At 35.5% G+C, this 72,089-nt stretch overlaps 2 protein-coding genes across 10 annotated transcripts in view; both read left to right on the top strand.

The window, feature by feature from the left end:
- The first annotated feature begins 15,166 nt into the window (after positions 1–15,166).
- LOC114187613 lies at positions 15,167–63,307 on the top strand. 8 transcript variants are annotated; one of them, XM_028075909.1, is made up of 11 exons: positions 15,415–15,527; positions 21,126–21,426; positions 22,347–22,500; positions 30,191–30,365; positions 36,939–37,054; positions 37,743–37,802; positions 49,891–50,041; positions 54,614–54,680; positions 60,458–60,529; positions 62,403–62,468; positions 63,077–63,258. In XM_028075909.1, the coding sequence occupies exons 3-11, from the start codon at positions 22,443–22,445 to the stop codon at positions 63,209–63,211; spliced, it is 900 nt and encodes a 299-aa protein (XP_027931710.1). In that variant the 5' UTR covers positions 15,415–15,527; positions 21,126–21,426; positions 22,347–22,442; the 3' UTR covers positions 63,212–63,258. The 8 variants fall into 8 exon arrangements, 6 of the variants coding, with proteins under 6 accessions (XP_027931705.1, XP_027931706.1, XP_027931707.1 ...); XR_003605294.1 differs by lacking the exon at positions 21,126–21,426 and having other exon boundaries at positions 15,167–15,527; positions 60,458–60,576; positions 63,077–63,206; XR_003605293.1 differs by lacking the exons at positions 21,126–21,426; positions 63,077–63,258 and adding an exon at positions 61,492–61,648 and having other exon boundaries at positions 15,167–15,527.
- A 7,948-nt stretch (positions 63,308–71,255) lies between these two features.
- LOC114186789 (nucleobase-ascorbate transporter 1) overlaps positions 71,256–72,089 on the top strand; it is a 9,886-nt gene continuing 9,052 nt past the window's right edge. For both annotated transcript variants that reach the window (XM_028074806.1, XM_028074805.1), the window contains exon 1: positions 71,256–71,471. In XM_028074806.1, the coding sequence (XP_027930607.1) occupies positions 71,396–71,471 (76 nt within the window). In that variant the 5' untranslated portion in view covers positions 71,256–71,395. The remainder of the gene's footprint in view (positions 71,472–72,089) is intronic.

Genomic DNA, 72,089 nt, shown 5'->3' with positions numbered 1-72,089 from the left:
AACTTTTCCACTAACCTAGTACTACAACAATTACAACATGAGCCACTATCCACAATGACAGAACATGTTTTGTTTGAAACTTTACATCTTGTACGAAAGATATTCTCCCTTTGGGTTAGGACTTGAGGACTAGGTTGATTTTTAAGAACTCTTCTCATCATAAGGAGATCTCCCTTACAAGGGTGGGAATCTTCTCCCTCACTATTATCCTCACTTGCGCTTTTCTCTTTCTCTTCTTCACTACTATATGCATCAACACCCCTTAGGATTATGGTCCTCTTGGAGGGGCTTTATGATGAGATATGACCTCTACCTTGACATTTAAAACACTTGATCTCACTTGTGCGCATGAATGATGATGATCCCTCCTTGGGTTTCCCTTTTTCTTTCTTAAATTTTTTAGAGGGTTCATTTCTTTTCACTTGTTTTCCCTCCCTCTTGTAGTCTCTCTTGATATATGCATTTGAGTGGTTATCTTTCAAACCTTTCCTCAAATGTTGTTGCTCTACCTTAATGCAAATTTGTACCAAGTCATTTAAGTCTTGGTAGGACAACAATTCTACTCTATCTCTAATGTCAAGATTGATTCCACTTAAAAACCTTGAAATGGTAGTTTCCTCTCCTTGTCCAATCCCCGCCCTCATCATATAGAGCTCCAATTTTTGTCTATACTCTTCCACACTCATGTTCTTTTGTTGTAGCCTTTGAAGTTTATCCATAAGCTCCCTATTGTAGTTGGAAGGTATGTGTCTTCTTCTTAGGACACTCTTTAGGTCATTCCAATACTCTACTTGGGGGGAGTTGGAGAGTCTTCTTTCTCTCACTAGGGAAGTCCACCAATACATGACATTCCCTTGGAAGCTTAAGGTGGCTAAGGATACCTTTCTTTCTTCACTCACTTGATGACACTCAAAATTTTTTTCCACTTTCATTTCCAAATCTAGGTATGCCTCTACATTTTCCTTCCCGGGAAATGAGGAAGGTCAACCCTAACTTCTCTAGGATCTTGGTGTTCACGCTCCCTTCTTGGCCTTTTAGGTGGAGAAGGTTGATAGTATTGGTTCAAAATCCTACTATCCTTCTCATAGTGTGTGAGTTGTATATTATGTTGGGAGTTTCTCCTTGAGTTACTCACACTCTTACTCATACTTTTGCTTTGTCTCAACTCTTCTTGAACTTTAGCTTGTTTTGCATTAAGTATCCCAAGCTCTTCCTCTAAGGTTGTACGATAATCATCCCTTTCAACTCTTTCTTGTTCTTTTAAAATAGATTATTGTCTTTTCCAAATTTTTAGTAACTTTAGTTCTTTAGCCAAGTGTTGTAAACTAGGCACTTCACTAGAATCACTACCAATTTGGTAAGATAGGGCCTTAGAAGGAGTTTTAGACATCTTAAAGTTTTCAAACATATGCTATGCAACAAACAAACTTGTATTTCAAATTCTAATTCCTTAAGGGATTTTAAGAAGCAAAAGAACTTTGAATTCACTTCTAGAAAAGGAAGGAGAATCACTAAGGACTACTTAAAATCCAAGTCTTTCCTTGCCAAAGATACCTCAAGCCCTCTTATACCTAACCTCTCCAAGGGAATTAGGTTTGAAATGCAGGTAGACTCACATTAAACTACAAACAAAAGGAAAGCAATTAAACTAAATTATGCGACCTAATGGTGGAGTTAGAAGGCACTTTGGAGCCTTCAAACCTCACCAACTAAAAACGAATTTAATAAGAGATTAGAGGTTCAAGTTAGGGGATGGGATTAAGTACCTATGACTACCTCAAGACACCTAATTTGGCCATGAATTACAAGTCCAAACAAATACAAGATTACAAATCCAAAACTTGCAATACAAGCAAAGATGTTGTGTATTCCTCTCTATGTGTTTCACTCCTTTTTCTTCTTCTCTCCAACTCAAGCTTTGAGGTCCAAAGAGGTCTCCAATGCCTCCAAGGGCTTCCTCTAGTCTTGGCCAAATCTCAAAACTTCCTATACCACATTACTATTCCAAAATCGAGAGTAGAATGCCAAGGTAAAGCAAATAAAGGCAAAAAATGAACAATGCTCTTCAAAAGGAATTTTAGGATGACAAAAATGTGAGTTAGGAAGGGGACAAGCAAGGAAATAAAGGCTAAGAACTAAGGTTAGGCACACAAAATAAATACCTAAAGAAAAGCTCTAGAATAGATCACAAAAACCAAAAAATACTATAATAGAAAATGGTGCTTTTTTTCTTTACAAGCCTTAAGCCAAAGGTGTACTATGGACACTCTTTTGTTTGCATCAAATGCATGAAGCTTGGCTGCTGGACAAAGCACATATATCAAGTAAATAAACCCACCAAATCAACATTATAGTGCTTACACGACTTTTGGTGGTAGTGGTCCCTTCTTCTAACTTTTCTATACACTTTTTGCTTTTGCTTTTCTACTTTTTCTTGCTTTTGATGTATACAATGTTGTGATTCTTTTTGTCTCTTTCTTTTCACATTCTCCAGCACCAGCACCAACACATCACTACCACACCAAATATGATTTTGAAAACACTTTTAGTAGCTCAAAGGTTCAAGAAGCACAAAATAGAAGAAAAACCTACTAGAATCAAAATAGGGCATGGAACTCAAACAAACATAAAAGAAAATTAACTCTAGGAATTTGCCAATGGTCTAATGACAAATATGAACTCAAATATGTAAAGAAAAAGCACTTAAAAGGTGGTATATGTTGGCACAAGCAAGCTTGAAGCAAAGAATTGATAAAGCCATGTGCATGAAGATCATAGGTGTTTGATGAAGATTGATGAAGATCCATTTGAAGATTATGTTTTAGTGTGTTAAATCTGTATATAACATGTTAAATGTAATGTGTTAGTGTTATATCTTATTGGTAGGCTATATGACATAGGTTAGATGTCTTGTGTGCCTTAGTGTGTCTCTTTTAATTTGTTAAAATGAGTTTTAACAGGTTAAAAGGCTTGTTGTATATAGTTTCTGGTATGAATGTATTCAGTTAGTTGAATTAGTTTTCAATCGACTGATTTCATTTAAGTAAGGTGAAATCAGCTGACTGTACGAAAAATTCAATCGACTGTTTTCACTTAAACCAAACTATATAAGTCATGTTTTTGCGAGCAGAGGTACGAATCTGAGTTTTTGAAAACGAAACTTTGTCATTCATCTCTAGGAAGCTCTCTCTCTGTAATACACAACTGCAACTCGTGTTTTGAAGATCTTGGTTGACCTTGGAGGCCTTTTGGCTTGTGAGTAGCTTGAAGAACACATGTATGGTTGGCTAGGGACAACCACCATCATGTTTGGATGTTCTTGTGCCTCTAGTTGGTTTGTCTGATGTGATTTCAGGTCTGCAAGTGTGATTCTTGTAGGGTGTGTGTCTAGATTTTTGTGTGAGTCAAAAATCTTATGAGTTTTGTTGTTCAAAAGTGTAATCTTGGTGTGATTTGTAAAACTTTTGAATATAGTGGAAACCAGGCTCAGGTTGTCCTGGTAAACTGGATGTAGCTCTATGATTGAGTGAACTAGTATAAAATTAGTTGTGCATTTCTCTTTCCCTCATCTCATTCTCTTTGAAACTCTTTAAAAACTCAAGAAAACCAAGCAATTTGATCTTTGGTGTGATTTAATGCGTTCTTGTGTAATCTGAGGCTTTATACTTGTTATAAATACTGATTGGAACAAGTCCTGTAAGTAAAAGATTGTTGTTTGAGTTGAATTTGCGAATTCTGCATTCTGCATAATTCTCTAGTATTTTAGCTGACTGATTTGTCTTTTTAATCGACTGTTTCATAGCATGAATAACAATTTAGTCTGTTGTTTTATATTTTAATCTACTGAAAGTGCACTGGTCTGCTACATTTACATCTAAACTTTCTAGTCCATTAGATTCTATTGAAAAGAGGTTTAAGATTTCGAAAAAGTTTTATAAAGCCAATTCAACCCCCCCTTCTTGGCTAAACTCACCATTTCAAAACTAACAATTGGTATCTAGAGCAAGGTTCTTGAAAGGTATTCAAGTTTGATAAAAAAATCTTTTGAAATGGCTGAAAGTAAACTCCCTTTTGCTGAAGGTGCCTCTATTCATAGACCACCTATGTTTTGTGGCCTAAACTATCAGTTTTGGAAAATAAGGATGCAAATTTTCATTGAATCTATAAACAAGGGAATTTTGGATGCAATAGTTAATGGACCATATAATCCTAAATTTGTTGTTGAAAATAAGCAGGTGGACAAGGCTTGGAGTGAATGGACTGATGAAGAAAGGAGAGGAGCTCAATACGATTGCAATGCTAAGAACATCATCACTTCATCTTTGAGTATGGATGAATTTTTTAGGGTCTCCCAATGTAAGAATGCAAAGGAAATGTGGGATGTCCTAGAGGTTACACATGAAGGAACAAGTGAAGTGAAGAGAGCAAGGAAGCATGCCTTGATTCAAGAGTATGAGCTTTTCAAGATGCAAAAAGGAGAGTCCATAGCTGAAGTGCAAAAGAGGTTCACTCACATAATCAACCATCTCATGGGTTTAGGCAAATAATTTGACAAAGAGGAGCTAAACATCAAAGTGCTTAAGTGTCTTGATAGAAATTGGCAACCAAAGGTGACTGCCATATCTGAATCCAAGGATTTATCCATCATCACAACAGCTGCACTATTTGGCAAGCTTAGAGAGCATGAGATTGAAATGCAAAGGCTAAGTGAGCTTGAAACAAGTGAGAAAAAGGTAAAATCCATAGCCTTGAAGGCTAGCTCTAAGAAGAGTGATGAAACCGAGGAAGAGGTTGTTGAATTTAGTGATAATGAGAACTTAAATCTACTAGTCAAGAAGTTTGGGAAGTATCTCAAAAGGAAAGGCAACAAAGGTAATCAAAGGAGGTACAATTCTAAACAAAATGATTCAAGTAATTCTTCTAAATTCTCATGTTATAATTGTGGAAAGTAAGGAGATATCAAGATTGAATGTCCTAATGTTAACAAAAAGAAGGAAAAGGTTGATGACATGAAAAAGGAGAAAAAGGGCAAGGAAAGACGTGCCTACTTAGCTTGGGAGGACAATGATGATTTAACAAGCACTTCATCTCAAGAAAGAAGTGAGGAAGCAACCCTATGCCTCATGGCCGGATATGAATCATCCTCATCAAGCCAAGTAAGTTCCTTGTCATCCAAAGATAAGAATGATTATTACCAATTGTTGCATGACTTTGAAGAGTTGCATAGTGAGACAAATAAAATTGTTGTCATGAACAATCGGCTAAAAGGATTAAATAGATGGCTAGAAAACAGAGTTAGTCAACAAGAATTAGAAACAGTCGACTTAAAAACTAATTTCAAACATTTGGAAATGATTTACAGTAATTCAGTCAATTGTTATGAAAAACAGCTGGCTATAAAACCTTGTGAAAACTACATTACTTTGAAAAGTCAAGTGAAATATCTTTTGAAAACATGTGCAAAGTTCACAAGAGGAAAAGCAAACCTGGAAGTTGTTCTTAGCTCTCAAAATTGTGTTTTGGGGAAGGCTGGACTTGGTTATACACCTATTAATGAAAAGAAAGCCAAGAAGTTCTCTAGTTTATTTTCCAAGAGTGAGCCAAATGTTATGCCCTTCATTAATTGCAACTACTGTATGAAGAAAGGTCACATTCTTAAGAAATGTCATGTTAGAAAGTATGATGTACCTAAGGGATTTATGAAATGGATCCCAAAAGGATCTAGAAAGGCATAACCATGTTGGACCCAACCTATCAAAGGGTACCATGCAATATTAATTTATTTTGCAGATCATAAAACATGAAAAGAAAGGCCTATGGTACCTAGATAGTGGCTACTCGAGGCATATGACAAATGACAAGTTCAAGATTGCAAAATTGGAGTTAAAGGATGAAGGATTTGTGATATAGAGTCTATAATAAGATATTGATGACGGTTGAAGAGTCTATGCATGTTGTATTTGATGAAACTAACCCAAAATTGCAAGATTATGTGCCTAAGATTGCAGATGAAGAAGAAACAACACTGGAAAAGAAATATGTTCAGAACTGGAATACAAGTGCAATCAACCTAACTAAGAATCCAATCCAACATTCTAAAACTAAAAACATTGAAATCAGGCATCATTTCATAAGAGATCATATTCAAAAAGGTGATATTGAAATCATGTTTGTGAAAACTGAAAATCAATTGGCGGATTTATTCACTAAACCACTTGCACGTGATAGATTTAATAAGCTTAGAACTGAATTAGGCATTCTTGACATGAAGAATATATGTTGATATCATTTTTTGCTTGTTAATCTTATTAGATCATGTGTGCGCATTTAAAATGACAAAATCTGCATAATTTGAAAACTACCAGAATTTCAATTAGTTAAATTTGCAATTTCAACACATAGATTTCATTTAAAATGTCAAAATCTGTATAATTTGTGTTCTGGAACTGTTTTAATCTGTTAAATCTCACAAAACAGCACATATATGTCATTCAAATTGGTTTGGTGTGAATTTTGTGAAATCTGAAATTTTTAGTCAGCTGAAACTGCAAATTTAACACATAGATTTCACTTAAAACTGCCACTGCACCAAAAATTAGTTTTCTGGTACAGTTTTAGTCAACTAACTACGTATTTTTTATGTGTTAAAATTACTTATGCTGATGTGTAATTGCTTGAATTGACTTTAATTGATTGACTTAGTCAAAGTATGCATCACATGCCTGTTTTTGGACTGTAGCAGCAGTTGTAACAGCTATTACATCAGCTAAAATCAAATTTTCAGATTGCATTGACAATAAAGTGCTTTAATTACATGATTTCCAATGAACATGCATTAGATGTGAACTGTTTGTGACTGGATGGGAAACACATCACTGCATCTCTGATTCAGATTCCCTCACATTTAATTACTATGATTTCCTGTACTACATTGAAACCAGAAAATCTGTACAATTTAATTGACTGATTTTGAAAATCAACATGCTCATTCTATAAATACTTGCATAAGCATCATGCATTGGCATTCTCATTTGCTAGTAAGAACCAAACCTACATTTCACCATGCCTAGAAGATCACGAACTGCCCCCTCAGATGATGAAAGCTCCACCCCACCTACTCCATCCTCTCCAAATGCCATGAATCAAGGAAGGCTTGAGATATGGTTTGAAGGCCATGAAGACAGAATTCAAACTTTCTTTATTGAGATCAATAGGAAGCAAATCATCCTTCCTAAAGTGATTCACATGTCATGGCTAAGGGCAGAAAACTTTGGCAACCTTGAGCAACATCTCAAAGCTCAAAAATTGAAGACTTTCCTTGAGCTTTCAAGCAAGGTGTATCCGGATTTGGTGAGGTGTTCTATGCTAACCTCAAGTTTAGTAATGGCATTCTCAAATCAAGTGTCAAAGGTGTGGAGATGGAAATCACTAGGCAAACATGGAAGGATGTGATTGGCCTAAGGCAAAGAGGTGTGCAAGTCCACAAAGGTGAAACTAGTGCATTGGATGAATTCAACAAGGTGCAATACTTCAACCAATGTGTGAGAAATCAAGGTGAGCAAGCTAGAAATTTCCATGTGGGAAGGCTTCGTGTGGAGGAAAGGTTGCTAGCTATGGTGGTGACCAAAATCATCATGCCTAGGGGGAGCAATCATGGTACCTTGAATGAAGGTGATCTTGTGGTAATGTATTATATCCAAAATGGTGTGATGGCGGACTAGACATACACCATCCGTGATCACATGATGAAGGCAAAGAGGTTCACGGATTTCAAGCTTCCATATGTGGTGCTCATCTCCAAGTTCATTAAGCATTTTGATGTGGATGTGGAAGGAGAGCTTGAGGAGTCAACTGGACTTCTAAATCATGTCTCTACACTAAATATGCACAAGATGTGATTCACCAAGGTAGGAAATACTTGGCCGGTTGAAGGAGATCAAGGTGCTAATATTGAAGTTGGAGCAAATGATCATGAAGCGGGAACTAGTGGAGGAAACCAAGATGAAGATGAACCATAGGCAATGGCAATTGAGCTATACAACCCTCTTGAGAATACTAGACCTGCATACTCCCAATTTGAGAGAATGGTTCTCAACCAGCTTCAAGACCTCAACATGGCTCAAAATGCACATCATGCTTATTGCACAACAAGGTTCCAAGACTTGGATGACTAGCTGTATAATGTTCATGACCTCCTCTCCAATGTCTACAATAGAGACAACCCTAGGAATGAGTGAAGGGGATGGCTAATAGGTCATGCATTTCATTTTCGTGCTACATTTTGTGTGTCTGTCTGTTCCAGTATTTTAATTAGCTATTTTCTCATTTTAGTCGACTGATTATAACAATTTTTAGCTTCATGATGTATCTGTTATTTCTGTTTCTGTTCTGGTGTGCTTGTATTCGTATCAACTGTCTTGATACACTCCTATGTTAATACTTTAATAAAAATTTTCATCTTTCCAAAATGATCCATGCATTTACTTTAATTTGATGAATCCAAAGGGGGAGAAAAATGAGTTCAAATGAGTAAAATTGTGTTAAGATTGGAAAATCTGAAATAAATCTGCTAGAATCATATAATACTGCAAACTTTTTCTAAAATCTGAAGTTAAATCATATTATTAGTGATAGGGGGAGCATATGCATATGTGATATATATGTATGCTTGTGTGCTTTTGCTTGGTTGTGTATTTGGAATATTGGTATCTTTTATGCCAAAGCTTTTTCAGGTTTCTCTGAGGATCTTAGTGTAACGTCCTAGCCGGAAAATACTTATTAAAATAAATAACAATATAAATAAAATAACAACCTCATTTATTTATCATCAATTCCCAAAAACGCGGGAAAATTTAATTTTAGAATTCCAACGCGTCATTACAAATAGAAAAAAAAATGAGTCGCATCGTTCATATTACCAACAAAAGTGTCTAAAAATTATTATAATTAAATCCATAGTGCGACATAGTAACTAGTAATAAAATCCCTAAGATATCCCCACTCCGTCTCTAAGCATCTGCCTGCTCACCTACATCAACATCTGCTCCCATGTAACAAGTTACATGATCATCGCCACACACACACAAATAGGGTAAGCTCATTTAAATAAAATCAACAATATAATATTAAATACCATATTAACAAATGTAAACTCGGGTTAGTACACTTTCCCCTTTTCTTTTTACTACTTCACTTCTAACACTTGCCTTTAGACGTCTATCATTTCTATACCCTTTAGGTGAGATCTATGATCGATCTTTGCTGCACGAGTGTCTACTCACCCCTCTGACTACAGGCCACCACCTGATAGTCCACACGTGGGAATAACTTTGCCACAGCATCTCACCGTGACATCAAGTGGAGTTCCCCAAAACAAACCTAAGTTTGTAGTTGTTTCCAGACTACCAAATCTCTACCAGAATCCACTGAAGAGGGCAATCATCCGAAACCTCGCCGTACGAGCCACAACCCGCACACTCCACTGGACTTCCTAAACCACCAGGCTACAACCTAGAGTGGTCACGTGTTACCCCAATACAGGTTACACTCATAACTGGGCCCCCAACCAAAGCATCGCATCACAACATCCCTTAAAGCAGTGTAGAAAACTTTCCTCGCGCACCATCACTGGACCCAAAACCGCCTGGCGCGCATCTCACGCCGCTAGGCGGAACTTAGCTCTAGACCGCCTAATGGGCATCCCACACTGCCACGCGCCACGCGCCTGCAGTACCCTCACAGTACTGCTACCGCCTGGCAGGCATCACCGCGACGCCAGGCGCCCTACTCCACCGTCACCGCCCGGCACAACCCTCACTCGCCGCTAGGCGCCCTGCCCCCACTGTTATCACTGGCACTGTTTTGCCTCTCGTCCACCTGGCGGCTAGCTCACGCCTCCAGGCGCTACACTAGTAGCACAATGCTACTGGTTTTTGAACACTTAAGCAGATCCCAAATGGTCTCAAAACACACACCCATCAAAATATAGCATAATTATGATACCTTAGATATAGACCTTTAACTGTATTACAAATTACACCACAATTTAACACAACAACAATTTCCAATGTAACCAACACATTACATAACTTAAACAGCGAAGCATGCAATAAAGACCACTTCCAAGTGTCAATCTCATTCATCCAAGCATATACACAACAACCAAATTACACATCCTACTACATTTTCATTATCTTACTATTAGGCTAATTCCAAATCATCCAATTAGATTCACCGAGTATTCTAAATACATGATTCGCCTAAACATAATTCTTGTCCCATTCCCTGTGTAACCTTATTAATTCATTGCAACCCTCCTAAACATCATATTAGCATACATTCGGAATTTTGGGCTTATTGCATACCGCCACAATTAACGACAACCACTACCCTGTTTTCCTTCTTTACATACATTTGAAATGTCCAGCATAACACCCCAAAACGTGCAATCACCAGAAACCTCAATATCCATCCTACTAAGGTGTCGCTTGGCGGCAATCCCACACGTCGCCAGGCGGTGCTTATGAAAATGGTTTCTGCCCAATCTGTTCTTGCACCAGTCGCGACCCAAGTGACCCAATTTCAATAGATACAGACATATTGACGTAAATTCCATTGCATACATTACACCGAAACACACTGAATTCATATGGACACCTTTTTATATATCACAACTCATCCAAAAATTACCAATTCAATAATTATTCATCCGCAAACCCCAACAGGAATCCAAGTAACCCAAATTCATTCAATAATTCGTGCAATATCCACCAAATCAATAACTGTACGAAAATAATTCATCATAAAATAGCAAGTTCCATCAGAAGACCAATTTAATGCCATAAGTGACATATAGTAGCCGGAAGGAAGCCTACTGAGGAGATTGCAGATTGAGGTAAGGTAATATTTGTGTCTGACATTTCTTATTTGTTCTCCGTAGGAATATGTTTTATATTTTAATCGACTGAAAGTGCACTGGTCTACTGCATTTACATCTAAACTTTCCAGTCCATTAGATTCAATTGAAAAAAGGTTTAAGCTTTCAAAAAAGTTTTATAAAGCCAATTCAACCCCCCCTCTTGGCTAAACTCACCATTTCAAAGCTAACAATTGATATCTAGAACAAGGTTCTTGAAAGGTATTCAAGTTTGATCAAACATCTTTTGAAATGGCTGAAAGTAAACTCCCTTTTGCTGAAGGTGCCTCTAGACATTAAAAGGACTAAACATGACTCTAGACAACATGGTTATATTTGAAAATAAAAATGACCCAACAAACATGAGATGACTAAATGGTAACATGAAACAAAACTAAAAAAACATAAAAGCACACAAACAATACAAAATATGGAATCCTAGGCATAAAAACCCATGAAAAACGTTGATGTTGACATATCTGACCTTTGTTGATTATTTTACTCATAACTCTCTCCATAGAACTCCAAATGCATTCATTTTTTTTTTGTTGGAAACTAGACCCAACTGGCATTGTTTTGATATAAAGAACTTAATTTTTGGAACACTAAGGTAGCTGTAGTATTTATTTTTAAATAGCCAATGTTGTTGGCAGCAAACTTTTTGTGTGTAAAAGAATTTGATTTGGAAACAAGATAGGAAAGAAAAACACATGAACACAAAGAATAACATTAACATAGGTAAGGAACAAGAAACCTAGCTCTTGTAGAATGAAAGCTCTTGATACCAAATGATAGCCCCCTCCTCAAGCTAGGTTGGGCCAAAGCTCGAAATGGTGACTATGGTGGATGGTGGATTCGCGAAAGCTTGATGTTGAGAGAAAATGGCTCTCGGTTTTGGTGATTTAATGGTGGGATGAAGGTTGTTTGTGGAGCTCTAAGAGAGGTTAGGCCAACTCTAGAGAAAGGGGTGTTAGAGAGGCCTCTTGGGATGCTCTAGTAAGTGACTAAGAGAAGAAGTATGACTGAAAAATAACTTTGGCAACATAACATTATCATTCTCAAAGTGAGAAATACATGGGGGGGACACCTCTATTTATAGAGTAAGGAGTCTTCAAAATGGTCTAAACCCTAAAATGCTAACATGCACCAAAACCCTAAAAATACTATCTTGGTGAAGGAGAGCTTGACGTGTGGCAATACTCACTATCATAAAATGAACCACTCATATGTTGTCATCTAGAAAGCTACTTTATGAAAAGTCTTTTCTATAGGACAATGATACATGATAACTACCTTTGTAAGAGAACTCACCATTAAGGGGTGAAGGAGAACTTCACATGTGGAAATCCTCACTTTCACAAAACGAACCACTCATGTGTTGCCATGTGGAAAGCTATTTTATGAAAAGTCTCTCCTATAAGACAATGACACATGGCCACTACCTTTGTAAGAGAATTATCCATTAAGGGCTTGTCATGTGGCATGTGTGAGACGCCCTTCCTAAGCTAGCTAAATTAACATAATTAAACATCAAAGAATTGCTTAAGCTAGGCGCATATGATGCTCCCTACTTAAGCAAGATTGTTTTTAACATCCTACACTCCATGACCCTTAATACAAGGCCTTCAAAGGAAAACCTACACTACATGACCCTTAATACAAAGTCTAAAAATGCTCTATGATGGTCCAAGTGAAAAGGATTTTAGCTTCATCTTGATTAGTTGTTGCTAACTCTTCTTGAATTTGCTTAGCCATGCTTCTTGTGATTGGACCCTTGGCTAAGGGTGTGCCATTAATATGAACACATCTGTCGCTTTTTCTAGTTGAGTTTACGACCCAAAATTTATGTTTAATGTCTATAAGCCAAGTTTGTGGTCCGAAATTGCAAGGCATGTTTATACGTCGAGTTTACGGGTTATGTATACAAGTCGTGTATGTGGGTCGCGTCTACATGTCACTTTTACGGGTCGCATCTACAGGTCAACTTTACAGGTCGAGATTATTGGTCAAGTTTATAGTTTAGTTTATGGCTCATGTGTACGACTCGAGTTTGCGGGTCGATTTTATAGCTCAAGTTTATGAGTCGTGTTTATGCATCGAGTTTCTATGTCAAGTTTACATGTTGAGTTTAATGGTCGAGTTTATGAGTCAATTTCATGGATCGCATTTACAAATCGAATTTATGGGCTGTGTTTACGGGTTGGGTCTACAATTCGTGTTACGGGTCAAATTTTTAGGTTGAGTTTATGGGTTAGGTTTAAGGGTTAGGTTTACGAGTTGAGATTAAGGGTCCAGTTTGTGGGTCAAGTATAAATGCTGAAATTATGAGTTGAGTCTACGGGTCAAATTTATAGGTCATGTTTACAAGTCATGGTTGTGGGTCGCGTCTTGATGAGAGACATCTAACTAAGGAACTCTTTATGTAAATACTAGATTAGTATTTAATTTTGGGCTTTGTATTATGGCCCAATAGAATAAAGTTTTCTTTGGGCCATGTATTGGGCCTTGAAGGGCTTGTGGGTCTTTAAAGTGTTTTGGACTAAAAGAGAGTTGGGTCTATCTTTGAGCCTTGTGGAGAGCGCTCCCCTTCAAGGATTCTAGATCCTTCTTGCGTAAAGCTTGGCTACCAAGCTACACCTTGAACGCCCAAGAGCAAGCTTCATGTGACTTGTCTAGTTGGCAAGTCACACCTTCCTCATGCTCTCTTTTTAGCTCCAATTACCCCATTCTAGGTCCTTTTTGCCTCCATTTTATAGACAACATAACTCTCCTTTTTTCCTATAACTAGAGAGATTAGGGTTTTGTAAGTTCATTCATGAATATAGTAGAGAAACTTTGTTGAGATGACTCTAGACCTTTCTCCTTTTATGAATCAACTTAGGCTAGAGCTCCCCTTAGTGGCTTCCTCTAGCCTCCTTCCTTGAGTATTGACCTAACCTCACTTGAGAGCATCCTCCAAACACCATAGCCGAACCACCTCTTCTCCTCTCAACTTTGCTTCTGCGCCTCCAACCTACTCCATGGAAGTCTCTTCCATTTCGCATGGTTTCGTCTTGGTTTTCTCCTTGAAGATGGACTCATCATGTGGTACCATGAGCTTAAGTTAATCACGCTTCAAAGTTAAGTTTGTCTTCTTCATTACTTCTTCTTATTTTTGTGTGGTATCCATGTTTTTCTTGCTTGTCTTGAATCTTCTTCTTTAAAATTCACCTAATTGGTTGCATGGTTCTTATCATTATTCCATTAGAACCATTCAACCATTATGCTTAGAACTCAACCATGGTGAATTTTTGTGCCTTTTACATTTCATTTTTGTCTTGATTCATTTTTATATTTCATCTATCTTGTGTCATTTTGATTTTCTAATCCATATGTTTTGTCTAGAGTAATGTGTAGTCCACTTATGTCATAAATTCCATTATTAACCAATTGATTTTGCTTCAGTTCTGTGCCTATTATATTGCATTCTAGTGCAGTATTTTTCTATATGAAATGAACATTCTATTCCCTCTTAGAGCATTGGAAATACACTTTGACATATAGAGAACCTTAGTTATCTTAATGTCTAGCGAAATTTTTTTTTGTACTTGCTTAATCACCAAAAACATCCATTTAATTTTGGCTATTATTCACTTACGAGTGTCTTTATTTTTCTGCATTTGAGTTCATACTTGTTAATTATTCCCTAGCAAAATTTTAAAAGTTAGACTTCCATTCTGCTTATTTATCTTTTGCTTCCTTTAAGTGTCCATCCTATTTTAAATTCACTATTCATTTTTATGGAAAGCAATAAGTTTTCTTCAAATTTATTATTTTAAATTAACAATAATATTTATTTACAATTTTTGTTGTAGTATTTTTAAAAACAATATTGAGTTAAATATTTAATAGCAAAATATTTTTCATTCAATAATTTATAATTTTAATTATATATTTTGAAAAATAGTTTATAACAAAATATTTAGATAGTATATCAATTATAAAATATTATTTGTAAATGTATTGTAATTAAATTTTAAATCATTATTAAAATTAGTTTGAATTTAGTTATTTTATTTAAATTAATTTTATTATTGTGTGAAAGACATCTTATTAAAAAAAATATAAAAATAAACAATTTAAATAAATTTTTATATTAAATATAAAAAATATTATTATTTAATTTTACACAAAAAATATATAGTTTAATGTAATAAATATATTTTATTATTAAAAAGTAGCCCGTGCGTATAATGCACGGGTACGCAACATTAACAAGTAACACTCGTTGGACGTCTCTCTCTAACCATTGTCTATTCCTTTGTCCCTTTCATAGTGGCTTTTGAGTTTGAAGTTTCTTCTTCTTCTTGACAAGAGCAACACCAACCTTCGATTGGCTTGGAGGATTTTATATTTGTCTGCTTGAAATCTGAATGCGCGAATGGCAACGGCATCCTCTGAATCCAAAGACGCATCAGATCACGTGGTTGAGCTCATCGTGCGCGATGCATCAGCACCTTCTTCTGACGCTGAAGCCGATTCCGAGGACAAAGAACAAATTGCCCCTCTTCTCTTCCAGGAAAGACCCAAGATCAACATCTTCACTGCTTCTTACCCTCGCACAAAACCCAGAGTACTTTCTTTTCTTTTCTTTTCTTTTGCCTCCTCTTTTATTTCTCATATAACTTGTGATAAAATTGACATTTGCTTATAATTAGAACAAAATTCTGTGAATGGGATGCATTACGTAGGGATTCCTCAATTTGAGTTTTATGTTAGTGATGATTTGGAGTTGGCTTAGTGATGATTTGGATCGGGGATCATTATGTAGATTGCTATCTAGATTTTTTTGGATGGGTATTTAATATACAGGTGTTTTAGGTCATGTAGGAATACATACATAAGTTTTTAAGGGTCTTGGGTTTGAATATATGAGTGTTATGTTACATTTTTATGTAATCGGTTGGGTCCTAAAGTGCATCTTGCACATGACAGGGTGAATAGCGGAGTGACGAAGATGAACACTGAAATTGCAACGAAATATATGTAGTTTGTAATTAGTTATTTGTTTATTAAAATCCTACTCGAGGTGTACATGTGTTTGTACTGTAGTCCTGCACATAATGGTGCTACTATTTCGTGTTTATAGTGAACTCTTTATTTGGTTACATATTACATTACGGATATGTTTCAAAATTGTAAATATTTTGGTACATTGATGTGTTGTCACACTTACAATTATCTTTGAACCATAAATCTATAATAAAATTGAAATTATAATTAATAGAGACATTGCACTAAACTGTTTTTTTGAGAATGTATAGGTGCTTTGTTTATATAGAGGAAACAGGATCAATATAATAAATAGAGGAAAACACTCAAATCACTTTTGCAAATTGTGTTTTAATTTCATTAGAAAAGTTTTAAAGATTGAAAATGCTTCTGGTCGATCTTTCATTAATCAAATTGTAGTACATCTAGAATAGGTGTCAATAAAGGTAATAAAATATATAAAACCGCTAAGAGTAACAGTGAAAGAAGGTTCCCAAATATATCAAAGTGAACATAGATAAATGAGACCCGTTTAGTAAGACTTTGGAAAAGTCCGACGAATATGTTTTTCTAACTAATATGATTTAAATTCAAACTAGACAAATGTTTTAAACTTCACACCATCTTTTTCAAATTAGTCAACTCTGGATGTTCTAATTGTGCATGAATCGTCATTGGAGAGACCACAAATGTACATATAACTATGATGGAGATATATAGTAAAGCCACATTACTCACATCTGACACCAATCATCCTACAAGATATCCATTCCTTCAAGGTAGCATTATTTTTAGTGAATGTGAAGATATTGTCATGGAATTTAGGTCAATCAGGTGACACAAATGTAAATTAAAGGGGTAGTTAGGTACATAAAGAATAGAGTCAATTGTAAGAGATGAGAGGGGTTGGGTAGTGCCATTGTCGCAAGCTTGTATTTTTGAACCATTGACAACAATGATAGAAGGCAAATTGTTAGTATTAGTAAAGCAAGAGAGAAGAGGATGTTTACCAAATATGATCAATTGCAATAGTAATAAAAGAAAATGGCAACTAGATGAACTATGACTGTGTGCAACTAAAACAATGTTACTAGTATATTGGTGAGTCTCGCACCATTTGTTAAAGTCACTTGAGATAAATGAAAAGGAAAAGAAAATGTATTAGAGAGGTTAGTTCCCCTCTTTCAGGTACTCATATTTATAATGACATTAGTATCAGTGTTATCAAAACTTGGCTATGGTGGTGCCATGGCGGAAACCAGTGGCAGTTTTGCAATCTACCGCCTTAACAAGGCGGTGGCGATGTAGCTTTCTCGTGATGTCCAATAGCAATCACTTTTTGCAGAACGATTGGCGGGCGCAAAATGGATATGATGGAAAAGTCAGGGCAGTGGCGTGGAGAAGAAAGAAAGGCAACAATTTGGAGAAGAAAGGGCAAAAGAAACCCTATTCATGAAGGGTAGCGACGCAAGGCAAGGAGAAGAAGACTGAATTGCATAACTGCTGTCTTATTTTTGTCTTCTATTGGGTTTAAAATCCAAATGATACATTTTTAAAAGTTAGGCCAGGCCTAATAAAAATTTACTCAACCTAATACCCCAAACCTAATTCCTGCACCTCTATTCTTCTTCAGCCTAACTATCCTTTTCCCTGACCTCACTACTTACCAACACTGCCGCCAATAGCTATCATTGTCTCTCGTCGCAAATTGCAAGAATATTTTCTCTTTTTTCAAATTTGATTACTTTGTGAAATTGATTTTTGGTTAAATTACACATTTGGTCCCCTATTTTTGTTCAATTTTGTCAATTCAGTCTTAATATTGTTTTTTTCAATTTGGTCCTAATTTTTGTCAATTTTGTTCATTTTGGTCCTTTTTTGCTAACTCCGTTTAATGGTAATGAACAATGACTGTCACATGTCACTTCGTGTTTTTTATTTTTTTCAAAGTTTTTTAATATTCTTTTAAATTTTGAAAAAATGTCCACGTGTCACTGCGTGTCAACCTAGCAGCGGACCATGTGTCAAAGTCAATGTTTTATATTCAATTTGGTTCCTATTTTTATTATTTTTGTTCAATTCAGTCTCAATTTTTAAAAAATTGGAAGCAGTGTTATTGAATTTTGGCCATGGCGGTGCCACGACGGAAACCGGTAGCTGTTTCCCGACTTGTCGCCACAATAAGGCGGAGGCGAATCGGATTTCCCGTGGCGGTCCATGGCGGCCGCTTTAGACATGGCGGGTGGCGGTGGCGGAACGGTCATGGCGTAAAAATCGGGTTGAAAAAAGGAAAAAGCAAGGAACTTGAACAAAAAGAGAAGAAATGGTAGATGGAAGTGTAGCAGCGGCGGCGCGGGAGAAAGTGGAAGAAAGGAGGGCGTGGGAGAAAGTGAGAGAAAGAAGGATACATTGAACCCTAATTGCATTGGGATTCTGAGGCTTTAAAAAATGGGCCAGGTCCTGTAAAAATTTATTTAATTAATCTTACCTACTCTTCCACTTTTGTTTTTTTACCCTAAATTTTTTACCCTGAGTTACTGCAGCAGTAAAATTCTCTTAACTTAAACACATTCTTTTACCCAAAGTTACTACAAAAGTAAATCTCCTTTTAACCTTTCCCTTCTCAACATTACTTTCCAACATCAAGTATTAACTCTTGTAATTGTCAGCCACCATTGCCAGTCGCTGCTGCCCCCATTGCCAGCCGCTGCCACCACCAAACATCGCCAACAACTGCCGCCACTGGCCACCATTGGCCACCACCAAACACCGCCAACAGCTGCCTCCACTGGCCACCTAAATTCTTTTTCTTTTTTCAATATTTTTTTTACTTCTCTATTTTCACTATAACTATTTTGCAAAAAAAAACATACCAATTTTTCAACAAAAATAATTGCCAATGATCATAATACTTCAATATCATTATTTTTGTATTTAAATTATATGTGGGGTATTATATTTTCTTTACCGCATTATTTCCGCCATAACTCGTTATGATTTCCGTTATAACTTTATAAAGGTTTTTGGGGTCACCGATATAATCCGTTATCCGATATCGATAACACTGATTGGATGTTAAAATTTCAAACTAATTGTATCCCTAAACCAAAATTATTTAATAAAAATTTGAGTTTTAATAAAAACATCTTTATAACATTTATATAAAAATTAAGGGTTAAATATGTTTTTAGTCCCTTAACTTTCAGTGAAAATTGGAATTAGTCCCTCTTCGAAACTTTAACCCAATTGAATCCCCAACTTTAGAAATACGTGAATTTACTCATTTTAACCAAATTCTATTAAGTTTATTTGACATTTTAGACGTATTTCATGATAGTATGTGAGTTAACATTGAAGCGAAAATGTGTGAAATGGTGTAAAAAACTCAAATACAATCACGAAATGTTTGAAATGTCAAATAAATTTAACAAAATTTAGTCATAAGGACTAAATTCATATATTTTTAAAGTTCGGGGACTAAAGTTGGTCAAAGTTTCAAAGATGGACAAATTTCAATTTTCATTGAAAGTTAAGGGACCAAAAACAAATTTAATCAAAAAATTGAATTTGGTTTCAATTTTGAGAGGGACAAAATTGCTTCATTTTAAAAGGGGTTTTGGTAAATTTGGTTTCAATTTTGAGAGGGACCATTTCCTCGAGAGGCTACTTTAGATCTGTTGGCTATTAGTATGAAATAAGGGGTTTTAGTAAAGGAGAGAGAAGAGTGAAAATGGGTATTACTAGAAATATTCTAGCTCTTTGTGTTGATAATATCAAACATTCCTGATATTCTTCACTCGAGAACTTTGGATCAACAACTTTATATTTGGAGATATTTGCTATCTTGTTAGGAAAGCCATGCAAAGAGTGGCAATTCTATTGGGTATGACCCATTATTTTGCAATATGTGCATTAGGGATGTCTTCTTCGATGAGTAGGTACCATAGTAGAAGATGCAACAAATTCTTGAATATTTCTACTCTAAGAGCTAGAACATCAAGGGGCTGAGTTGTTAAGCTTTCATAGAAGGAGCTTCTTTGCTAGTTAAAATTTGATCTCTAACATTATCAAAATCTAGATTCATTGAATAGAGAATCATAGCCATATAAAACTAATTTAATTTTTTATGATCTCAAGTAATAAACTAACTTGTAAGAACATCTTGAATTCTTCTGATTGAGCTTTAACATCAAAAGACGTAATATTGGGGTTTTATTGATTCCCACGATATAGCACATAGCTAAAAATCAATTTTCTTCTACTATGAACTTGATTTGATGGTACTTTACATTTGTGTTCTAGATGATCATGGAAACCTTGGTCAAGAAATGTAAGTTCAACTAAACCAGACTAAGACAAGTAATTTTTCCATTTAGTTTCATAGCAGTTATTGTAGGAGTCATAAAAATTGGGGTGGAAGTCCTAGAAGACATGTTGAAATATGGTAGAGGCAAACAATCTCTTGAAAGGAAAAGTAGGTCTACAAGAGAGAGAAGCCGTGGAGAACCCTTGACCTTCACATCAAATAGTACTAGAAGGTAGAAACAAGGATGGAAACATGCTTAGAAGGAGCCAAGGAGTTGAATCGGTATGGTCTAGTTGATATTCAACCCTGGGAATGCGGCGCATGAGGTGTGGTTGGATCAAGCTCCTCGAGACGCTCCAAACTATAACTTCAATGAACAAAATTGCATCGCAAATGACGACTTATGCTGACTAGATAGTTCTTTTTGCCAAACAGATAAAGCAGGATCAACTTGCTTTGATACCAAATTGAGATAAATAGAAAGGAAAATAAATTGTATCAGAAAGCTTAATTCCACTCTCTTAGGTATACTTATTTATAGTGACATTGATTGTACATATGCAATAAATGAGAGGGAAGAGAAAAGAATAAGAATGGTCGTCGAAGTCATGAGGCTAATAAAATGGTTATATAGGAGTAACATGTGACTCAATACTAGAAATCTAGGCAATATTGAGTGAACGAGGGGTTTTGCATTAAACTTCCAACATTTATCAATGGTATGTCTAATGTGGTGACAATGCTTGCATTTTGGGTGTTTTTTAGAATTACCCACGTGTAAACATCCAAAACTATTACTTTGTGATGCAAATGTAGTATTGTCCCTTGCTAACAAAGTATGTGTCTCTGTCTTTGTTTTTGAGGAATATGAAGACTGCAAAAATATAGAAGTCATGGGAAGGTCTATTGGTGATCTCAAAATTTGATCATGGTTCTCAAGTTCCTTTATATCTGTAGATGGTGGAAGGAGATCATTAAGATCATGTAAAGCAAACAATTTGATTGAATCACCAAACAAACTCCTTAGGAGTCGCTACCAAAAGGATAGGGTCACATGGAGGAGGCGACTTGTCGGGTACTCGCACATGCTCTAGTGGGAGCTGCAAAGCTGCGAGAAACATGACATTAGTGCATGTGAATGGGCTCTGTTTGCACGGTTGGATAGATTAGCTCGGTATGATCCCAACTTTGTGCTTGTTGGAGCATAGAAGTTACACAAAAACTTGGGCAAACATGGTTTTGAAAAAGACTCTACATACCATGTTAAACTATAAGAAATAGAAAGACATTAAGCTAAAACTGTGTATTTTGAAATAACACAAGTACATTATTTATATTGAGAAAACAAAACCAATACAATAAATAGAGGAGATGTGGTATCCTTTAATAATAAAGGTATTATATAGGAATAGATAAAAATGTTCTTAGTTATACATGTATAATCGAAATACACTTGATTATGAAACATTTGCACCTTATATTATAGATACTATAAAATTTTGGTATATTGATGTGTTGTACTTATAATTTGCTTTGAATCAGAAACCTATAATAAAATTCAATCCCTAGTACTGGCTTTATACCTTAGTATATATGTCTAAAAGAACAATAAATTGAGTAAGATAGGACTGATATGTAATGGATGGGGGGTTTTATATCTGTGGCTGAGTAAACTGCAAATACTCGTGACTACATTAGATTTGTGCCTTATTTCTATAATATAACGGTAAATATCATAGATATTGATGTGTTGTACTTATAATTTGCTTTGAACTAGAAACCTATAATAAAATTCAATCGTAAGTACTGGCTTTGTACCTTTTAGTATGTGTCTAAAAGCACAATAAATTGAGTAAGACAACACTGAAATGTAATGGATGGGGGCTTTTACATTTGTGGCTGAGTAAACAACAAATTTTCTTTGAAACAAATTTTGTCTATACTGGATTCTTGTGTAGGTTTGTATTTATTATTATAGGCTAAGGGAAAGTTGGTTTGTTGTGTTCCTCTTAAAAAGAGAAAAAAAAAAAAGATAATAGAACCAAAGTGAACAATGAAGTAGAGTTAATTTCTTTGCCTTATATTTTATTGCAGGATGAGGTGACAAGATTACTTGAGTCCGAGACATCTCCTTTCACAAATTTTATATTGTGGGTGTGGAATGGGTCCAGATACTCTGGTTTACTTTGTATGGCTTTCTCATCTACCATCTACTTTCTCATGGGGGTTCTTACAAATATATTTTCTGGTAATGTTCTGCTGTTTTGCACGGTATGTTGTAGGTTCTGCTTGACATTATGCATTTGCAAAATAAGGGAACAACCACTGGAAAAAGTATTTAGTTGAAAGTAGCTAGCAATTCTGACCGTGAATTTCCTTGGTGTTTAACTTTTAAGTTTTATCATACTATTTTTTGTCTATTCTACACAGTTTAAGTCTAATGCTTGGTCTTCATCTGATGCATGTGCTTCATCTAACATATGTAAGTTGTTGGTTGCATGTACATTGTCCAACACTTCTTGTATTCTTCAACACTAGTAAGACTCTTTTGGTCTTGTAGTATATCGTCCAATGGCTTGTTGAAATGTAAAGTAGTTTTATTGACATTTCCTTTTGTGTGTACCCAATAGGAAAGTGTCTTGCCTCCTTTTGTGTCCCATATATTTACATTAATAAGAAACACAATAGGGCAAGATATATGTGGTTTCTCTATCCATCCTATTTGTTCAATCCTGCTACTGTCGTCATCATCTCCACTTTTGTCTGCTATCATTTTGATAAAAAGAATTAGGGTTAGGTGTGCCTTGAGGAGTGCAACCTAATCGTGGTGGTCGCGCAACCTGCCAATCTTCCATGTGTTGTCATGTGTCAATCTACGTGCTTCATGCTTGTGGAACGTGTCCTCCACGTGCCATGTTCCTCGTCATCACAACCTGTCAGCAACACCTTCGTTTGACTCGACAAACACTTTTATCTCCTGTTTTGACTTCATTTTTCTGTTTCGGTGCACCTTTGTGTTGTGACATGTGCTATATCAGAATTTTAGGGTTTCTGTTATTTGTTCTTTGGGTTGGTCACTTCTCTGAGATGGCTTCTATAACGCCCCAACACTAGGTGTCACATTACCCTTATAATGCATACCATGCACTACGTTTGAGGAAGCATAACCTAGCTATAAAATTGTATATGTTCTGAATGTATTATGTGTATAATGTAGAGCACACAATTTGTATTTATACTATTGAGTATAATCAATTATAATAAAGGCATATAATAGTATGGAATCAATCATTCTAATTTACGAGATTATGTAACGGTTGATTTCTTATAAATCTGTAACCGCTGATTATATTCTAACACTCCCCCTCAAGCTAGAGCATATATGTCATATGCACCAAGCTTGTTACAAATGTACTCAATCCAACGGCCTTTAAGGGACTTGGTGAATACGTCAGCCAGCTGATTGCTAGAGTTGACAAAATCAGTAGTGATTTCTCCAGAGAGCACATTTTCTCTAACAAAGTGAGAATCAATTCCAATGTCTTTAGTTCTTTCATGGAAGACCAGGTTTGATGCAATGTGAAGTGTAGCTTGATTGTCACAAATAAGCTTTGTTTCATGGATGTCCCCTATTTTTAGTTGTAGTAGTAGTTGCCTAAGCCACGTAAGCTCACAAGTGGCTGCTGCCATAACATGATATTCTGTTTCTGCACTAGATCTCCCAACTATATTTTGCTTCTTGCTCCTCCATGAGATAAGGTTACCTCCGATAAGAACACAGTATCCAGAAGTGGATCTTCTATCTGATGGTGATCTTGCCCAATCCGCATCAGAGTAACAAGTGATCTTGGTACTGCCTTTGTCTTCATATAATAATCCTTGTCCTGGAGCCCTTTTATGTATCGAGGAATACGTGTCACAGCATCCCAATGGCTATCACAAGGAGCATTTAGAAATTGGCTTACCACACTAACCGCGAAAGTTGTGTCGGGTTTGATGATGTTGAGATAGTTAAGTCTGCCTACTAGGTGACGATATCTTTCCGAGTCTTTCAATGGCTCCTCATGACCCGCAAGAAGCTTGATATTGGGATCCAAAGGAGTATTACAAGGATGACAATCAAGCATAGCCGTTTTAGTAAGAATGTCCAGGGCATAGTTATGTTGATTAATGACAATTCTAGAAGCAGATTTAGGAACTTCAATGCCAAAGAAATATTTGAGAGGGCCCAAATCTTTAGTACGAAATTGTTGTGAAAGGTGCTCTTTGAGTTGTTGAATTCTAGGCTTATCATCACCCATGATGACAATGTCATCAACATAAACAAGGTAAATGCATTTGCCAAAAGAGGAACAAAAGTAGAAGACATAGTGATCAATCTCACACCTGGTCATGCCAAACTGAATTAAGACAGAACTGAAACGACCAAACCAAGTCCGAGGAGATTGCTTCAAACCATAGAGAGACCGTTGAAGCTTACAAATAAGACGAGAATCACTGGGAGCAAGAAAACCAGGGGATTGCTCCATATAAACTTCTTCCTGCAATTCACCATGTAAGAATGCATTTTTAATATCTAGCTGATGAAGAGGCCAATGTTGGAAGAAAGTTTATCTTTACTTGGACTAAGGTCATGGATGAAACAAGTGCAACCAAAGACACGAAGAGGAATGGAGTAAAGATCTTGTGTTGGATATAAGAGAGTGTGAGGAACCTGATTATTAAGGACAAAGGAAGGCATGCTGTTGATCAAATAAGATGCTGTTAGAAAGGCATCTCCCCTGAATCGAAGAGGAATATTGTGGTGAAGAAGAGTACGGACAATTTCAACCAAGTATCAATTCTTTCTTTTGGCGGCACCATTCTATTGTGGTGTGTGAGAGCAAGATGTTTGATGGAGGATACCCTGTGAACTAAAAAAAGACTGAAATTGGGAAGAAATATATTCACGGGCATTATCTGTGCGTAAAATTTTCATAGATGTGATGGGCCAAATTGATTTTGAATTTCAGTCGAGAAACCTTGAAATATAGAAAAAACATCAGAACAATTTTTCATCAAGAATACCCAAGTACATCGGAAGAAATCGTCAATGAAAGTAATGAAGTAATAGAAACCCAAAGTATAACAAACATTATCAGGACCCCAAATATCAAAGTGAACTAAGGCAAAAGGTGACAAAGCACTTTTATTAACACGAGTACCATAGGTATGACGAGTGTGTTTTACTAACTGACAAGACTCACATTGAAAATACGAACTGTGTGAAAGACTGGGAAGCATGACACGCATTTTGGTAGGATTAGGATGACCTAAGCGTTGATGTTCAAGAGCTTGAGACATAGTGGAGATACAAGGAACCGATTGTGAGAAATAGTATAATCCTTGAGACTCATGTCTTGGTTCAATCGTCTGTCCGGTACGTCGATCCTGAACAAGAACCAAATTATTAGCAAAAGGAACAGAGTAATTTTGGGTGCGAGTGAGCTTGCTTATGGAGATTAAATTAGAAGGATAATCGAGAATATAAAGCATAGAATCTAGGGTAAGATTGGAAGAAGGGTGTGTTTGACCAATGCCATGAACTTTGAGAGCTACTTGCCACGGTAACAGAGGGTAAAGAATCCAAATAAGAGAGTTGAGAGAAAAAGGATTTGCTACCAGACATATGATCAAAGGCACCAGAGTCAAGAATTCAAGGTCCAAGGGAGGAGAATTTAGAAATACAGGCTACAAGATTACCAGACTGACCAACGATGGCGATAGGTTGTGTAGGCTTCAATGCTGCCTTGTATTGGAGAAACTCATTGTAGGCATCAATTGAAATTGAAACCTTATCTAATGGTTTTGGAGGATTGACTTGAGGAATATTAGTTGTCTTGTGTTGTTGTCCTTCCTTTGTATGACATCGTGCTGCAGTATGGCCATACCATAAACAAAAATTGCAACGAGGGCGTTTATCACGATATCCACAACGACTTGAGTGAGCTTTTGGAAGCCATGAGACAAGTACCTGAAATGGGCTAAAAGAGGGGGCCTGGTGTGAGGAAGGAGATAGAGGGTGAGCATGCAAATGGGTCATGCCGGAACAGAGAGAAAAACGCAAGCAGAGACAGGTGCGCGAGACTGACGCGCCAGGAAGAAACTGTGCGTGAGGGCGCATGCAGCAATTGATCGAATCAATAAACAGAGTGCGGCGGTGATCGTCGGAGGGAGATGGTCTGGATCGCAGTGGGCATCGAAGGAAAAAGAAGCTCGATGACAACAAAGCGGTGCACATTGGCTGCGGGTATAGTTCACCCGAAAAAATAAAAATTTAAGATCGAAACCTTAAACTTTTGATATTATATAGAATTGTATATGTTCTTAATATATTGTGTGTATAATGCAAAGCACACCATATTTATTTATACTATTGAATAGAATCAATTACAATAAAGGCTCATAATAATATGGAATCAATCACCCTAATTTACGAGATGATGTAACGGTTGATTTCCTAGAAATCTGTAACCGCTGATTATATTCTAACACTAGTAAACTTGTCTATTGAATTATAGCTCATTAGACGCATCTAGTTAAGCGATACTAGGTGTATCATATGATTAGTTAAATTTTGGGTATCGCAAGTATAGAAATTTTATCATACACATGTAAACCAATATTTTTGTTCCTTTTAGATTCATAAAAGGTTCATACATATATTATACATTAAAATGTATGAAGAGCAGTGTTATCAAATTTCGGCCATAGTAGCGCCATGGTGGAAATCAGTAATGGGTTTCCAAGCTACCATGACAATAAAGTGGTGGTGAATCAGAAATTTGATGGCGGCCCATAGCGGCCGCTTTGTGCATATCGGCCGGCAAATGTGAAACGAGGATGGTGGAAACAATCAGAGAGGAGAAAGGAGAAGATGAAGAGAGACCAGCGGGACCGACGGGAGAAGAAACTCAGTTGCGACGGCACAACATTCTTGGAGAAGAGAAACCTAAACATCTAGGATATATTTATTCTTTAGGGTTTAAAACACATGGATTGGGTAAGGTCCAATAACATCTAATTTAACCTAATAGGCACATCTGGGCAGCAAGGTAAAAAAGGTTTAACCACATGGTAAAAAAGATTTAAAACACAGTAAAAAAGTAGGTCAGGCACAATAAAATTCAATTTAACCTAATAGATACATAATCACCCTTTCTCTCATTCTTCTTCAGCCTCCCTTTACCATTGTTGTTATTGTCACGCGGCCAATGATCATGACAGCTTAAGAACATACCACAAAATACACCTATTTTGCATTATAATTATATTTTCGCCATAACCCGATATCGATATCGGTTATAACTTTATAAAGGAATTTTGGGTATCCAATATTTTCCGTTATCCGATATCTAATAACACTAACGAAGAGGAATGAAAAAAAAATAAATACACATGTGAATACAAAATCTCCTTTGCTAGGTTCTCTTGCATATGCTATTGCTGGACATTCTCCAAACCTGCTGCTTGCGTGTGTCAACATGGTCATTGTAGCAAACAGCACAAACACCACAAGCAAAAGTGTAAGCTAACTTTGAAAACAATATATATATATATATATATATATATATATATATATATATATATTATGTATATATTGTTGTTAGTTGGATATTAAATGTATTAGTAGAAGTTGTTAAAAGGTTTTAGACATCTCATGTAATTATTACTTTAGGGTTATAGTTCTCTATATATAGAGATTGACGTACTGTATCAAATAAATCAATTGGATAAGAATCTTCTTTCTTTCATATTAATTCTTTCAAGTATCTCTCTCTCTACGTGTGTGTATATATATGTGTGTGTATATATATATACATATATATGTATATATATATACACATATATATATATATATACATATATATGTATATATATATATACACATATATATATATACACATATATATATACATATATATGTATATATATATATATATATATATGTGTATATATATATATATAATAACCACAAACTATACACTTTCCAACACACAAGCATATGTATCACCCTATATACAAGCAGTTATCCCCCTCATGCATTCACCTCATGCATCTAGGGTATTAGTCTTAACATGCATCTACACCATTCACCATTGAATTGTTGGCATTATAATCAAATTTTGCAGTAATTGATAAACAACATCCAACATCAATTTTTTAAGTTCCTCAACAACTACTATACGTGCCCCAAAATCTTTCAGATTTCCTGCTACATGATGTTTCGATCTATAAATTGCTCTTGTTTATACTTCCTCACAATATGTACAGTTCACATTTCTCACTTTCCCATCAATTAAAGCACAATACTCCATGCAGCAATTAGTCCTTGGTCCAATAGCATTTCCATTTCTAGTGATGGACCTGAATCACCTTCCGCTAATTCAATTGTAGTCTTCAAATTATAAACAAAACAGAACACTCTCTAGCAAGAAAAAAAAAAGTACTCTCCAAAAAGAACAAATAACACTCTTTGACAAGAACAAAAAGAAAATACAAAGCAAAATAGAGTGTGTAGATGCTGCGATGGCCGTCAACTGTGAAGCTAGCATCAGCGGCTGCAGCATTAGTACTTAGATGGCTGTCAATGGCGATGGTAATACTTATTTTGACAGCAGCTTTAACACCAACATTAGAGTGCACCAATAAGAGTTGTTTGCTTCTCTTTATATTTGTGAATGGGTTGGGAAGCCTAGCGGAACAAAAGGGCCATACAAGTTGTGCTTCTTTTGCGGGTTGGATCGGGTCTTTTAGTCAACAATTGGGCTATTTCAATTCTCGAACTCTAGCCGCTCAAACTGAAATTGATCTATGTGGCACATGGTCCTGGGATTTCATGAGCAACCGTTCAATCCAGCTAAGATTACGTCCTCACAATCTGCGGTGTCCTTTAGCTTGCTCACATGATCCCGGGATTTCACGAGCAACTGTGCAGTCCAGCTAAGATTGGTGCCTCCTCTGATCTGCTGTGTGCTTTAGTTTGCGGTGTCCCTCAAATTCGTAGGATCACACAAGTATGCAAGTAACATGCGATACATTTGCATAATAGTGGTAACAACCAATGAAAAAAGTATTTTGTTGAAAGTACCTAGCAATTCACTTGTGAATTTCTATGGTGTTAAACTCTTAAGTTTTGTCATACTTTCTTTGGGAAGGGGAAGGGAGAAGGTAAACTTTAAATTTTTCCTCTGTTCATTTCAATTTCTTCAATATTCATAAATTCAATTACATCATTACTAGTTTTCACTGCACAAGCCTTGGGGATAAAAAATAATTAGCCTAAGGTCACCCTCTCTAACCACTCCAGCCTCTCTGCATTTACCCATGTCCATTGTTTTGAACTGGGCATGGTTATGCTGTGCCCACAGTCACAGTCTTATGCAATAACAGCTGAGATGTTCTAGCCACATCATGTCATGCAGTCATAAATTTTGAACCCTGTCAACAACTAATTTATTTATTTGCCCTATATTTGATTGAAACTAAATAAATATTTTTTTGAGCTACATCACTGAATCATACATCAGTTGTTAAATACTGAATACTGTTTAATACTCAATATATAGATTTTGCAATCTTAAGTATTAGTAACGGACTCAAGCGGTATTCAAACAGACAGTGGATGGAACACCAAGACTCCTGAAATCTTTTTCAACAAAATAGTTTTGCATCTTAAGAATTTTGGCATACTATCTATATTAGTTATACTTCTAATTCCATCATTTATTCTTATATATTTATTTAAATAGTTAGTTAAATTTAAAATATACATTTTATTTATCTATTGAGTTCACTTTAAGATATATTTTCAAGATTTACTGTTCTCATTTTTACTTTTCAGTTCTTTTTAAGTGTTTCCCATTTTAATTTTTGCAATAACAATTTTGATTTGACAGTTCAGGCAATTCCTTTATTTGAGACTGCTTTTACAAGATGTGCAATTACCTTGATACTGTCATATTTGTGGTTGAGAAGGAGTGAACAGCCAGTATTTGGAACATCCCAAGTTAGAATCATTTTACTTTTAAGGGCCCTTACAGGATGTATATCAATGTCAAGTTTTATATATTGGTAAGTGGTCATAGTATTTTCCCTCTCTATTTTGTTTCTTTTCAGCATTTCATTTGTTCTTTTCGGATTTTTTCTCTACTGGACTCACTACTTGTCTTTCTACTCGTAAAAATGTCATACTTTCAGAATATTTTAACGTACTTTTAGGATGTTATTTGATACCGGATGATATTGTTTTCTTCACTGTTAGTTAGTCAAACACGATATATATTATAAAGCTCTTGGGTTTGATCAGTTATTGCACTAATTCTTAGAAGTACAACATTAGATAAAGGCTTTAGGGAAAGGATTTGAATTGCATTTCGTAATCATGCATGTTGTAACTAATAATAAGTATGTGAGAACAAAGTTTTGTAAAACTTCCATTCGTAATTTGACAATATTCTTCATATTAAGTTTAGTGCAACTTGCTTCTTCCTTTCCAACCTTTCATTTTTTTCAAACTCTAGAAAAGACAGGAACGTTCATATGAATCCACGCGTTTATGAGAAACATGAATACTTTATGTATTGTGAAAAAGGAATCAATATAATTGTGAAAATAGTGAAAAGGAATCAATATAATTGTGAAAATAGTGAAAACTAAATATAGGGTTAATTCCCGTGAGTAGAAAATACACATAGTTAGTCAACTATCAAGTTAGGCACTACGACATGCGTAGGTTAGAGCTACAATTGGAGCCAGATAGAGGTCACGGGTGAAGGTGCATGGATGGCTGGCTCATGTTGGTGTTTGGACGGTTGGATAGATTGATGTTGTGTGATCCCACCCTTGTGTTCGTCGCAGGAAAGACTGATCGTCGAAAACTTGTTGGCTTTTGTGCCTAAATAGTGAATGTGAACCTAAGAGGAAGGTTCACAAGAAAAATTCCTTCAAAGATAGTGGGTCTATCGGGCTAATCCGATTTTGAGAAAGGATTTACGTAAAATGTTCAACTCCATAAATATTAGAGATATAAATGCAAACATTCAATTATTCAACCGGATGTTAGTTAGTTATTTTCTTTTCTGCTATGATTAGTGTTGGAAGTCCCACATCGATTAGAGATAGGGCCCATTTATAGTATATATGACGGTGCAAACCTCATCTTACAAGTCAATTTTGTACGTTTGAGTTAGGCTTAAAGTTCGTTTCTTAACCATTAGTTTGTTTGATCCGTACCATCTTCTTTTGCCGGTATATGCTTAACTTGTATATTCTTTCTCATTATTAGAGTATTAGAGTATTACAGTAATAAGATGTGTTTTGTAGAATTGTACATTTTTCCTTGTATTCTGTTTAGTTCTCTTTATGAAAGCTGTAAAGTTCTGTGGTTACACACAAAACAATTATCATATAAATACTCTTAAGTGTACATCACTCTGTTCAGTTTTCACATTCAATGAAATAGTTTTGTTCATTTCTATTCTTTTCTCTCTGTTATGGTTATCTAAGATGGTATCCAAAGCGTTTTTTTCACCCTCCTTGTGATTGCATGATTATCTTCTACTTATGCATCTCTTTGGTGCACACTTCTCTTTGACGTTCGTTTGTTGATTGCTTTTCGTCTTGTGTTTGCAATCACAACTTGAAGTTTGTTCGTTTGTTGCGGTTCGTTGCTTGTGTTCGTCCAATTGCTACGTATCTATTGCAGATTTGTTTATAGGTTTCGTTCTATGGGTTCTGCTCACCTCGGTTCGTCGAACTTGTTTGCATGTTCTGATTGTCTGGTTTCCTTGCCTTTATTCGACAGATTTGTTCGTCTCTCATCGTCGCTTCTGGTTTTCGTTCTAATTGTTCGTGTTCGACACTCTGCCTATCAATTCACGGTGGGTTTTTTTTCTTTCATTTGTGCTCTCTTCTCATGGCTTCACCTTCGTGATCATGGAAAAACTGGATGATTCCAATTACTGTAACTAGTGTTAGTATGTTGAACAAGTCATCAAGTCACACAAGTTACAGAGATTTTTGTTTAATCCTGTGGTTCTTGCACGTTTCCTCATGGAGTCTAATCGTTTAGATGGCCTGCTTAATCTTGACTACGAAGCCTAGGTGGTTTAGGATAAAAAAAGATGTAAAACTGCTATTAATCAAAAAAGAGTTCATCCTTCTCTGTTGCTTTCTTGTTCTGAGCCTAAAACTGTCAAACAAGCCCTTAGTGATGAGAATTGGAAAGTTGCCATGCATTGTATGAGGCCTTAATTAATCAGAAAACCTGGGATCGGGTTCCTCTTCCTACTGGCAGAAAAATTATTGGATGTAAATGGGTGTTTAGAGTTAAAGAAAATGTTGATGGCTCTATCAACAAATATAAAGCGTGTCCTTTCGCTAAAGGGTTTCATCAAATTCATGGGTTTGACTTTCATGAAACCTTCCCTCCAGTCATTAAACCAATTACTATACGTATTATTCTCACTGTTGCTGTTTCTTATAGGTGGAAAATGTTCCATCTTGATGTTAATAATTGTTAGAATCTGTTTTATTATTTGTATTAATTCTGTCAGGATTTGTGTTTTATTATTTCCTTATTTAGCAGATTATAATTGCAGTGTATAATGGTATCCTTGAATCATAGGGATTTGATTGTCTAGGTGCTACTATTATACTTCCTAAAATAGGATTCTAGCCTTGTATATAGGAGTTGTATTCTCAGAATAATAAATTGAACAATTCTACCCTAAATTATGAGAATAATGCCTTTCTCCATGGGTTCTTAGATGAAACTTTTTACATGCAACAACCACCAGGATTTGAAGCTTATGATAAATCATTAGTTTGCAAGCTTAACAAGGCTCTTTATGGCCTAAAGCAAGCCCTAAGACAATGGTTTACACGACTGCAAACTACTCTCCAGCAACTGGGTTTTGTCTCTTGCTCTTGTGCACTTCTCTGTTCATTTATAATCATTGATCTGATGTTATCTATCTTCTAGTGTATGTTGATTACATTCTTGTCACTGTCAACTCTCAGTCTGATTCACACTATCATTGCTAAACTCTATGCAAACTTTTCTCTGAAATAGCTTGGTCAGTTAGACTACTTTTTTGGTCTTGAGGTCAAACATTTGACGAATGGCTCTATTCTCGTGACTCAAACCAAATATATTCGTGATTACTTCATAAAACCAACATGGCAAAAGCAGATCCTATCTCTTCTCCTATGTTATCCAATTCTAAACTATCCAAACGAGGTGCAAATATTTTCTCAACCAAGAAACTGCCTTTGCTGTCCGGGAGAAGATTGTCTCAACAATTGGCTGTTTCTCATGTTCCGGCTCTTGATCAGTGGGCTGATGTTTTGACTAAGTCCCTATCTTCTACACATGCTATTCTTCGTAGCAAACTTAATGTGAAGCACTTTTCTGTTTAAAAATCTTCTACTTAAGTTTGAGGCTGCCTATTAGAGTAATAAGATGTGTTTTGTATAACTGTACATTTTCCCTTGTATTCTGTTTAGTTCTCTTTATGGCAGCTGTAAAGTTATGTGGTTACACACAAAACCATTCTCCTATAAACACTCTAAGTGTACATGACTCAGTTTCGTTTTCACATTGAATAAAATAATTTTGTTCATTTCTCTTCTTTTCTGTCTGTTCTGGTTATCTAAGACTCATTAAGTGTAATAGTAATCCTTCTCTTTCTGTTAATTGTTTCTTTGTTTTCTCTCCTTCCTAAAATTTTGATATGGTGTCATGAGCCAAGGATTGTTGCGCAATGGCCAATTCAAATTCCCTCCCTTGCTCTTCCCAATATTTTCCCAATTCTATAGTTGAAAAACTTGATGATTCCAATTAATTTCATTGGAAGCATCAGTTGAACCTATTAGAAAGTCGCACAGACTTCATTGTTTTATGTAAACCTAGTGACTCCTCCTCAATTTCTTTGAGGTGATGACCGCGCTTCTAGAAAAATAAACCTAGCCTATGAAGAATGGGAAGTGAAGTTCAAATCTTATTTACTTGGCTTCAATTGATGCTTTCAAAGTCGATCTTGTCTCGTGTTCTTGGATCTATCCACTCGTATCAAGTGTGGGAACAAATTCAAGACAACATCTTTGCCTAAACCACGACGCGTGCTAGACAACTTTGTAGTGATCCACATGCCTCCTATGCATTGGAGATGAACTTGCTAGAATTAGATGTCTAGTCATACATGTCAATGTGTTGACACTATTCTTGAAGTTCTGCTGCAAGAATATGCTTTGATAATTTCTGTCATTGAAAGTAAGTTTGAAACAACTCCAATAACGATTTCTAGAAAATACATTCCCCCCTTTGCTAAATTATTGACAATCATATGTGAAACCCTAATCCTTAAGGTCATAGGACTGCAGCAGCTATGCTTGTGGAAATTGTAGTCGCCCACCTTTTTCTCAATGCGGTGTTCGTAGTTGTGGCTGTGATGACATTAAGTTGAAAAAGTGTGTTCCCAAGACAATATGGATGCTTTATATGTAGAAGAAAAAGGAATCAAAACAATAAGATATTTCATATTTTCTAATAACAAAGATATGAGGTGGGAATAAATGAAATCGTTCCTAATAATGCCTATATAATCTAGATATCCTTGCTTTTATAGGATTAGCTTTATATTTTTAATTATAAATGTTTGAATATAATCTATGGTTACATAATCTCGTAAATTAGGATGATTGTTTCCTAACTATTATGTGTCTTTATTGTAATTGATTCTATTCAATGGTATAAATACATATTGTGTGGTCTGCATTAGACACACAATACATTCAGAATATATGCAATTCTATATTGTATTAGAGCCATTGTTAGAGTCTATCCTAACGAGATTTCTTGTTTGTTGGACGTATTATTCCACCCGCTATCGTGCCATTGTGGGACCACCCATTAATGTCAAGTTCCATGCTTGAGATGTATATACCTCGGCGTGGGGGTGTTGGAAGTCCCACATCGACTAGTGATACGATAAGTTTATAGTATGTAAGTAGGTGCAAATCTCACCTTACAAGCCGGTTTGTAGGGTTGAGTTAGGTTTAAAGTGCACTTCTTAACATGGTCCTTTGCTTCAATACCACAAATGAGTTCAAACTCCAATTGTGACTCACTTTACTGATCATTTCCTGGTCCAATCGCCCCTCCGTCCACGCTTCCTCCACTTGAACCTCCTATAGCAATACAAAAAGGTATTCGTTCCTCTTGGAATCCTAACCCTCTCTGTGATTTTACCATTACTTATGATCGTTTGTCTCCATCTTATTTCTCTTTTATTTCTTCTTTGGATTCTGTGTCTATTCTTAATACTATAGGTGAAGCCATGGTTGGTCCCGGCTCGCATCAGGCAATGGTAGAGGAGATGGCAGCCTTACATTCCAATGGCACTTGGGAATATATTCCTTTACCTCCTGGCAAGAAAACTGTTGCTTGTCGTTGGGTTTAAAAGCTCGCTTGATCATCAAAGGATACAAGAATTTTGGGTCTAGATTAGGGGGACACCTTTTCACCCGTGGCCAAAATAACTTCTTCTCGTCTCTTTCTGGCTATGAATTCTATTCATCATTCCCCTCTTTACCTGCTAGATATTAAAAATGCATTCTTAGATGGTAAATTGCAGAAAGAAGTTTATATGGATCAACTCTCTGGTTTTCTTGCTTCTAGCAACTCTCGTCTTGTTTGTAAGCATCAACAGTCTCTCTATGGTTTGAAGCAATCTCCTCATACTTGGTTTGGTCACTTCAATTCTGTCTTGATACAGTTTGGCATGACAAGGTGTGAGACTGATCATTCTGTCTCCTCCTTGATGAGACTGGAATTTGACAACTGAAAGGGCACCTTTCACAACAATTTCATACTAAAGATTTGGGCCCTCTAAATTATTTCTTAGGCATTGAAGTTGCTCAATCTGCTTCTGGAATTGTCATTAATCACGTAAGTGTGCCCTGAACATTCTTATTGAAACTGCTATGCTGGACTGTTGTACTTGTCATACTCCTGTGGATCCCAATATCAAGCTTCTTCCGAGTTAGGGGGAGCCATTGAAAGACCCGGAAAGATATAGTCGCCTGGTAGGTAGACACATCTATCTCACCATAACTTGATCCAGCATCACTTTCGCAGTTAGTGTACTAAGCTAATTTCTAAAGCTGCACTTCACATTGCATCAAATCTGGTCTTCCATGAAGAACCAAATACATTGAAATTGATTGTCACGTTGGAGAAAAGGTGCTCTATGGAGAAATCACTATTGATTTTGTCAACTCTAGCAATCAACTGGATGATGTATTTACCAAGTTCCTTAGAGGCCCTTGGATTGAGTACATTTGTAACAGGCTTGGTGCATATGACATATATGCCCCAGCTTGAAGAAAAGTGTTAGATTATAATCAGCTCTTACAGATTTCTTGGGAATCAACCATTACATAATCTCATAAATTAGGATTGTTGATTCTATTCAATAGTATAAATACATATTGTGTAATCTAGATTAGACACACAATACATTCAAAAATATACAATTCTATAATAACAATATCATTGTGATCTATTTTATTTGATTTTTTTTTTGTCATTGAGGATTTCATTTGTTGCCAAGTATTTTAATAAAACAATGTGTTATTTTTCAGCTCTCAAAGCCTGCCTTTCTCTCAAGCCATTGTATTGAACTCAACAGTTCCGATTATGGCTTCAATTATGGCCAGGGTCTTTTTGCATGATAAATTAAAAGTTGCTGATATTGCAAGTAAGATGTGACAGTTCTTCTCTGCAATTACATTATATTTTAAATATATGGAATAGAGAGAAACTTTAAATTCTGATTTTCTACTTATTTTTCAGTACCTTTTCTCCATTACTTGTCTGTATAATGTGTTACTTTCATACTTCTAGCCTAAATTCTTGCTATGTTATTTCCTGTATAGAAAGCAGTGTGCAAGCTGTTAACTGTAATATATTAATTGTAAGTAACAAAATTTTGAGATCTTATATGTGTTGTCATCTTTCTATTTATACAATTCAGATATATTCGTTAAAGATGAGACACAATATGATGGGAAACTTGAAACACCGAACTGATATTTTTATGGATAATCCAAAGACAGCTGAACCTTATTGGTGTGTACTAAGCCTTAAATAGGGCACCCAATTAAATGTCATTCTACATGGGCAAGTTTTTCAGACTACAAAATTCAAGAAATGGCAACCTATATTTGGATATAAATTCTTAACAAGTCAACTTGTAGTAAGATATTTATGGCCTACAGAAGAAACAACTTAATCGAAAATTATTAATTATTTCATAATTCAGAATTTACATGTAAAAATTTCATATTACGCTACATGTAAGAGGTGAGAAAAGTTGATATGTATTGAAGTTAAGCATGTACTATCAATTGCATGTACTGATTAACTAATTGAAAGCTGTTATTCAGGTCTTGCCTGTTGTTTCTTTGGTGTGCTGTTCTTCTTCCGAGAAGCGCTTACTACAAAAGGTATGATAGTTGTTTCCATTTCTTAGTCTCTTAATTAGATTTTCCTCTGTATAATTTTATTGGGATCTTGTTCCTTTCAGTTATAATATTCTTACATGTGATATCAACTTAAGAATACATTAGGTTTTAAATTCAACTTAGTGGCCAAATTGTCGAGACTTGTGTTGCGTATGCCCCACTGTAATAGAAAGTTGTTAGGAAACTAAATGTATATGTGAGAAGGAAGAAGACAAGTAGTTAGTTGGTTAGGCAATTGAGGTTAAACTGAATTAGCCTCCCGTGATAGTCATCTCTGATGGAAGACTATTTAAGGGGAGGTCTGTGTCTGAGTGGGGGAGGAGTTTTTGTCTATAAGAGTTAGTGACAGGATGCTTAAGAGTTGTGTGGAAAGGGAAGCATTATCCCTTGGTAGTGTATGTTCACGAACTATATAGTAACCAATAAAAGAAGTCTTTTCAGTCATTTTCTCTGGTGTAAGTGTTCTTGGTGAGTATTTCATGAGACAGTTTGGGTTCTTTAATCAATGAATCCTAACAGTTTGGTCTGACATGCCGGATCGAAGGGAGGCTTAACCATGGAAGGACGAATGGTGGCATTGGAGAAATGGGCCTGCGAACAAGGAAAAGCGATTACGGGGATGCAAGAAAATATTCAAGAAATCAAAGATTTGCTGAAGCAACACAAGAAAAGAGAAGGGAGCTCCGAGAAGAGTGAAAATTCAGTGAACGGGGGAAGAAGAGAACGGAAGGTGATAAGAGACAACTCAGAGTCGGTGGGGAAGAAGAGGTTTAACATCATTGGATGAAGAGGATAGAATTACCAACGTTTGAAGGAAGTGACCCAATGGGGTGGATTTCAAGAACAGAGAGATTCTTTGAGATTCAGAGTATTTCTTAAAAAAAGAGAAGTTGCGGTTGGCTTTCATCAGTATGGAGGGAAGTGCCAATCACTAGTTCCACTTTTGGAAAAAGAAGACTAAGAATCCTTCATGGGAAGAATTCACTGAAGCACTAAATAGGAGGTTTAGAGGCAAAGAAAGGAGCTCTATCTTTGAAGAACTAGCAGCAATAAGGCAGAATGGTACAATGGAAGAATATATTCAAGAATTTGAGATGTTGGTGTCCCAGATTCCCAATCTATCAGAAAAGTAATATCAAAAGTCATATCCGACCACATGACCCGAAGGATTTAGTGAGATCCATGGAGACAACTAAAGATATGGAAACAACAATGCTAATTTTCGGTACAAAGGAGGGATGGGGACAGTTTCAAGAACTGAAATCTTCAAGAGAAATTCACAAGGCGCACCCAGCCAAATCAGTACGGGTCGGAAGGAAAGGAGGGAAACATTGTTTGGATCCAAAACTGGGGAAAATAAAGTGGAGGGAACCAGGAGTAGAGGGGTACGAAACCTTCCTCACCCGAAATATAATAGAAGAAGGGAAGAAGGAAGATGCTTCCATTGCGGGGGAGCTTATAGTCTCGGACATCGATGCCCCGATAAGAATCTAAAGGTGGTGATCTTGGCCGAAGATGAGAAGGAAGGGGACGACGGAGAGGAAACAAAAGAAGGAGAATCACAAGACATGGGGAATAGGAAGATATAGCTGTCTTTATTTTCAGCAGGAGGGTTAACTCAGACAAATACAATAAAGTTGGAAGGACGAGTTAAAGGGAGGAAGGTGTTGATTCTGATAGACAGTGGGGCTAGCCATAGTTTTATCTCCTCAGAATTAGTGGCTGATTTGGAATTACCAGTGGAAAATACCCTTCTGTATTGTGTCAAATTGGGAGATGGCCATAAGAAAACAAACTAGTGGCTGCTGCAAAAATGTAGAGGTGTAGTTGGAAGAGCACAGTGTGAAGGAAACCTTCTTGTTCGAATTGGGAGGAGTTGACCTAATATTGGGGATGACTTGGCTGGCTTCGCTAGGGGAGGTTAAAGTAAATTGGAGGACTTTGACAATGTCTTTCAATACAGTAGATCATCAAGTACAAATAAAGGGAGATCTAACACTGACAAAAAAGGTGGTAACACCTCAGGTGTTGTTGAAGGAAACTGAGATTGAAGCTATAACGCTGGTTTGGGAGTTAGGTGTGACTGAAATGGAGGAGGCTGAAGTTCCAAGTACAAATTTGCCACCTAAACAAGAGGAATTAAGGGGGGTTCTGCAGGAGTATAAGGGGATTTTTTAGGAGGTGTTAGAACTACCATCCAGGAGGGGGATTGATCATAAAATTCCTATCAAGAAGGGTGAGAACCCAGTGAATGTAAGACCCTACAGTACCCACACTTGTTGAAGTCTGAAATTGAGAAACAGTTGTCGGACATACTCAAATCTGGAATAATCAGGCCCAACAATAGCCCTTATTCAAGCCCAGTTATTTTAGTCAAGAAGAAGGATGGGAGTTGGAGGTTTTGCATCAATTATAGTCAACAACCTACTATTCCGGATATGTTTCCCATACTAGTCATGGAGGAGTTGTGGGATGAGTTGTAAGGAGCTAACTTCTTTTTGAAAATTGATCTCAAAGCTGCGTATCATCGTATCAGAATGGTTGAACATGATATTCAGAAAATTGCTTTCCACACGCACCATGGGCATTATCAATTCCTAGTTATGCCTTTTGGGCTAACCAATGCCCCAGCTTCTTTCCAATGTGCTATGAAAACGGTTCTACATAAATATTTGAGGAAATTGTTCTTGGTGTTTTTTGACGACATCTTAATTTACAGAAAGTTGTGGGAGGCACATCTGACACACCTAAACCAGGTTTTGGGGACACTACAGCAGCATAAATTCTTGTCAAATCAGAAAAAAATGCGAATTCAGGAAGCAAGTAAGGTATTTGGGGCAAATTATTTCACAAAAAGGGGTGGAGATGGATTCTGAGAAGTTGGCAGCTATTCACCAGTGGCCAATACCTAAGAGCATTAAAGCCTTAAGAGGTTTCCTTGGTCTTAGGAGTTATTATCGTCGATTTATACAAGGTTATGGGAAGATAGCGAAGCCCCTTACCAACCTATTGGAGAAAGGAGTTTCGAGTGGACTGAGGAAAGCATAGAGGCTCTTAAGAAACTAAAAAACGCCATGACAACAATACTTGTGTTGAAGCTACCGGATTTTAAACAACCTTTCTCTATTGAGTGCGATGTGTCAGGAAACAGGATAGGAGCAGTTTTGTCCTAAGAAAAAACACCCATAACTTTTTTCAGCAAAGCCTTATTAGATACCTCGTTGGCCAAGTCAATTTATGAGAAGGAGTTAATGGCCTTGGTGCTGGCCATTCAACACTAGAGACCATACTTGTTGGGACAAAAATTCACAGTATACACAGACTAGAAAAGTTTACGCTACCTCTTAGAACAACAAATAACAACTCAGAATCAACAAAACTGGTTAGCGAAACTGTTGGGGTATGAGTTTGACATCATAAGGTGGTGAATGCCTTGTCCAGAAGGTTGGAAGATGTAATGGAGAAGGAAAAGGAATTACAAGTAATAACCAAACCCTTTTGGTAGGACTTCCCATCCATAATAGAGGAAGTACAGAAGGATGTTGTTCTATAGAAGGGGTATTGCCAGTAGTATAATTATTTGGCATCCTCACCACAAGGGGTATTACAACCCTTACTAATATCGAATGTTGTTTGGGAAGATGTGAGTATGGATTTTATAGTCAGCCTACCAAAATCCAAGGGTTATGATGCTATCTCAGTCGTCATAGACAAGTTGAGCAAGTATGGGCACTTTATACCAGTTAAACATCCTTATTCAGCTAGGAGTATAGCTGAAATTTTTGTCAAAGAAGTTAAATTACATGGTGTTCCTGCCTCGGCGGTGAGTGATAGAGATCCTACTTTTCTAAGTCTCTTCTGAAAGAAATTGTTCCAGTAGCAAGGGACAACGTTGAACATGAGCACAGCCTACCACCAGTGTTGGATGGTTAGACTGAAGTCCTAAATAGAACGTTGGAAATATATTTGAGGTGTTTCAGCTCGGAACAACCCAAGACTTGTTTATTCCGTGGGCAAAATATTGGTATAATACGAGTTTTCAGGGAGCTGCCAGAATAACTCCTTTTGAAGTGGTGTATTGTAGGCCCTCACCTTCACTTAGTCGATTCATACTAGGCGAAACCGCAGTTGAAGCAATGGCACAAGATTTGATGACACGAGATGAAAGAGGTTTTCCATTCATCACCTTCTTTGATTCTAATTTGATTGTACCCACTCTTCAAGTCTATTTTGGAAAATATGGTTGCACCATGTAACTCATCAATCAAATCATCTAATCTAGGAATAGGGTGCCTATACCTGATGGTTATGTTGTTGATAGCCCTACAATCTATGCACATTTTCCATGTTCCATCCTTTTTGGGGACAAGAATAACGGGTATTGCACAAGGACTCATGCTATGTTGCACCCACCCCTTTTCTAACAACTCATTCACTTGTTTTTGAATTTCCTTAGCCTCCTCGGGATTAGTCCTATAGGCTGGCCTATTAGGCAAAGATGAGCCTTGTATGAAATCAATTTGGTGTTCTATACTTCTTAGGGGTGGGAGACCCTTTGGAGGTTCTTGAAAAACATCATTGAACTCATCTAAGACTAATGACAAGTCTAAGGAACATCTAGAGTGAGGGTTTTGGAAGGAGGGAGAAGATTCACTAGGATAAGCTAGGAAGATGGGTTTTTGGGCAAGCATTACCTTCTTCACCCCTTTGAGGGTGATCATGCTCTTCTTGGACTCATTGCCATGCCCTTGCGTCTTCTTTTGCGCCTTCTCTTCTTTGCTTTTCTTTATCATTTGCAATTGGTCCTCATTGACTTCTCTTGGTGAAAGAGGTAGTAATGTGATCTTTTTGCCTTGGAAGCTAAAGGTAAATTTGTTGGCATGACCATCATGAAAAGCTTTCCTATCAAATTGCCATGGCCTTCCTAATAAAATGTGGGTTGCTTTCATGGGCACTAAGTCACATAATACCTCATCTTTGTAGTTTGCAATGGAGAAGTTAATAAGGACTTGTTTATCGACTTTAATCTCACCTTCCTCACTAAGTCAAGAAAGCTTATAGGGCTTGGCATGAGGGATGGTTTTCAAGCCAAGCTTGTCCACAACCCTTGTGCTAGCCACATTAACACAACTTCCACTATCAATTATGAGGGAGCAAGTTTTATTGTTGATTTGGCACCTTGAGTGAAAAATATTTTCTTTTTGGTTTTCAAATTCTTTAGGTACTTGGCCTAGCATGCGCCTAACCACCAACAAACCTCCTTCATTAGGTTTGATTTCATCCTCACTTGAAGATTGGGAAGAAGTGTGGGAGGAAGAACTTTTAGGGGAGGGGGGAGAAGAATGTTCACTTTCAACCTTTCCTTTAGGGTTCAAGATCATGTTCCTCTTTGTTGAGCAATTTGAAGTAATGTGACCATAGCCCAAACACTTAAAACATTTGATGGAACTAGTTCTTGAACTTTGAGAAGAGTTTGCACTTTCATGGGAGGTTCTAGACGAATTAGTCCTAGGTGGGTGGTCTTTGGAAGGTGGTTTCTCATCCTTTCTTTCCTTTCCTTTCCAAGTTCTAGAGTAGTATTCATTGTATGAAGTATTCCTCTTGGCCTCTTGTTTCTTTTTCAATTGACTATCAACTTTTAAGGCCAAGTGTAAAATTTTGTCAAGAGTGGAATACTCATACAACTCAACTACATCTTGAACTTCTCTTCTAAGACGACTTACAAATCTAGCTAGCTTTTCTTCTTCACTTTCAAATTGGAGTCCTACTTTGAGAAGCATGGACTCCATCATTTTAAAATATTCATTCACACACATAGACCCTTGTTGAAGCCTTTGGAGCTTCAAAAGAGTCTCCCTCCTATAGTAAGAAGGAACAAATCTAGTGCGCATCAAAGTTTTAATGTCCATCCAAGAGGCCGCGGGTGGCTCTTGGTTAATATTGTGCATACACAATTGATGCCACCATGTCATGACATAATCTTCAAATTCTAAAACTACTAAATCTACTTGTTCTTGGTCACTAACTAAATGAATATTGAAGATTTGGTCCTCTTTTTGCTCCCACTCTATGTAGAGGTTTGGATCATTCTCTCCCTTGAACTTTGGAATCTTGATTGGTGGAAATTGTCTTTGCGGGATTGGATTGCGTCTTCCACCACCATCATAGCTGTGTCTTCTTCTTCTTCCACCATGGCTAGAGTCCTCGGAAGAGGACCTCCTCCTTCTCCTCTCATCTTCCCTAAGCTCAAGTCTTTGGATGTGCTCTTGTAGGAAGATCTCACTTTGCCTCCTATCCGTCCTCAATTGGTCAAAAGTTTCTCTCCTACTCACTTCCATCTCACGTAAGATGTTGGCAAGGGTCATTTGTTCACTTTCTTGGGCCATAGGAGTCACCATGGGAGGGGAATAAGGTGAGGCCGACTCCTCCTCCTCCTCTACCTCCAAGATTGGATCCATATTCATGTTCCTACACCAAAACTCACCAAAAACCGAGACAAAGAAGAGGTTAGCTAACAAACAATTCCAAACCCGTGACCAAGTGTGGTCTTCTCAAGCACCCAAGTGTTTTTTATGCACTCCCAAAGCATGAAAGCAAGGCTAGCACTCAAAAACCTTCCACACAAGTGAAAACACCTTTAAAGAGATGAAAACCTTTTCAAAGCTCAAACAAGTGGCTTGGTCACGACACTCTAGGAAGACAAGGAAAAGAAAACTACTAAGACAAAACAAAGATTACCTAAAGACAAGCAAGCAAAGCTCATAAACAAGAAAGTTTAACTTTTAAGAAAACTTGTTTTTAAAGACAAAACTTGAACAAGACTAAACAATGAAAAACACTTTTAAGGACTCTATGGAAAGCATTTGAACAAGCCAAGATTATACCTCAAATCATGCATACACCATGAAAGATCATAACCAAGTCAAAACATGGAACTAATTTGCCAATATCACCCAAAATCCAAGTATAAAATTTGGTAGCATAACACCTAGTAAAAATGGCCAAATGGATTCACCAAGCATTGTAAAAGCTCTCGGCCCAAACTGTTTTTGGTCTTGAAAACACTTTTTCTTTTCAAAACTAGGTACTTAAAATGATGAGAATGATGTTTTAGGGTGTCTTGAACACTTAGTTCCTTAAAATTAGGTCAAAATCAATTTCAAGGAGCATACAACAACATAAAGCATAGATCTCATGCAATAGTTCAAAAACTTAGGAACAAGAACAAGAAAACTCAAAGAAGCATATGACAAGAGACTCAAGCAAAAGTTAGACACATTTAAAGACTTAACATGACATACACAAAGACACAAACATGTAGCTATCATGCATTTAAACTCATGGATTTGAGGCTCAAAGACTAAGCATCAAAAAACATGTTATCCAACCACATTTAGGAGCAAAAGAGTCACAAAACCGAAGTCAAAATTGCCACAACATAACCTGAAAACGTTGTTTTTCGTATTCTCGGCAGCTCTGACCTTTGCTCACTCATTTGATCATAACTCTCTCCACAGAACTCCAAATGCGTTAATTCTTTTTTTGTTGGAAAGTAGACTCACAGAGCTTTCTTTTGATATAAAGAACGTTACTTTTGGACCACTGAGCTAGCTGCAGTATTTTTTTCAAAAACGACACGTTGTTGCCAGCTTTGTTTTTATGTGGACCATTCAAAGATAGCTACACAAGACAAGGTTAGAACATGAAAACACCATATTCAAGGATAACCAAAGCTCTAGATACTAAATGATGAAGGATTATCTTGTTTCCTTTTAGAGTTATGAATATGGTGAAGTTATTTAAGAAAGCTTTTTGAAAATTCCCAATGGACATTAAGATAGCATGCTATCATGAAAGGAAGAAGAGAGTTGGATTCAAGCTTAAACACACACGGCAATAACAACACTTATAGAGCAAAATGAAAGAAGAAACAATAAAAATGGAAAGCATAAAAGATGAAGAATGGAAGAAGCACGCCACTCATAGGGGGGATCTAAGCCAACCAAACCCTAGAGATGAGTGATGGTGCCGCCACTTGCAAGCAAGATAAGGCAAAGGTGAGTTCATTTCTAGGAAGGAGAGCTCACGAAAATTGGTGGTTGAATGCACAAAGTTTATAACAAAATGATCAACCCTTTTACAAGACAAGGAGCACCCTTTAAATAGGAGTTCATAGGGGTCCTTTAGCAAATACAAAAACATGAAAAAGGATTAACTAGCAAACCCTAAACCTAATGTGAGAGTGAGTCTTGGGCAAGTGAAGGGAGATGATTGGTGGAGGCATTCCCATGAGGATTCCAGGCCAAAAGAGGAAGGAGACCAAGTGACCTTCTATGGCATACACCACAAAGGCAAAAGAAAACAAGGTACATGTCTACTTTTGCTTTTGCTTTATGCTTTTTGCTTTCCTCTCTCTTCCACTTCATCCAAGTGCTCCAATCACCAAGTGTCACCTAGTCATGCTCTACTTTCTCTTAATTACCTACAAAACAGGACAAACAAGGATTAGCATGTTGGTTTAAATTAATCTAATCTTGGTCAAAGGTCAACTTTGGATCAAAGTCAACAAGTCAACCAAAAGAAGTCAACTAGAAACCAACTTAGGGAATTCAAACTAAAGTAATGCAAAACAAAGATAAAGGTGATGGAATAGAAGACTCCCCTCTAGACATGCTTCTAGTGATCCTTCTTGAGGGAGCTTCTAAGGAGGTGGTCACGCCTTCATCAACCTGGCTCTACTCCTGTCGAAGAAATAGAACAGCGTTCAAGGTTCTTCATGGTTTTGACTTTACACGGACTTGCTGTAAAATATTCTCATGTCTGTGATCATATTTTGGGTTCGTCCCATGGTCTTTATAATCTCCGCCCTTCACATTATGGAGTGTCTATCTCTTCTTCATGCTTAGTAACCTAGTCTTGTCAAATTGCAGTAGCTGGTAACTAACTGCCTTATCCAAGGAGTCCAAATTTGTGAGTCATGTAAATTAGGCAAGCATAATCGTAGTTCCTTTTCTTGCAGTCTCTCACATGGTGCTTTCGTTTTTTGTTCATTAATTAACTTTGACATTTGGAGGCCTAGTCGTGTTATGTCTAGTCTAGGTTTTCAATATTTTGTTACTTTCATTCATGATTATTCAAGGTGTACTTAGTTATTTTTAATGAAAAATTCTTCTGAATTATTTCATATAATGCAATCTTTTTTTTTAATGAAATTAAAACTCAGTTTGGTGTTTTTATTAGAAGCGAAGGGATAATGGTCATGAATATCTTTCTAATTCTTTTAAACAATTTATGGCTTCTCATGGCATTATGCATCAAACTTTGTGTGCATATACACCTAAAAAAAAGAAGGGTGTATGAGCGCAAAAATAGACATTTTATTGAAACACTTGCACTCTTTTAATTTGTGGTGAGGTTCCTCAATGTGTTTGGGGTGGTGTTCTTACTGCATGTTATCTCATTACTCGTATGCCTTCTTCGGTTTTAGATAATAAAATATCTTATTCCATTTTATTTCCTCATGAACCTCTTTATCTCTTACCTCTGAAGGTTTTTGCGTCTACATGCTTTATTCACAACTTTAGTCTTGGTCTTGATAAATTATCTCTCCGATTAAACGAATGTGCTTTTTTAGGGTATTAGATATTGTTTGATATTGTTAAAATTGTTAATCACAATATCAAACAATAGCAAACAATATCTTCTATTTACTCTATTTATTTTTAGTTACTCTTTTTAGTTGTATCTCATTTTATTATAAATAAATTACCCTATGTGTGGTTTATACACAAGGGAGATTAATCTCAAACCCTATTTTCTCTATATTCAACATAGGGTTTACACGATGACAAAAATGATACAAGTGTTTTTCTCCTTTTAACCGCTATTTATTTTTCTGTAGATGTCACCTTCAATGAGACTTCTTTTTACATTAAAAGTCATTCTCCTTCCACTAAGTCCCCATCTGATACAGTTAATATTTCTAGTACTATCCATATTTTTGTAATTTGTGATCCTGCAAGTGTGTCTTGTCCGGCGTCAGTTTCTTCTCCACCACCACTTTAGGTTTATAGTTACCGACATCGTTATCAACAACCACTGAGTGACTCAACTCAAGTACCAACTCCTTTGTTTCCTCTAGCTCTGACAACTGAATCTGACCTTCCGACACTTGAGTCTCACCTCCCACCAAGTGAGCTCAGTTGCCCTCCTAAACGGTATATGTTCTACACAGAATCTCTCTCCTCATTATATTGCTTTAACTTATCATAGAGTGTCTTCAGCTTTTTATTCCTATCTTTCGTCTATTTCTTCTATGACCATTCTCAAATCTATTTCTTTAGTGCTCTTCATAAGAGTGGAACTTGGGAACTTGTCCCATTACCGTCTAGGTTATATGTTGTTGCTTGCAGGTGGGTTTTTGCTATCAAAGTTTGTCATGATGGTACTATTTATTGCCTCAAAGCCTGTCTGGTGGCCAAAGGATACACACTAATTTTTGGGTTGGATTATGGTGATACTTTTTCTCCCGTTGCAAAAATTGCTCCTAATCGTTTGTTTATAGCCATGGTTGTTCTTCAATTGAGATTTGCAAGGAGACATTTATATGGAGCAACCTCTTGGATTTGTTGCTCAGGGAGAGTCTTCTGTGTTGGTATGTTGTGTTCACAAATCCTTATATGGTCTTAAGTAGTCTCCTAGGGCTTGGTTTGGAAAATTTAGAAACGTTTGACAGTTTGGTATGATTCGGTGTAAAGCAAATCATTCAATTTTTTATCGTCGCTCGAGTGTTGGATGTATCTACTTGATAATATATGTTGATGATGTCGTTCTTACAGGCAGTGACAGCCATGGCATTTCCCAAATGAAACATTGTAACCAGTTTCAGACCAAGGATCTTAGAAACCACAGATATTTCTTAGGTATTGAGGTGACACAATCCATTGATGGTATTGTTATATCTTTAGAGGAAATATGCATTGGATATTTTGAAGGAAAATTGGTTGAAGAATTTAAAATTTATTGACAAACCCGTGGATCCTAATACTAAACTTCTACCAAATCAGGGAGCCTATGTTAGATCTTGAGCGATATGAAATTGAATTATCTTATAGTTACTCGTAGTGACATTTCCTTTGCAGTTGGTGTGGTAAGTCAATCTCTTAATTCCCCATCTGAAGATCATTGGAATGTTGTCATTCGTGTATTAAAGTACATTACAAAATCTCTTGGAAAAGGGTTGTTATACGGTTCCGATAACCATGTAAGAGTGGTTTGCTATTCAGATACTGATTGGGCAGAGTCTCCTTCGGATGAAAGGCCTACATTCGGATATTTGTGTCTCCATTGGTGGTAACTTGTTCTCTTGGAAAAGCAAGAAACAAAGTGTTGGTTCAAGATCTAGTGCAGAAGCAAAATGTAGAGCTATGGCCTTGTGAGTTTGTTTGGCTTAAGAAATTGCTTAGAGAATTACAATTTGGAGATGCTACTCAAGTGACACTAGTGTGTGACAATCAAGTTGCTCTGCATATTAGTTCTAATCTTGTCTTTCATGAGAGGACCAAACACATTGAGATTAACTGTCATTTCATTCTAGAGAAGATTGTATCTAGAGACCTCTTTGTTATGTGGGTACCAAACATATTGAATCAGTTTTATGAAAACTAGGACCAATTTGGCACTTCTTGAAATAAACAAGGACTAAAAGAGTAATTTAACCTTCAGTATATTCAGTAAGTACTAATGCAAAGAGAACTTAGCACCAATGTACTACTGTTTTAAATAAAGGAAACAAAGAACAATGTCTACCATGAGCACACTGCCATCTCAGCCAAAAAGCCTATTCCTCCACCAATCCCCCTCCTCTCATTAACATTCCTCTCCCTATATTTCCTCCACCCCTACTATCAAAAAGGATCTCTAACATTCGCTATGGACCCCCAATTAATGGTTTTCCATTTTTTCCTTTCATACACCCTTGTAACTTTTATTTCTCATTTTCTTGGCCTGGGCTTGATTCATATCATATATTTTAACTACTCTTCCTAATTTCATAATTTAAATTTTGCAGGACACTTTGTCAAAGCTATGGAAGCAAGCTATGCACATGCTAAGACAGGTCATCATATATTTGGAATCCTATTGGGTTTCTTTTCATCAATAATGGGTGGAACTAGTTACTGTCTTATTAGGGCTGGAGCTAAGGCATCCGATCAGCCTATGTAAGATTATATTTTTAGTGCTTTTGGATTTTCTTATTGATCAAATTCCGCATATTAGTTCCTTGATTATTTAAGCCTTAGTTTTCTTTAGCTTTGTTTATTTTGATATGGGTTTAAAGTGGTCAAAACGGGTAACCTGGCCTGACCCGACTCAACACACCACGTGTTGATGATTTAGTGAGTCAACCTAACCGGGCTCACTTTTTAGTGAGCCAAAAAAATTCGAATCAGGTTGATGGGTTCACTTAATTAAAAAAAGATACAATTTTTTTATTTTTTTTTTCAGTGAAAACTAAATTATAATTCTAATTAAAATCTAAATAAACTTTAATACAATCAAAATACAAACCAAAATAAAAAAAATACAAATTATTTATGTGTTGGCTAAAAAAAAAATTTAACATGACCCAAATGTAAAGCCCAACTTAATAAAAAATCTCTTGTGTACCCTTTTATCTGTGGGTTGGTGAGGCAACCCAACTCACCACGGGTTCAACCCAATGTTATCAAATTTCGGCCATGGCGGCACCATGGCGGAAATCGGTTGCGGTTTCCCGACCTACCGCCACAACATGACGGAGGCGAAGCGGGTTTCCTGTGGCGGCTCGTGGCGGCCGCTTTTCGCATGGCGGCTGGCGGTGGCGAAACGGTAATGGCGAAAAAAGAGAACTGAAGAAAGAGACAAGCAGTAGCAAAGTGGAAGAGATACTGCAGCTACTGTGTCTGAGAAGAGATGAGTAGTGTGGGAGATGAGATAGGCGGTGGCTGCCACAAATAAACCCTAATTTCATCCTTCTATGCGTTTTACTCCATCAATTTTACTGAGGTTTAATTTGGGTCAGGCCCACTAACATTATTTGACCTAACCTAAGTCCAAAACCCCTCCTCTCTTTTTCTTTTATATTTTACTGTGGCCCTTTTCTTATTCTTTTACCAGTTACTGCAGTAAAATATTACTAATGCAGTTAAATATCCATTAAAACATCTCTTCTCTTATTCTTTCAACTTTGGCCTTAGTTACTGCAACTAAGAGCCACAACTGCCACCACCAGTTGCTGCTGCCCACCATTGTCAGCCACTGCCGCCTGTCGCCTACCGTCACAATCAGCCACCGCCGCCTGCCTCCGGCTGCCACAGTCAGCCACTGCCGCCTGCCGCCACTGTCAACTCCTTTTTTTTCAAATTTTTTTCTACTTCTCTTCTTTCTCTATAATTATTTTTTCAAAAATTATACTTTCCGCTATAACCCGATATGATTTCCGTTATAACTTTATAACGGATTTTTTGCTTGCCGATATTTTCCGTTATCCGATATTGATAACACTGGTTCAACCCGGATGAGCTGGGTCAAAAATCAACCCATATTGAAATTTGTAAAAAAATTCCAACCGAACCTGACCGAACCCGTGGTGAGCCGGGTTGGCTTGCGGGTTTCAACCCTTTTTGACAGCTCTATCTGGGTTGTACTTGATTATTAGATTATTAGAATACTACGTCCTTCTCTTGTTTTTACTCTGATTGATTTGAAATATTTTGTTCCATCTATCATTACATTTTTGCATCGTATGTTGGTTATGTTTAATGAAAAGTAGTTCCAAGTTAATTTCTCTAAGAAATTATATCATGAAATGAAAACTTTATTTGGTATTTCTATATACTCTCTTTGTATTGAGAATACACATGATCATGGTTGTCAAACTCACGAGTTAATATATTAACTCGGAAAAGTTTACGTTTCTACAAACAACTTCATAGTTACCTCGAAAGCAAACTTGCTTTTGCTACAAACTCGATAAAATCTTGAGTGAATTGTGTTAACTTGCCCAAATTTGTGAGTTTGCAACCGTGTTGGTGAGTTCAAAGGATAAAAATTTTAAAGTACAAAATGGCAGACACCATAGTCCTTTGGTGTGCGAAAGTGAAAATGTCACTGTGATTAGAAGATAAGGGTCTCACTTCTACATCTTACTTCTTTGCTTGTTCTTCACTTAACCAATGCGCAATCTTCTCCTTGTGGCGCCGTCATTCACTCGCTGTGTCATTTGTTTGCTCGTCGCGCCACCATGGTTGTCTCCATTTCGTTCTTCTCTTGTGTTGCGGTCCTCTTCTCCTTTTCACAATGTCAGACTTGTGTTGGTCTACTCTAGTACACCGTGCAAGAGGAAGGGAATTTTATTGTGAGTAGGTGGTCTACTGGAGCTACAACGTTTAGAGAGGAAGGAAAGGTAATATATTATATTATTTATAAATTAGGTTTTGGAATTAGGAATTAGGTTTGGGAATTAGGAAATAGGTTTTTTAGTTTCACTTTTTAATTAGGAATAGGAACTATTTTTAATTATTTCTTAATTATATAATTGTATGATTTGGGATAAAATTAAAAAATGTATGGGAATGGACCAAATTCATATTGAGCGCAATCCAAGTAAATAAAGCATTCTGAACTTATATATTTGTATGGACTTATTTTTGACTATTTTGCTTAAATATTGTATTGTAATATCTGAATTGGTATGCTATTTATAACAATGTTGTCAAAATCGCGAGTAAGATCGCAAACTTGCACAATCCTATGAGTTTTCACTTCCAAGCAAGTTGACGTGAAGATTGGATCCAAAGCTGGTAGGATCGGAGCAATCTTTCAGTTTGCTTGCCGGATCTTTCATTGATCCTCCATGGCATTGTGATGTTAGTGTTTAACAAGTGTTGATGATGTTAAGGTTTTGACGACTCCCATGTCTTATTAAAATTTGACCTGTCCATGTTTTCTTAAGAAAGTGACCCGACTTGACCCGACCTAACCCAACCTAAAAGCCTAGTATTTTTCCCTCCTTTTTTGTTAGGTTAACTTTCACATGTCAAAAGCAGAAGACTCACACGATACACGTGCAGCTTCATCAATTCATGGAATCAACACCTTCATTGTCGTGAACACACGGTATCATCATCGCTGCCATCTTCGCCACCCTTCCCTATAAATCTATTGTTCAACTCATTTTCTCACCTTCACTTTATCTTTTCCTAGCATACTTTGAATAATCCATACTACTATCCTCTTCAAATTCTCTGGATATTGATTTTTTAATCAAATTTTTGTTGCAACACTGAAACCACACCAAACCATATTTTTTATCATCTCCCAGAGCTGCTATAGATTCTTTGACATCCTTTTGCACAGTTTTACATTTCATATTTCTTGCTTTCCCATCAGTAGAAACACAATGACTCCATGCTGGATTAGTCCTTTCTATCATGCTTTCCAATAAATCAAGTTACCAGTAATAGATTCACAATACTCGAAAGTAGATCTTCTATCAGAAGGAAATCTTGCCCATTCATCATATGAACAACAAACAACTTTTGTATGGTTATTGGAACCATATAACAAACCTTTTCCAGTAGATCATTTAATGTTCTTTAATATATGGATGATTGCATTCCAATGATCTTGACATGGGTAACTAAGAAATTGCTCACCACACTGACTGCAAAGGAAATGTCAAGATGAGTAACTGAATGGTAATTTAATTTCCCAACCAATCTTCTACATTACTTAGGATCTAAAATAGGATCCCCATGATTTGGTAGGAGTTTGGTATTAGGATTCATGTGTGTGTCAACAAGTTTTAAATTCATCAACCCAGTTTCCTCCAAAATATCAACTGCATACTCCCTTTAAGATTCAACAATACCATCATTGGATTGTGCTACCTCAATACCCAAGAAATATCAGAGTTTGCCAAGATCCTTGGTTTGAAAATGGTGGCAGAGGTGTTGTTTCATCTAGGAGATGCCATGGTGGTCACTACCTGTAAGAACAATGTCATCAACATATACAATCAAATAGACACATCCAACACTTGAGTGACAATAAAATACTAAATGATCTACCTCACTTTGAGTAATACTGAATTGTTGAACAATGTTGTTAAACTTTCCAAAAGAGACTGTTTTAGGCCATATACAAAAGATATTTATGTTTCATAAGGTTCACCAATAAGCTTTTTGAAATTACCTTAAAATAACGCATAGAAGTTACAATTCATAGAGCTATTTTAAGTCCAAATGAAGCTACTCAAAAGCATTTTCCGGATGCCTTCAAAATTGAAAGATGAGTGTAGATAATTTCGGCCCAAACTCAACATATTTTAGCTTTTAAATTTGTAGATAAACATAAAATTATAATGACTTAGTGTATTGCAGAAACATTTTTAGAGCAAACACTGATGGGATTTTGTTAATTAGCAACATACCTATTTAATATGGATTCTAATCTTCTACTAACACGCTGAATCTTTTCTGAATCATTTAAGTTAGTTCGTTATTGTCATAGGCTTTTGACTTTAACAACAGCTTTCTTTTTCATTAACTATATTATGAGGTTAGATTGCCTGTAACGGATTTGTAGTGTAGTAGAGAACAAGAGTGGTTGGATATTAAAAGCGCATATTGCTTGCTGTTTAAATATTTTCAGAAATTAGAGTAGAGCACCAAATGTTTGTGGTCTTGGCAGTTTAGTTTTGGAAGCATTGTATCTGTATCTTAGTTATACGAATTTCCATTTTATTGCAGGTTAACTGTCTTTTCATTTGGCTTATTTGCTAGCCCTGCAATGGGAATATGTACTTATATCTTTGAGGTAAGTACATACTTTGATGAAACTACATCTTTAGCCAATGGGATTTGGGGTGTACTTTCTTGAAGAAATTGCTAAGTTATGCCAATAGCCATCGGTATATGGAAGAATGCACGTTTTAAAATTTATTTATAAGATTCCAATGTATCTATAATATTTATGTTTTTATGATTAATAATAATCATTCTAGTTATTTTCTTTTCTTTTTGCTAGATTAGTTCATTGTCTTCTTTTGGCTAGGGATGCAGCTTGGGAAGGCTAGGAACTGTGATCTTGAATTTATTCAAGCTAAGATGACCTAACATTCGGGGGTGAGTGAAAGTAGTAGAAACCATCTGCTTCTAATCCAATGCCACAATCATTCCTCCCATACGGATGGAAATCAAGTAGTATGCATTGGAAGGTTAACACATATATAACAGTTTAACAATACACTTTCAGACACAAGACTTTCGATCAGAGATTCTAAACAACATAGATGAACATGTAAAGAATAATAACAGAGGAACAAAGAAGTACTAAAGAATAAAGATAAAGGAAAAGAATGAATGAATAACAAAAATAGGCGTGAATTGTTATTGAAGATGAACAATATAACAACATATAAGAAAATTGAGGAAGAATCATCAATCCACTCATAAGAATTCAAGATAAGCCTCCAAATATGTAAGATGCTAAAGGAAAGGAGAGTTGCTTGTGATAATGATTTCATCATATACCAACAGATATACAACGTAAGGTTGATGATTGTAAATGAATAAAGAAGGATTACATTGGCACTAATAAGGAAATAACAACATAATCATGGACATCCATTATTATTTCTTACTATTAGCAGTACTGATGTTAGCCTACAATTCAACCTATTGTTAGGGAATTAGAAATATGTAATGAGTAATAATGTGCTTATATTTTAGGTATGGCAGAGGAATATCAAAAGGGATGAAAAAGCCAATTTTATTGATTTGATATCATGAATCTCCAAGCTTGATATGTGGTCCTTTTGTTTTGTGGTAACATTGTGTTCTTCTAGTTCAACAGTAGTTTTGTCTTTGCCTCTTGATAGAAAGTTGTTGGCTGCAAATGGGAAACCTTTTCTCCCGTTATTAAATTATTAGCAAAAAGAGTAGAGTAATTTTGGATGCGAGTGAGCTTTGCTTATGGAGATTAATTTAAAAGGACAATCGGCAATATAAAGCACAAAATCTAAGGTAAGATTAGAAGAAGGGCGTGTTTGACCAATGACATGAACTTTTATTTGAGAGCCATTTGCCATGCTAATGGAGGGCAAAAAATCCAAATAAGTCAGTTGGCAGAAAAATGACTTGTTACCAGACATATGATCAGAAGCATTGGAGTCAAGAATTTAAGGTTCAAGGGAGGAGGACTTAGAAATACAGGCTACAGGAATACCAGATTGAGCAACAACTGTGACAATTCGTGTAGCCTGCATGGCTGCCTTGTGTTGGAGAAACTTAGAAGTTTGAAGACATTTAATTTGAACACCAAATTGAAGTTCGACATTAGCCTTAAAGTGTTGAAATATAAGAAAAGTCGTAGACTTGGATTTAATAGGATAAAACCATGTGAACTGAGAGTATGCATCTACAAATGAAATGTAATATACACAACCAAAAGTAGAAGCAACATGAGAGGGTAAATCACTAAAAACTAATTGTAGTGGTTACGTATAAATAGTAGATGAAGAAGGCAATCTATGAGACTTGCCTATACAACAAGACAGACAGAAATCTAACTTTTTACTATGAAGTGAAAAATTACAACGACTGAGAACAAGTTTTAATACATCAACATGAGGATGACCTAGTCTAAAATGCCATATATTGAAACTGTTTGGAGAAGATGTGGATGTGACAACAGAAACAACATGTGAGGAGGCAGTGGAAGACAAGATAGCAGGAGGACTGGAAGAACAATGAAGATTGGGAAAATAGTAGAGCCCATCCGCACCAACATGACCACAAAGAAGGACTTCACGAGTGACCTGAGATTTCACATTACAACAATGTGGAAAAAATTCAAAATAAACATTGTTATCCTGAGAAAATTTACGAACAAAAAGAAGATTTTCTATAATAGACGGGACAAGGAGTAATTGATGAAGATTAAATAACACAGAAGGATAAGACGAGGGAGAAAGAGGAGATGATCCAAAAGCAGAAATTGTCAAACCTTCACCATTGCCTCCAAAAATGTTGTCAAGGCCATGATAGGGTTGAAGTTGTTGAATATTCTAGGAGTCATTAGTAACATGAAATGACGCACCAGAATCTAGAATCCATGTGGTTGAAGGGGCAGAGGTAGTAGCAGAAGCAACCGTAGCATTGGGATGTGTGGGAGCTATAGTGGAAGAGGCAGTGGCAACAATGGTGTTCATGGGAGGAGAAGGTGATGAAAAATGAAGAGGTTGTCGGGTTGTATGATCATAAAGGGCTAATGAAGTGTGGCCATATTTAAGACATATTTGGCATTGGAAGTTATCAAAACATCTGTAGGAAGACCTTCTCCATTTTGGTCTTTGTTGAATCAGAGAAAAAAAAGGTGTTATTTTCTTGGTCTGGGGGCAGATTTGGATGGTCCAAGTAATACAAGCCATTCCATTGTCTAGCATGTCCAATCGTCCTGCCCGAGTACTTGTTCTGTAGAATACAAACATTGTCATAAAAGATAACATTGCATGAGAGATCTTGTATGAGCTTTTTTATGGAGATCAAACTAATAGACAATTTAGGGTTATGGATGGGCTTATTTGGACTTCTCCTTGACCTGCTACAATCATTAGAGAGCCATCAGCTGTGGATATTTTCTTGTTGCTAGGGCAAGGAATGTAAGAAGAGAAATGTTTAGGTAGGGGTGTCATGTGGTCGGTAGCCCCAAAATCTTGTATCCAATATGGGTTATAGTTTTTATCTGAGGCATTAAGTCCAAAAGAAGGAAACTTACCAAACATACCTGAATGTGCCAGAGAACAACTAGCTAGAGACTTATCTAACTTGTTGAGGAATGATCTCATCTGCTCTACTTTATCCTGGTTAAGGTGAAATACTCCTCCTCTATTTTCATCATTTGTTGCAGCCCCTATGTGTGCTTGTCCTCCCTTTCTAGTGTTGTCTCCTTTTTTTCCCCACTCCTTGTCACGATTTTGGGATCTCCAATCTCCACTAAGTGGCTTTCCATGCAGCTTCCAACATTTATCATGAGTGTGGCGAGGCTTGTTACAAAAGGTACACCATACTCCTTCACCTTTCTTCTCCATATTGGCTATTCCCCCTTTTTTTTGGTCGTCCATCATGGCTGATCCGGAAGCTACCATGGCTGAATTTTCCATGGTTGGGGTTTCTAACATTATTCCCCTTCTGCTTTCTTCACTTCTGACCATAGCTACTATTTCATTAATTCTTGGAATTTTTTCTTTTCAAAGGATTTGGACTCTCACTTGATCAAAATCAAAATTAATCCCCACCAGGAAATCATAGGCTCAATCTTGCTTAATATACTCTTTGAGCATTGCTGAATCATCTGAGCACTTGGCTTTTATGACCCTGTAATGGTCTAATTCCATCCATAGTGATTTGAGTTGATTGGCATATTCTATAACAGTCTTGTTTCCCTATTTGGCAGTGATATGATAGTCTTCACCTTCACATCATATATTTGAGCAGCATCTTTAGCTTTGGAGTATGTCTGCTCCATGGCATTTCGGATCTCCTTTGCAGAATTAAGAAACATGTAAGTATCAGTGATTTCTGGGACCATGGAGTTCCATAGCCATGCCATGATCAGAGTCCTCTTCATCCCATTTTGTAAATCTGGGATCTTCTTCTTTAGGAGCATCGTCAGTCAAGTGGTTAGATTTCCCTTTATCTTTCAAAGTTTTGTGAACAAGTTGGGCCCATTTGAAATAATTCTTCCTGGTCAATCGTTAGGCAATGTTGAGGTTCTGCAGTTGTTCCTGAGTGTTCTGTGATGTAGTGTTCACAACTTCAGCAATTTGGTCTGCCATGTCCACGTAATGCAGCCAGTAGGAATTGATTGTTGCAAAAAAAAAAACACGACAGCAGCAATGAAGGCTGTCCTGAAAGGAATGGTGGCAGCAATGAAGGCTGTTGTCTAGGGTTTAAGCCAATATTTGAGAGCGGCTCCCAATATTTGAGAGCTCTGATACCATGTTAGAAGTGGAGTTTAAGTCTAACTTAATCTCACAAAACCAGCCTGTAAGGTGAGGTTTGTAAAGGTCAACCTTAAATAGGCTTAATTTGTTGGTATTGTTGAGCAAAATTCTTCTCATCAAGTCTAAGTGATTAGATGGGAGAATATGACCGAACCTTACAGCTTGAAAACTATAAAATTCGCTAAATGTGAGTGAGTACGTAACAATGTGGTATGGTGGGTTGTCAAAGGTGGACTTGGGTTGCGTTAGTTGTTCATTGCAATGGCCAAGCTAAGTCGTAATTCAAATTTAGCACTTGGGGTACTACGCTTTTAACTAGACAAAGTGTTGTAACTATCCACTATAACTTTATAACTAGTAGTTGGGCAATTATTGTGAGGAGATTATTGTAGGTTGCATAATTGTACTGTGGCGGAGGTTAGGTGTGCTATTATGTTTTTAATTAGAAAGAATTGTGTTTTGGCTTTCAACTATAACTTTTAGTGTACGATAAATGCATGATCCAACAGATTTAATAAGCTTTGTATCTATTGAAGAATTAAAATAGGGAGAAAACTAAAGAACTCTATTGACCAGATCTTAAAAAATGACAGAAGATGATGAACCTTCGTAACAAGCGTAGGTTAGAGGATCATCAGTAGAAAGGTATCCGTTATTACTGACTAATAGGAGAACCATGCAGTCAACTAGATCTAACAGATTCTTGTACTAGACAAGTAAAAATCAAACAAAAATAATCTTTGCAAAGAATATCACTATCCAAACAAAGGAAAAGTACTAATTTGAAAAATATAGACCTATTTGGTTTGGGAAAGTATTTTCTGTTTATAATTTTAATTTAAAAACTACTGCCCTGTTTTCTCTTTAGCTTTGAGTGGAATATTGCTAAAATACTTTTTTATTGTTTTCATAGTTTCCTATCTAAATCTTCGAAGACATAAAATATGAAGACAAGTCTTCTGTAATTATAACTTAAAATAAGGAATTAAAACATAAAATATATTGTTAAATAAAACAGTCCCTTAAATTCTACTTTTAAAATTCAAGCCCAAATATGTAATTCAACTATAGCTACCATAAAAATACATTCAACGGATCCCAATTATGAATTCATAAATTCTGGATTTTCCACAATGGAGGGTTGTTTGTACTTATTTTTAAAAAGTTCTTATATTTAGTAAAATAAGCAGATTTCTACTGCTTTTTTTTTTTTTTTGTCTAATATGCTTATTTTAATATTAAGCAGTTTTGTAATAAGCATCCTCTCTACTTCTCATATACGTGGTCATAGTAAAAGGTGTTTATTTTGAGAACACTTATTTTAAGTTTAAACAAACTGGCTTTAGTCTTTCCAGCTACTTATTATGTCAAACTTACTTTTCTGAGTTTTTTACTCCTTCAGCATAATGGAAAAAAAGGTTCCTCCATTAATAGTTTCATAAATAAATGTTTTTCATTCAAAGGCACCAGATTCATGTCAAATATTGCTTGTTTGAGTGATTGTCACGTTTCCATAGTAAGGATAAACTGTATTTTACCTCGGATATCTGAAAATTTTGGTACTTTACAATAACTTCTCCTTTTGCAGGATTTTGTGCTACCAGGATTTCAGTCTATTTTGCTTATGCTTGTGAGTAGTATTATGGGCTTCTTTGCTGAGGTGAAAACCTAAACTGCATGGATAGTTTACTTTTTCTACAAAAAATAGTAAGTAGCAACTTTCATAGTATAGGCAATTGGTGTGATTAAATAATGGTCCTTTGATGCTGCTGTGGAAATGAGGACTACATACAAACCTGTTTTCTGTAGTGGTAGATAGGCAGATGAAAATAAGATAGAAAAAATGCTATTAAGCATGGTTCTGCTGCTGAGACTGATATAGACCTTGCAGTTCATTACTCCATGGTTCTGCTCATCTGGTGAACTATATATTGTGACAGTAGCACTTCTCAAGGCTTTTCTCATTTACCGTATAGGCTTGTGAAGCAATAATTTATGTTTGAACGTAGTCTTATGTGACATTTTCTTGTTTGAAATTTTAGAAGATTTAGCTAGACAGGAGTGAAAAAGAAAACAAGCTGCACAAACAGTATAACTTTAGTAGGGTTGGAATTGGATATAGACTAGTCTAGGCTAAGGCTCATCTCAAAGCAGATGTGGCTTTACTTTTTTAAATTTGAATTCTGATTACTAACTTATTGTCTTTATTTTATTTTTTTCAAAGCTTAGATTGCCTTTCTAAAAGGCCTAGCATAACTTGAAAACCTATTTAAATATCTACTTTGTAATATGGCTATTAAATAGGCTAATGGGCAAATAATTTAAATCAAGCAAGTTTAAATTTTTTATTGTCTTAGGATATTAAAATAAACATTTAATATAATGAAAATACTAATCTAGGCCATTAGACCCACAACAACTTTTTATATGGTGTAAGTCCAGATCATTTGACCTTAATGGGCTTTGAAAAGCCTTGGCCTAGATTATTTACTAAATTGGTCTAGGTCGTGCCTAATATGGGCCAAGTTATAGGTTCTGACCTATTTGTACTAGGATTTTGGAAGGCATGTTTCTTTCACTAATTAGAGCTTCTGTTGGCATTTTGTCACTTCGTTTTTCAAGATGATCATTGCACCTGTGAGCAAAGAAGCAAAGTTCCATAGAAGTTGACCATGATGAACAGCCTTTGTCATTCAGTTTCTTTGTCGTGATAATGGGAGTCCCAAAATTAGATAATACAAGACCAACAACTTTGAGGAGAAGAAAACAAAAATATGAGGTCAGAAATAACTGGGTTTATGCTTAACTTAATTTTACAAACTGACTTACAAGGTGAAGTTTACATCCATTAGATAGTTTGTGGGTAGTCTAACATCAGGCCGTTAGCGATTTTAGCAGTACCAGATCTCTCCAAACGTTGGTGGAGATGCCTCTAGTAAAGGATTGGGGCAGATGGTGGGGGGGTGGGTACCTGTTTTGTTAGAAGAGGGTAGGCCCTTAGCTTTATGGAATCAAGCTTTATCTAATAGAGGGCAAAATAAATTGGTGTAGGAAAGGAAGTTAATGGTAATGGTCCAAGTGGTACACAGATGGAAACACTATTTGACTGAGCAAAAGTTTTTGACACTCGAAAAGGTCATATGGGCTTCAAAAGTCATTGGGTTTGATTTGAAATTCAAAATCGTCATGAGAAGAACACTATAGCGGATGCTTTGTCCAGGCAGGTGGTCTGCCCTACCATATCTGTTGTGCAACCATAAGAGTAGAAGGATTGGGAAGTGGAAGTTCAAAAGGATGAAAAATTATGTGCATTGAAGCAAGATTTGTTGGTGGATCCTAACGCTTATGATAACTATGAATTAAATTAGGGGAGATTAATTTATCTTGATTATATAACTTAACCTGTTTAGATAAGTCAAGTGGTCTGCCCTAATTAATTACAATATCCTATTGTAGATTCTCAACTATATGATCACCTGAATCAACATGAAACATACTTCTATTTTATGGTATTGTTACTAAATCTTTCGCAGGTCTTGTTAGCACGCGGACTGCAACTTGAGAGAACCGGTAAAGTTGCCAATGTTCAGTACGTGGAGGTATACTTCTCTCTTAAAAGCTGGTTGTTCTCTTTTTTCTTTTTCTCATTTGACTGTTAACAACTAAGTTCCTACATTTTTGACATCCCAAGTTTTATATATATATATATATATATATATATATATATATATATATATATATATATATATGTCAGGTTTCCCAATCTGCCTAACCGTAGCCAGTCATACTCTTTCCATTTTTAGTTCTTTAGGATATTTTACTTGGATCAATATTAAATAAGTCATCATCATAGTCAAACGGATATTGAGGTGTTGGTTTTGGAACAACAGTTTTAGACACCTTAACCCTTACAAAGACATTCAATGTTATTAGTAAGTTCTATTTTACGTGATTCAATACATTTAGTCTATTCCTGGTTAAACATGATTAAACTTTTCCTGTGCTTTTTTCTATGTTAGTCATCTTACCAATGATCTATGCCTTGACGTTGTCAATAGAATCGGATGATGATATTATTTTTTTTGTCATGTGCCATCTGTGCACCAGTGTCACTTGACAATTTACATGTTAATGCTTTTGTGGAGTATTTCCTTACTTTTGATCCTTGAATTGGAGGATAATACAGACCAACATTTCTGTGTTTCAGGCAGGCCTAAGGCAATTATGGAGCCTTGCTTTTACAAAAGTGGCTCCATCTTTTGATCGCCTCGTAGGTGTTTCACTTATTGTTATCTCTGTGTGTTGCACCATGTATATAGGACCTGATAAAGAGACGGAATGATATAGATTTGAGCGATGTAGTTGTGCAGTTTATATGACGTTATTATCATTTGTTATATTGAACTTGTTTATATAAACTCTAGTCTTAATTGGTCTATTTTAACGCTTTATCCGTCTCTGTTTGTTCTTATTTAGCTGCTTCAGTCTTCAGATGATGGCACTTAATTGTTTTCAATCAAAAGGATTAACTTCAGATTATGTCAGTTTTAAAAACCAAATTCAAGTAAATTGTACCGATTTCTGAAAAAGTTATCCCTAATATAAATAAGCATATTATCAAACCATGAAATAGGTTTTTTTCTCAATCAAATCCTGATTTTCCAAAGCATTCACGTATTGGTTGGTTACCTTATCTGAAAATATGAACAACTCTAAGATCCATATTCGAAAAAAAGTTGAAGCATGTAACCCATTTTTCTTTTAAATTCCATCGAACAATGAGGCTTACTAAAAGTTTGTCTATCAGGACTCACTCCTATTCCAACCATAACCTGTTCAAACCTACAAATTCTGCGTGTTAAATTAGCAAAATAGCCACCTTCAATTTTGAATCCAAATTTTTTTTCAATGTCATGATAAGCTATAATAAGAAGTGTAACACCTTCTCCGAGCTTTTGAAATGCTGTTAGTATGACTAACACTAGAATGTCTAAAATTTTCTTTAAATGTTCCATCAATTTTACATTTAATAAGATCCATTGGAAGTGAGCTTTCACATCTAGATAACCTTAGTTATCTTAATGTTTATTGGGATCTTCCTTGAATTTTCTTAATCACCTTAACACCATATTGGCTAAACTCTAAAATGGGTCTTTATCATTTGGTATCAAAGCTTATGTTAAATTTCAAAATATTCAAGCCTTAAATAGTATAGGAGATCCCCTTTTATAAGTGTGGAATAGAGCCTCCTTGCAAAAATACAAAGTAAAGACTAAAAGTGTAATATAGTCCATCTTCAAGGAAGACACAAGGAGAAAGACATGTGAATGGAGGGAGACTTCCATGGAGGTGCTTGGATGCGCGGAAGCAAGATGATATGGTGAAGGTGCGAAAATGGTATTTAGAGAGAGCTCTTAAGTGAGGTTAGGCCAACACTCAAGGAAGGAGGCTAGAAGAAGCCACTAAGGGCAACTCTAGCCTATGTTAATTCATAAAAAGAGAAGTGTATGTAGGCATCTCAACAAAGTTTCTCTACTATATTCATGAATGATTTTTACACGGTCCTTAAGCTCTCTATTTATAAGAGAGCTAGGTGGTCTAGAAAAAGGGAGGGAAAAGGGTATAAAATGTTGAATTTAGAGCGAAAAAGAGAGCATGAGTATGGTGTGACTTGTTTAGTTAGCAAGTCACATGGGACATGCTGCTAGGCATAAAAGGAGAAGCTTGGTGGACAAGCTTGGCGCAAATTCTAGAAGCTTCATGTGTCTTCCTTCAAAAGGCCTATTAGAATGAGCCAAAATCTGTCTGGTCCAAAACACTTTCAAGGTCCAAAAACCCTACAGGACCCAATACATGGCTAAAAGAAAACCATATTCTACTAGGCCCAAAATACCAAGCCAAAAATTAAAACCAAATATAGTATTTACAAATAAAGAGTCTTAGGTTAGGTCTTCATCCTCCTTGGCCCATGTGAACTTCATCTTAGGCCTTGCATGCTCAAAGGAGGCTCATTCTTCTTGTATCTTCCTCGCCATGACTCTAGTAGTTAGTCCCTTTGTTAGAGGTCTCTCATCATCAAGCCTCTCCAAAATACGCCTCATTTGTTTGGCTCCAAGGAGATGCTCTCCTCCACTCCAAGTACTATTACACTCATCCAAGTTGGCACTAGTTTGACCTACAAAATAAACAAATAAAAGAGTCAGCATGTCAACTTAAGTTAAGTCAACTAAGGTTAACAAATCAACCAAAGTCAACATAAAACATAACCAAAGAATGTGAAAAAATTGACCTTCTAAACATGTGTATTCCATAAAAATTGACCTTCTACTATGTTTTGGAGCTGAAGATTAATATTTTAAGCATAGGTCAAATAGTGGCAAAAGGAAACTCGATTCAAATAAAGAACTAGGTACTGTACCTTAAGGACAAGCATGGTCGACTAGCAGTCCGGGTAGAAAAGAAAAAAACTCATATGTATAAATTGGAGTTGAGCATCCTGTAGAAAAGATGTTTGAAACCTGTGGACAGTGAAGGCAGTACGGGATCTGTTCGGAACGGCATGGTGAAGAAAGAGACAACCAATCTTGTCGAAGAAGTAATGTTGTTGATGATGGGATGTAGCTCGGGGGATGAGCATAAACAAGTGGAGAAGCCGACAAGAAGGTTGAGTGTCATAAATCAGTCCAGTAGCATGGAGAGGTCGTCAAGATGTGCAGATAGCATTGAAAGCTTGGCAAAGAGTGTGGAGATCTCAAACAGCCCAAAAAGGGTCTTAAAGATCTCGGTGGAACATGTGGAAAGGTCGGTGGAGCATGAGGCTAGCTTAGTTAGCTCGATGGGAAGTTCGAATTGCTTTATTAAGTCGGTGGAGCAAATGGAGTGCCCAGACCATTTGGGGGAGCAAGTGAACATCTCAAAAAGCTTAGCAGGGAACCTAGGTAGCTTAGATAGCTCAACGTGGAGTGTGGATAGCTTGGATCTTGAACAGGAAGTGTTAAGTTTGCAAGAGAAGTTGCATGCGGAGAAGGATCTGAGAGTTGTACTAGAGGTGCAAGATGAGAAGTGGCGACTGTGACGCCCTGACTACTATACTAAATAATTATTATTTGATAAAAAGATATGGAATTAATTTTTTTTTCATAAGATTATCCTTGAGAGAACATTAATAATAACATAACTTCATATTCATATATATAGTTTACATCTTTGTAATTGTTCATGAAATATTACAAAAATATATATTTGTAAAATATTAAGAGTCCTACATCAGAATAGAAGATTATCTATATTTTTAATATTTCCTAAACATATTAATAGAAATTATCCATGAGTCAATCTTCAGAAGATCCACCAATAATATCCCGAACAACTCTCACTGAGTAGGTTCCTCTTCTGCTCATGCAACAGGTACATATGAAAGAAAAATATGAAAGGAGTGAGGTCTTTATAAGCCTTAAATATCAATCTTAATAAACTCAACAAACAATACAGACACCGGGGGCCTAGATTTGGACCTACAACCACAAAACTTGATCTTGTTTTACCAGACATATGGATCCATATTCCACTTCTGATGATCCAATATGAACATCAAAAGTTACTTTGGGAAGTGATTAGGTAGTTGAGTATTTCTCATAAAATATTGGTACAATCATAATTATTTCTTTCTCGAGAATATTAGCCATTCATCGGCTCACAAAAGAGATATATACTCAATACCTAACCTTGGCGATGCCGAGTAGGTATCGGATAGTCCCAAGTTTGGCCTATGAATATCCTAGTCCAGTGCACTATTCTGAACTATCCAGATATTCACCTACTTGGTAAAACTTCCTTAGACCCCACCATGGTCCCTGCCTTTCATCCCGCAGTGTACTAAACAGTGACTTCCCAAATACAAACACTCTGACACTGATTTAATCTCAACTTATTGAAACCAGACTTAACTCTTACTTAACTGACATACTCTTGGATATTTTCAAAGGTCATAAAATGTGATGACTATCAAATCATATCATTGTATAAACTATACACAAAGAATATAAAACAACGATAAAATGTACATGTAATTTTCTTCTATCAAAGCTTACTGAAAAAAATAATATTTACTTTCACTTCACATTTATTTTTATTTTTTAATTATAAAATAATGATAAAATAAGAATCAAAGCAAGAACTTTAAATAAATAATTAAATAAGGATTATAACATTATAAATAAATAAAATAACAAAATATAAATTAAACGGGACTAGTGCGTAACTGGAGATATATTAATTGAAATAAATAAATAGGACCAGTGTATAACTAGAGATAAATAAAATAAAATAAATAAATAGGACCAGTGCGTAACTGGAGGTAAATAAAATAAAATAAATAAATAGGATCAGTGCGTAACTGGAGATAAATAAAATAAAATAAATAGGACCAGTGCGTAACTGGAGATAAATAAAATAAAATAAATAAATAGGACCAATGCGTAACTGGAGATAAATAAAATAAATAAATAGGACCAGTACGTAACTGGAGATAAATAAAATAAAATAAATAGGACCAGTGCATAATTGAAGATTAAATAAAATAAATAAATAAACAGGATCAATACATATTTGGAGATTAAATAAAATAAATAAATAAACAGTATCAGTGTATAATTGGAGATTAAATAAAATAAATATAAGAGAATAATAAATGAAAATAAGTTAAATGAAAGTAAATGGAATAATATACGAGTCAAAATAAATAAAAGATTAATATAAAATCCATGAGTTTATCAAGATTAATATAAAAAGAGCTTAACCTCACCCCCCTTACCTTATTGATTGAAGGGCACACTAATAATATTTGTATAGGACTAGGATCTCTTTGAATCTTTGCTCTAAACTTTCTCTCTTTTCTTTCTTTCTCTCTTTCTCACTTTCTTACCTTCTTACCTTCTTCCGTAACTTCTTCCTTCATCTATATATATATATATATATATATATATATATAAAAGGGTCATGAGATAAAAAGATAATGGTAAATATTAAACATATTTCATTATCAAGTGAGACCGGATAAAATTACTTTTTTTTCTTTTTTAAGAATGGAAGGAGAAGATATAAAAAATGAGGACAGAGATAATAAATTTTTTCTTGACTTTTTTTGTTTCTTCGTAACATAACAAAACACAATTAGGTGAAGGTGAGAGATAAATACAACATGTAAAAAACTAAAAAGAAAATTAAAATAAAAAATAAAAATTATCTTAATTATTTATTTTCTTTATTATATTTAATTTTATATTTTACAATTTATTAACATGTTATACTATATAATAGAAATAAAAAATACCTAATTTTATTTTTATTAACTTTTCAATATAATATTATCTAATTTAAAAAGATATATATTAAAAAAAATTTAAAATTTAAACATATATAATTTTAAAAAAAATAAAAAAATTAAAAGAATAAAAAAGTTTGGGAGGCCGTGACCCCTCCCTGCCTCAAGTATGCTCTACCACTATATATATATATATATATATATATATATATATATATATATATATATATATATATATATATGATTATGTATATATAGGAAATATTGAAAGAAAAAGAAAATTTGAAAATAAAAGAGAGGAGTAAAGGAAGAAAAAAATAAAAAAATATTGAAGAAAAAGAATCAAAAGAAAAAAGGTTAAAATACTCCCTTCGTCCATGTTTTTGTTGAAAAATCTCAAATAGGTCCTAAGATTTTTTTTAGTCTCAATTAGGTCCATATTTTTGAAAATGTGTAACAATTAGGCCCATTCCGTTAGTATAGAGTTAACGGTATTCAGGATATGCCACGTGTCAGCTTCTCATTTTTTTGAATTTTTGAATTTTTTGTTTAATTTTTAAATTTTTTTTTGAAAATTATTCATGCCACGTGTCACATCAATATTGTGCCACGTGTCAAGTCAGTAAGGTGACACGTGTCAAGTCATTGTTTGATTCTCAATTTGGTCCATATATTTGTTATATTAATTATATTTCAGTCCATTTTTTTTTAATTTTCAATTTCATCATTTCCAAATTGAGATCAAATTTAACTTTTATATAAATTTTATAATGATATTTTTATTAAAAATTTTAATAATATTAAGTTTATTTTATATTTTGTTTTAAAATTTTAAAATATTTATTTTAACTTGTTACAAAATTGTTTTAAATAATTTATATATAAATGTTGGAGTTGGTTTAAAATTAACAATTTTATAAATTTAAATATAAAATTTTAAAACAATTTTGTAAAAAGTTAAAATAAATATATTTAAAAAATTTTTAAAAAATGGACTGAAATGTAATAAAAATAAAAAATATATGGACCAAATTGAGATTCAGACAATGATTTGACACGTGTCACCTTACTGACTTGACACGTGGCACAATATTGACGTGACACGTGGCATGAATAATTTTCACAAAAAAATATTCAAAATATTCAAAAAAAAAATTTAAAAAAAAATAAAAATTTTTTAAAAAAATTCAAAAAAGTTCAAAAAAATGTGGAGCTGACACGTGACACATCTTTAACATCGTTAACTCTATACTAACGGAATGAGCCTAATTATTACACATTTTAAAAAATATAGACCTAATTGAGACTAAAAAAATCTTAAGACCTATTTGAGATTTTTTTAAAAAACATGGACCTATTTTAACCAAGAAAAAATAAGCAAGTAAAAAATATATGAGAAAGATTAAACACCGATGAGTGAGATAAAATGAAAATGAATGAAGTACGTATCATGTGCAAAGAGGATTTTAAAAGTGTATAGAGAAATACAATATGTTCGATTATGAATATATTCTAAAGTCTCCAAATTGACGTTTTTCTTTTTTTTTTGAATTGCTAGAACAAATATCCCCATATGTTAAATTTTAAAGGTGTTTTTGACAAAAATAGAAAATTGGTTCAGAGGACACTGTGAAATTAGAAGGAGATTACAATACAATTATCTAAAAATATTTACTTTCTAATTTGAAGATCCCAGATCTTCACAATTCGAATTAAAAAGATATTTATGAATGAAAAAATCTTACTCAATTTAATGACTAGCACTTTGGAGTGAAACAAAAAGAAGAAGAAAAAAGAAGAAACTAATGTCTACTAAAAAAGCCATCATCAATATTGTTTTTTTTTAATTGAAAATAATGTCACTTTTACGTCAAGTAATTTTTTTTAGGTAACTATGACTTGTTATATATATATATATATATATATATATATATATATATATATATATATATATATATATATATATATATATATATTTGTGTCCAGACGGACCAAGAAAACTACACGGTCAAGACTGTCTACACATAACTTCACAAATAAAATTACTAAGTATATAACCAATCAAGCAGAAACATATAGTGGAGCAGGTCGCCTACTTCAAAGAATAAGACGTAATAGGTTGATAACACTAAATTTAGAATATTACAGACAAGACCCCTGGTATCAACAAACACTAACACAGGGCTTGGGCCAAGCTTAGGCCCACCTAGAATTCAAGTATAGGCCCAGTCCATAAAGGTGACAACCACAATTAATGATTCTATAAATACACGTGGACCCTAACAATTAAGGATTATGCTTTCATTAATTCCCTAATCCAAGATTTGATTTTGAGAGACTTTTTTGGCTCACTCGATGTCATGTACAAACCAAGAAGGAGCCAACTCGAGAGGATGAGGATTGAGGTAAGGCATTGTTTGTGTTCCTAATATCTATTATTTGTTTCCACATAAATATATATATATATATATATATATATATATAATTAAATAAATAAAAAATTAGTATACATTTTTTAATTTTGTCTTTTTGTAAATAATATTTTTTAAATAAATAAATAAATTTATTGATATTATATTTTAATTGATGTTCTCTTTTTTAATTCAATTATATTTTTCGATTGATTTTTATTTTTAAATTTAATTATTTTTAAAAATTAAAAGAAATTTTTATAATAGAAAATTATTTATAAAATAAATAAAAATTATTTATAATACAATTATGAAAATTATTTATTTTTATAATTATAATTTTATTATTTTTAGATTACTATATATATATATCATAAAAATATCATTTTCCTAAAAATATATAGAACATTAGTCAACTCGTTTAGTACCTCTCACCTCCAAATTTGCGGGACCCATCTATTTTTGTTGAATTGAGTTCAAGGGGTAATTATGTAAATTACTACTGTTTCAAATAAAGAAAAAGTAATCAAGAAAGAAAACTGAAATATGACGGAACAGAAGAGAGTATAACACAAGCGCATACCTTTCTTTCTGATTTATTTTATTACGTAAATATAAATATAAGCAAATATTCATGCTTTTACAGTTCACTTTATATCTGCACTTTATTTTGTTCTGAATTCTTCTTCTCTGTTTCCTCCTTCCTTCCTTTCGTTTTCTTTTTCACATGTGTATGCTTTTCTACTTAGTTTCCTTTCTCCCTAGAAATTCTTTCTCTGAATAAGCTTCAACAATGGCTGACATTACCCACCCGCCAATGGAACAGCTTCAGGACCTCGAGTACTGCATAGACTCCAATCCTCCATGGGGTATCTTGTTTTGTTCCTCTTTCTCCCTCATTATTGGGTTTGTTTGTTTTCAACTTTCCACACACAATCCACACTCATGCTAAACTCATAAAGGGTCCCTTCTCTTTCAAACTTTCTTATTTAACTCCTCTTTTTACACTTTATTTTTAGTTTCAAATGTTCCTTTCCATCCCAAAACAAGAGTTTGTTAATGTGACCTGTGTAAGCTTTTTTCTTTTTTCTATCTGCGAGCTCCTTGACGACGCTTCTTTAGGCAAATTGATACCTTTTACGGTAAAGAATTCCAATGGTTTGAAGAAATGATTGAAAGCTCTTTGCTTTACTTGAATTGAAGCTCTTTCGTGTGTTGCGGTTTTCTGTGATATGTCACTGAACGTTTGTTAGAAGTGTAAGACTACGCTGTTACGTTAGTTCCGAAAATGTGGATTTTCAGTTCAAAACTTTATGTTGTCATTTAGATAGAGTGAGACTCTGCACTTTTCTGTTACACTGTTTTTAAACATGTTCTCCTTTTATTAGAACCTATTCTTCTTTCTGTTTGCCTATGATTGCTCAGGAGGTTATTCTTTTATTTGAAACAGTGATAAGTAATAAACATAACAAAATAAAACTAGTAAT

Source organism: Vigna unguiculata, chromosome 6 (assembly GCF_004118075.2).
Source record: "Vigna unguiculata cultivar IT97K-499-35 chromosome 6, ASM411807v1, whole genome shotgun sequence".
In the NCBI taxonomy this organism is placed as follows: Eukaryota; Viridiplantae; Streptophyta; class Magnoliopsida; order Fabales; family Fabaceae; genus Vigna; species Vigna unguiculata.
Note: the sequence above shows the minus strand (reverse complement) of the source record. Positions and strands in the feature narration are given on the sequence as shown.

What these genes read in the sequence shown, in the direction of transcription:
- LOC114187613 (XM_028075904.1), top strand. Translation starts at nt 15,336, where the DNA reads ATGGCAACGGCATCCTCTGAATCCAAAGACGCATCAGATCACGTGGTT. An exon ending in TCTTACAAATATATTTTCTG is followed by an intron (nt 22,501 to 30,190) that starts GTAATGTTCTGC and finishes TTGATTTGACAG; the next exon opens with TTCAGGCAATTCCTTTATTT. An exon ending in CCAATGTTCAGTACGTGGAG is followed by an intron (nt 62,469 to 63,076) that starts GTATACTTCTCT and finishes TCTGTGTTTCAG; the next exon opens with GCAGGCCTAAGGCAATTATG.